Source organism: Ruditapes philippinarum, unplaced genomic scaffold (genome assembly GCF_026571515.1).
Source record: "Ruditapes philippinarum isolate M1 unplaced genomic scaffold, ASM2657151v2 ctg2431_1_1_1_1, whole genome shotgun sequence".
Lineage (NCBI taxonomy): Eukaryota > Metazoa > Mollusca > Bivalvia > Venerida > Veneridae > Ruditapes > Ruditapes philippinarum.
Window position 1 is genome coordinate 23,003 of NW_026855903.1, and position 72,089 is coordinate 95,091.

Consider the following 72,089-nt stretch of genomic DNA (forward strand, 5'->3'; position numbering starts at 1 on the left):
GACAAGAACAATTGTCTTAAGAGTAATGTAAGTACCATTTATAGTAACAGAGAAGAAAAGTTAAAAAATGTAAGAAATTTCAAACTAATTTCAAGTTCAAAATTAAAATAATCATAAAATTCCAGATGCTAGACTAATACATCTTATTACAGATGATGTAGGTGATGATAATAAACATTTATTTAATTTTTAATGCAAAACCATGAAAAAATAAGAGAGTTATAGAGTTAAATAGGACACTTCAAAGTTAAAAGGGGATCATTCTGGAAATATGGACGTTAGATTTATTAACCTTGTCATTTTAATATGATGTGGGCTTTCAAATATTAAAGTTTACCCTTTAAGAAATGAAATTACAGTAAAACATAATAATTTCAAGTTCAAGAGAGCCATAATTCTGGAAATAGTCAAGCAAGATTATTGACTCTCCTAAGTCAGGTGTGAAATTAAGAAACATATACTTGACATCTGGAGTAGAAAAAGTATGAAAGATAAGACCAGAGTTATAGAAATAATCATTCTTGTTTAGTTTAGTGAAGTGCCATTGCACCCGATTCTTTTGTAGCAGAATGAACTATAGTGTTCTTTTTAGTTTTGTTAACAGTTCAATGGCCCACTTTCCCTATCATACAATGCAGGCAGACGGCCAGACTGACGAACAGAGCCCAAACGTAAAGTCCCCTCGGGTTAAACCGGTAGGGGACTACAAAACATTTTTTTCTATAATGTTATTATGAAATATACCACCAAATTGTCAACAATGAATAAATATGCCATTCATAAATGATGCTTGAAAAACACACAAGAATAGAATATTGAATTTTAAAACAAACATGAATCATATAAAACATTAAAATATGTGTGCGAGATATGTAAATGTACTGTTTAACCAAATTACCTGTCAAACTGTTTTATTCAATGACAAATTTATAAATATTATTATATTTTCAAATCATTAATAGCCTAATAACCCACCACACAAAAACATATTTCTTTGCCAAACAAAATCAGGAGTATAATCGCTTAATTATGAGATATTATAATATTTATGACACAAAATGTTTAAGAAAAGCAAGAATAATAAACAGAAATGATTTGTCTTCATAAACAAATGTAAGCGACAACCAGAAGATGAGTGTACACATAAACTGAGTTCAACAATCTCAAATGTTCAAATGATTACAATAGAAATACATTGTATTTACTAAATATCCCAGCAAATCAGTTGAAGTAAATACTTGACATAATAGACTAAATTAAACATAAGATGACACACGGTTATTTCAGTTCATACGCAGGCGCTTTATTGCAGCCTGAATACCCATTACGTCTTACGTAGCATCATACTCAATATTTGCATTAAATACTGAAATGAAATCATTTCCTAGATTGCCACCGATCACCGAATTGTCTATAACGTCAAAGGCAAACGACCTAGGGCAGCGCAACCCAATTGCAGCTTGTTTCAATACCTTCCCAAGTTTGATATCTACTAGAAATAACGTGTCAGACGCACACACGAGAAGCATTTCACTTTTTACTATGCATAGATCAGTACAACCCTGTAATTCCTGTAGTGTTACTGTCGACGGATTTGGGTTGTTCGCATCAATTATAATAAGGCCAACCTCCCCAGCAGCCACAACAATCTTACTTCTGTCATCATTAACAACTAAGGCATAACATACAATTTCCTGCCCAAACTGATGTAACTCTTTATGATTTTCTCCGTTTTCATCACACGTATAGATGGAAAGGTTGTCGGTATAGTATATGACACTGTCTTTTCTGTATAAGCGAAAACAAGGGGCCTTTGTTTTGAAAAACTTCTCTACGTGAATATCAATATCCTCAACATTAACTTCACAAACCTGGTGGCCAAAGGTAACAAAGGCTTTTGAGGCATGAATTGCACAAACGTCAAACGGAGTTTTCGACTTATCAAACGTACATTGGCCTACAACGCTATGGGTCAAATCAAGCTTCTTCAACTTTTTGTTTACATTGTCGATGTGCAGAATTTCACCTGAAGGTAGGGTACAAAGTTTCATTGTCGTACACAATTTATTTGCCGGTTCATCACTTCTGATTCTGTACATTTTTGTGCTCACATCTTTTGTTATTTGTCTTACACGCTGGCACATTCTAAAGAAGATAAATCATTACTATTATTAAAAACGTGACCGTGTTTGTTTGTGTTTACGTTTTAGTTATCTTTATGCAAAATTACCTACAGTTTTTATTGTTGAAGTGGAAAACAAGACAAGTATTCAGATGAATTCTGATGACTAAAATTAAGCCCATAAACAACCAATCAGAGATTAATACAAATATATGCACAGAGATAATAAAATAAACAAATTCTAGCCTAGTGTTAATTTGTTAGGAGTAAGGATTTCACGGTGTTTACACAGCAACTAAAACAAAAATCTGGAAGTAAAGTCTTTTTTAATGGTTATTTTTTGTTTAAATTAAATGATGAGGCTTAAGTTTTAACTTAATATCTGCAATGGTTTACATTATGTTCAAATACTAAAGTAATTTTAAGAGGACAAAAGTAGTTCAGAATTTGAAATTTGGCCAACATGCACGTACTGGTTTCAATGATACTGACGAAAACGAGGAACAATGTATTATGAAAGCAGGAACAAGTTACATGTACATGAGTGTTTCACTGTGCAGAACGAAAATAAGTATCACAATGTTAGTGCATAAATGCATTGTGTTTAATATAAAAGCCTTACCTATGCTTTTCTTCGCATTTATGACAAACAAACTTATCATGTTCGGGACAAAACAGCTCAGCCTGTTGTTGGGGATGATTTTCGCAGAATAAATCGTCAGCGTGTGTTTCATTTATGACACCCTGTTCCACTGAAGTCAATAAAACAAAGTAAACTGTTGCATACCTGACGTTATATGTATAGAAAAGTAAACTTTAGTAAAAACTTTACACCCAAACGTTTGTATAAATCATGAATACAGTAGTTTGATGTATATAAAACTTTTACACGGAAGACTGATTATAATACGCTATACATATTGAGATGACTTGTAGGAAACATCGTCAAAACACGGATTAATAGTTGATTTAAAGATATTTACAACTCTGTGTTAGTGATTGCAATCGAATGAAATGCAAATGAAGAACTGTTAAAATAAAAAAAATGCATGATATCATTATAAAGGAAAAGATGTAGTAAATATCAAATCTATGGCGTTTTGCTATGAAATAGTACAGTGCATTCAGCAAGAATAAATATTTAAAGAGAATTTTTTTTTCAAAAAGAAAAAAAAACCTTAAGAATACACGTTAATTATTTAGCAATAATTATAACATATAATTATAACATATAATGCATACTCAAATGCTGTTGGACTTCCTTTATCTTTTCATGTGATACGTTGGCATGAATGACGCAGACAATGTCGAATTCTTTAGAGAGAACAGTTTTAAGGTTTTCTATTTTTGATTTAAATTCATTCCCTTTCAGTATCTTTAACAGTTTTCTTATTTCTTCACACGATGCACACGCCATAGTCATCACAACCGTATTATCTTTATCCACAGATGCTGCTTTGACCTCTACGTTCATAATAGAGGCTACATCTTTAACTGCTTTGATTAGTTGATCTGAATATTTTTCTTTTGATCCTTCAAAAATGCATTTAACTACATTGCAGCATTCCTCTGAACTGGGATAAGATGAAGTGTATATACCCAATTTCTCCTCTATATCTGAATAAAAATATTTATAAATTTCAAATAGTAAGTTAAATATTAACATATTCACATAAAAATATGTACGCAATTATAAAGGCGTATCATTTTGCGATGTGTCTTTCTAAGGGAAAGACTTATACGTTTGTCTTTTTTATTCAAAATAAATAGTTAATAAACATATAGCCACTCTGCTTAAAGTGTAGACCTTACATTAAACTGCAAAATGCAATTGTAATAAAGTGCAACGGATATCATATTCCACTTAATATATAATTTCCATGGTTTAAATATAAAGCATCTGACATACTTATCTGTCAAGTTTAGCAAAACCTAGGTTTTATGAATATTGACTAGTAAGATATACAATGTATAGGGAAACTATAACAGTTTATAGTGCATCTCAGTAAATCAAGTCCAAGGAGGAAAGAGAGAATTGAATACCTTCTGTTCCTTCGAATTGTTTTCTCTTTTGAATGGAAATGACTAATTGTTCTTCCACTAAATTGACAGAAGTTTCCTCAATTGATTTTTGATGTCGCATTTCTAAAACAAAAAGATACATCTGTAGCTAAAACACTACACATCTTTATTTTTTTCTAATGTCACTGAATTTGATTATGATATAAAAAAAATAATATTGTCTCGACTACGAGATTATTTTATACATTGACACTGTACGAACATATTGTTATTCTATTGTGAACAATACTATACTCCTGTCGATGTTTTTTTTTCTTAAAATTCTTTGTAAACCCATCATAATATATAACTATAAATATAATTATATTATTACATGTATTATTATTATTATTATCATTATTATTATGTCATTGTTATGATTATTTTTAGCAGTAATGGTGGTTGAGGTGGTGGTGGTAGTAGTGGTAGTAGTAGTAGTAGTAGTAGTAGTAGTAGTAGTAGTAATTAACTTTTTAATCAAAATTATATTTATTATTAATACACCAAACAGGCAACCTTTCAATCTTCGTCTAGTCTGTTCCTTCAATTCGTTTTGTATGTCCGTTGTTTCTTCCCCTTTTTCAGTCTTTTCAATAAACATAAGTAAAAGATACTGTTGGCTTTTTCCAAGGTATTTTTTGAAAAGTTTATATACATCGGTGCCGCTTTGTCTGACCTTTTCTATAATTCTTTCGTTCTTCTTCGTTGTAGTTGTTAGTTCCTAAATAATAATAAGTCAAACTAACAATCGAATAATTTTTACATGTAAAATTATCTATTAACAGTTAAAGGTAGGCAAAGTGGCAATAAAAAGGTAGAAGAACCGCTTCGGTCGCTACATACCAAAACAAGAAAAGGGCATCCAGACTGATTCGTGAGCAATTACTACACAGTCGTAAAGTCCTTTTGTTGTGCTTTTGTTTTTCAATCTCATTATTCTTATATGAAGTTACAGAAATGTCTATTTTTTACACTAAATTGCACAATATAGCACTTGTTCTAATAAACAAATTTCATTTCTACCATTTAAAAGTGAAATATTGCTTGACACTTTCATTTGGCTGGTTAAGCGATATTGTGAAATTCCGTCTTGATTAGTGTCTTTATACTTAATTCGTTGTCATCAAAATCCATTCATGTTATGCACCCATTAGTTAAGAAGTCAATATTTTATTTATTGACCTACAAAGTAAACTGATGACATACAATGATATCACGAATGACTGTATTCTGGAAAACTTCGTCTTGTATCAAAAAATCTACTATTAGTTCAGGATCCATAGATTCTTTAATTGTCGGAAATGATCTATCCAGCACGCGCTTATGTGTCTCCTCTGTGTCTTTTGCTGTCTCCTCTTTATCATCTTCTGATGAATAATAGTTTATTATCCATATTAATTTTATTTATTATTCGAAAGAGAATTTTAAATTATTTAACTTATTATTGTTTAAGTTGTAAAAATAAAGTTATTGGTTACAATTTTTAGATAAAAAAGCACATTGAAATAAGTGTATCGATATTTGTTGCATTGATTTTTTTCTTAATAGATGGAAGTAAATATGATTCAATTTAAATGTTCAATATTGAATAAAATGTTATCTTTGATGAAGGCTTTAAATACAACGTTCGACAAAGTCTTCATACGCAATTATAATCATAGCACATATTGAACCGAAACAGTTTGATAACAAATGTGGTTTGCAAAGCTGAAAAAATTAAAAACGTAATTGAGAAAACATAATGTATACATTTATATTTTAACACGCTCATATACTTAACCTTTAGTTAATACCTTTTTCATTCAAACTGTCTGATATTTCTTCGTTGTCTACAGTTGTTTCTTCGTCACATACGTTTTGAAACAAGTATTTTTGTCTTGTTTTAGCACCTTCTTCGTTCTATAAAACATTATAAACATTGAGCAAAATGAGTCATTTAGCAAATTTTGTTTACATTAAACAAAAATAAAAACATAAATAAATTAACAAGCATATATTGTTACTAAGATATCTTGCTCACAATATATATTCATTTATTTTGCCTGAAAATATATTATGTTTACAGCATACTAAATTGGTCGAATAAAATTGGTTTTGTTTTTTTTACACAGTCAACATTACCTTTGATACGGACTCTTCGAGATTGGAATGTTCATTTATCTCACCACCTGTGTTATATAAGATCATAATTATGAACATAATCATTTTAATAATGAATATCATTACGTTGGAACACGAATAAAGGTTTCCTTTTTTTCGAAAGAGAATTTTAATTTATTTAACTTACCATAATTGTATAATTTGTAAAATTCAGATATTACCTACGCTTTTTAGATAGATAAAGTCACAATGTAATAAGTGTTTCGATATATGTTGAATTGAATATTTCGAAAATATTAAACAAAAGCTATGAAACTTGTTCTTAATTACGTCACTTTCGTAATATGATTTCCATGCCTTATTGCTCAATATTGAATAAAATATTACCTTTGGGGAAGGCTATAAATATAAATTTCGACGAAATCTTCATAAAGTATTGTAATCTAATCGAAACTGTTTGATAAGGAATGTGGTATGCAAAAGCTGGACAAAAAGAACGTTAATGAGACAAAAAGAACATTTAGATTGTTATACACTCATGTACTAGATGTTAATACCTTTTTCATTCAAACTGTCTGATAATTCTTCTTTGTCTGCAGTTGTTTCTTCGTCACATGCGTTTTGAAACAAGTATTTTTGCCTTGTTTCATCAACTTCTTCGTCCTATAAGACATTATACACATTGAAGCAAATAGGTCATTTAGCAACATTAGTTAACATTTTAACAATAAAGATACTTAAATAAATTAACAAGCATGTTTATACTAAGATAACTTGCTCAAAATATATAGTCATATATTTTGCCTGAAAATATATTATGTTTACAGCATATTAAATTGATTGAATAACAATGGTATTGTTTTTGTACACATTCAACATTACCTTTGATACGGACTCTTCAAGATTAGAGTGTTCAGTTATCTCGCCACCTGTGTTATATAATATCATAATTATATACATAATTATTCTAATCATAATAATAAATATTTTACGTTGGAACGCGAATAAAAGTTTCATTCTAACACTATCAGATATTTCTCTTATATGAACAAAGAAGGCGGAAGCGTGATATATTTCACAACAATGCACTCGCCGTTCTTTTTTCCTCCCCCTGTATTTTCAAACCGTCACATTGACGGCGCCATTTTGTTTGAAATATCTGATAGATAAAAACAGTTTTTGCCGATTTTTGTTGTGAAAACTAACTAGTAAAATGAAAGAAAATTGTCTTACTAAGAAAACAAATATCTTTAACTCGTTTACGCTGTACAAACATTTAACGTGTTGTTTACGTGACGTCACAATGTTTCGCTAAACAGCATATGCAAATACATGCATAGTAAAAACAATAACGCTTATTCAATGTCGCAAGCCAGTTAAATTTCACATTTATTTCACTATAAATGCACTGCATTGAAAAATTTAGAGTGAAATAAAAGATACATACAAAATTTTATTAACTTTTTCAATGTTCGTTCTCAAAATGTTTCTACACACGTAGACTTAACAACAGCTATTTTCCACCGATTGAAGCAGCCTTTAAAGAAAGTTTCTGTTGGAAACTATGAGGCAAAACATGTTTAACAACCAAACGTTAACTCCTGCTATATTTAATTTTTATTGACTTGTTAAAATCGAAACTGATTTTAATTATTCGTGCATTATTGTATTATAATGAACGTTTTTTCGGTCTTATGTTTTGTAATAAATCACTTAGGACTATCGGCCTTCGTGATTATATTACTACTCATTTGCACTCAAACTGTGCATTATTCTACAACAATGCACTCAGAATTATTATATATTTTCTTATTTTATTTATCATTTGAAAGGGAATTTTAAATTGCTAAACTTTATACGTGCATATACACATCTAGTGCAACGTTGCCATGAATGTACTTTATTTTTTTTCTTCAAACATAGAATCAACTATTTGATTTTTTAGACTACATAAAGCTAGAATTTTGCAATCTAGAAAAGTAATGATATTTGTATTTATCATTGATATATTGTAAACATTATTAAAATGGGATAGTCCCTCTAACACAACGAACACAAAGACAACAGCAAAATAAATATTAGAGACTCAATTTAATTAAATACTTTCATGAGGTCATGAGAGATTGTATGTCATCGTCATCTGTTTCATTACATCATGGAATCGGCGCGGCATAATTAGAAAAAACAACAGTTCATAAGTACCAAGAGTATAGAAAAACCTTAATCATCATATTCCGTTATATTTTATGATTTGTAAATATATGGTAACTGGCTAACTTATTTTTTTTTGTTAAAAGGGCTCATTGAAATAAATTTATCAAACAAATTAAGTAAATATAAAACAAAAGCTATGAAAATTTTACGTATTACCTAGGAAACTTACTAATTGAATTCCATGCATTATTGTTCAATATTGAATAAACTGTTATTTTTAGTATAACAAGTTTCGACATAATTGCCATGAAGTTTTATAATCTCAGCACATATTAAACCGAAATTTTTTGAAAAGGATTTTCAAAGCTGCAATAAATCGGTATTCAAAAATGATAAAGTATACATTTAGATTGTTACACACTTATATACAAGACGTGTTACACATTCATTATCTAGACGTTAATACCATTTTCATTCAAACTGTCTGATATTTTTCCTTTGTCTGTAGTTTTTTCTTCGTCACATACGTTTTGAAACAAGTATTTTTGTCTTGTTTCAGCACCTTCTTCGTCCTATAAGACATTATACACATTGAAGAAAATGAGTCATTTAGCAATTTTTGTTTACATTAAACAATAAAAAACATAAATAAATTAACAAGCATATTTATACTAAGATAACTTGCTTTAAATATATATTCATATATTTTGCCTGAAAATATATTATGTTTACAGCATATTAAATTGATCGCATAACATTGGTTTTGTTTTTGTACACATTCAACATTACCTTTGATACGGACTCTTCAAGATTAGAGTGTTCGGTTATCTCACCACCTGTGTTATATAAAATCATAATTATATACATAATCATTTTAATAATGAATATTTTATGTTGGAACATGAATAAATGTTCATTTTTATATTTTTTAAAAGAGAATTTTAAATTATTTTACTTACTATTGTATAAATTGTAAAATATAGATATTACGTACCCTTTTTAGATAAAAAAAAGCACATTGAAATAAGTGTTTTGATATATGTTGCATTTAATTTTTCTAAATAGGTTGAAGTAAATATGAAACAAAAGCTATGAAACTTGTTCTTAATTATTTAACTTTCGTAAGATTAATTCAACGCCTTATTGTTTAATATTGAATAAAATGTTATCTTTTGTGAAGGCTTTAAAAATAACTTCGACAAAATCTTCATAAAGTATTATAATCTAATCGAAACTGTTTGATAAGGAATGTGGTTTGCATAGCTGAAAAAAATAAGAACGCAATTGAGAAAAAAGTAAACATTGAGATTATTATACACTCATATACTAAATGTTAATACCTTTTTCATTCAAACTGTACTTCATGTACTTAATTTGTGGTATTTTCAAACTGTCTTTAGAATAAACTCTTACTTAAAGACAATGTTAACTTAGTAGATCATATTGCACACAGTTTAAAAAACGTCTACCTTTTTCATTCTCTTTCTCTGATAATTCTTCTTCATCTGTTTGATTTCTTTTGTTAGTCTGAAGTGCTAACATTGAACTTGTCAGCTTTCCTAAAATACCGATTAAAAATAAATCAGGAGTGGTTCGAGATTTGTAACTTAATTATTGTAAATGTCAATAGCAATGCTTAAAATGAAATACATATGTGTTCGGTGCAAAATCGTATCATTATAAAACATAATTGTGTTTTAAGTATATATTTTATCTGTAGGGGCATAAAAAATGACACAAAGCAAGAATTGTCTTGGAATACCTTACTTTAAGTTTGTCGAAAAGAAACGATGAGATCCGACATGCAACATATAAGGTAGGCCTAATTTTATGAAGTTGTTACTTTTTCGGACATATAAAAGATTAAAGAATAGTAAAATGGAGTATCGGGAATGATAACTAATTATTCGTAATTACATAAAATAAATGACATAGAACAGAAAAGTATTTTTATACAGATACAAGTATAAATACAATTTTAATACGATAACACAATAATATCGACACTTAGCCGAGACTTTGCAATTTAAAATTTTACAAAAATGCAAATTTATATCTTTATGTGCCTACTTACGGTCAACCTTATTAATAAGATTTTCTAATGCTCCACGATCAAAACGTGGTGGCTGTTTTCTTTGGTCAATTGACCTAATCAAATGAATGTTGATAGAGCTTTTCCCATAAATTCCTGCAAGGACGAAGCATAGAAGAGGAATATTCCATGTGTCCATGTAAGACATGGATAAATTGTTGGGATATAATAAATTCTTTTCTACGCCAGACAAATAAATGTCCATTTGTTCTTTAATAAATTCACTTTGTAGAATAACCCAAGCACTCAAGTCACAATCTGATACGCATGATCTTAAAGTCAATAGCAATCTCGTTCTTAAATCATTTTCTTTTTCTTTCATTTCTTCCGCCTAAAAATAAATATTTCATCAAAATAAGTATGCAAATAAAGCCTAACTGTGCTACAAGTTGTGAAAATTGTGAAATATAAACACCACATAACCTTTATTGATATTTTACACTTTTTCAACCGATATACCCCTACAATTTTTACAAAATAACATTATTAGTCACCGCTCATAAGATCATGCTCGATTTTTCCTTATTCTTTAAGTCATACATATCGGGAGGAAGAATATTGTAGTAAAAAGGACACGTAGAAAACAGAATTACTTAAACAGAATTACATGCACATTTCATATTAGACTTTGAAGATTAAGGTCTCGTTTGAATCCATAATCATGTCACTTTTGTCATGAATGTTCTTTACCAAAGAATGAATCAAATCAATAAGCAAATGTCAAAGTAATGACAATTCAATAAAGTTCCAATAATTTGACCTTCTACATCTGGAAATAAAGTGATTCATCAGAAGCTTTAAAACTGCAAAATTACATGAAAATTGCAGACTCGGTTTAATTGAGTCTGTTCATGAGGGATAATGGAATAGTGCAACATCATTCATAACAACACTGAAGTGAAGTACGGGGCAACTTTCTTACGGCTAACACAAAGCACTTGACACCTGCTGTTGTGATGTATAAATATCTTGAAATAAAGTGATCCCTCGGAAGCATTAAAAACAGCAAAATTGTATGACAATTGCAGACACACTAGTTAACTTTCAAAAGTAAATGAAAAAATAGGTTACGGTCATATTAAAATAATACAAAATGGGTAATGTGTATTATTTTGTACAAATATAAATCAAATATGTATATAAATAACAAAATAATGATGATTTAATTTATCAAAAAGCTAATTTTAAACGTTCGACCTTGACTGAAAGGCAATGTCAAATAAATGTCATTGTCAAATTTGTATTATTCATCATACCGTTTTGCCGAATTTTGTACGTGTATTATCCAAATCGGTAAATGCATATCACCCTCACCGCTGTGGGTTCTATTTCCGACAGTGACTTTGGATTCTTTCATGTGAGGAAGCTATCCAGCTAGCTTACGAAACGTCGGTGATTCTACTCAGGTGCCCGTTCGTGACTGAAATAATGCACGGAAGGGCACCTGAGGTCTTCTTCCACCAGTAAAGCAGGAACGTCGCGATATGACTATACTGTGTCGATGTGACGTAAAACCCAAAACAAAAACAAACAAATGCATATCAAATTTATGAATTTTTCCCTAAATTCAGTATTTGATTTTGAAGGTAAAGGTCATTTAATGCCAAAGTTATTTTCAATTATTTCTAAATATGTCATTTTATAAGTATTTTCCCAAGTTTGAATTAAAGTCAAAGATCAATAACAAAGTTATGGCCAAGATTAGCAAATTTACTTAATTAGATTAAATTGGCATTTTGCCCGTAAATAGTGAGTGAACAGGTGAAAATCAAAATAAATTTTGGTTTAAGTTAACCATAAACCCTTACATTTTACAACTTACTGCGCATTTACAATAAATAACTGCATGACTCAAGACATTCATCACATCTACCTGTAACGTTTTGTTTATATCAACTTTTAGGCAGATTTATATGTCATTATAAACATTTCCCGATATCAACTTTTGGTTAATGTCACTATTTCAACAGTCAATTATTTGAATTCATAGTCAAACCAGCTCAAATCAGATCAAATCCGGGTGGGTTTAAAACCTTGTCAGGGGCAAGCCGTTGAAACTTTACATTTTTGTTTAGTACTGTTTGGTTCCAGGAACGGATTTCGATAATCTTATAGCTTCCAACACAATCCAATTAAAATACATTTGTATAAACTTAACTAATTTAAAATCACCTCAATTTGATAATGAAAAAAATGAATATAATGTTAAGTTCAATTTAAACTTTTTAAATGTCTTGCACGAAGGATAGTTGTGGCCAAGTGTAAAGACATTCGTTCATTACATGAAGTTAACCAATTATATAGAGGATATCTGTTTAGTTCAGTGTAAGATCAGAATATATTTTACCGATTGAACACTAAAAGGTATATTTCACGAGTGGCGCAGAAATATGAACTTTTGGTGTTCACGAGGTGAAATATATTTCGATTTTACACTAAACTAAACAAATCGTTTTATTATTTGCAAAATAACGTTTATAATAATGCTAAATGAAATGTTAGCCAAATAATAATATAACGTAACGTCATTTACGAAGTCACACCAGTAAGTTGGTTTCCAGTATTATGTACGCTGGTTTTTCACTGAAACAACGTCACGGTCTTAAATTTAAAACACTGAAAATTATCAAATTGATAATTTAACTGTTTCAAAAAGTGATATAACAGTTCTTTATTGCACTGATATATTTCTTTATTACATGCTTTCCGGTGTTTTACTGTAATAAATCAGATCATAATATAATTTTCACTGTAGCAGTAAGTGTAATTTTTTATCTCATATATATTTTATATAAACAGTATGAAAATAAACAATTCATGGATGAACAAATATATTATAAGCAAACAGTATGTTATAAATGACACAAATTCAGTAAAAAATCTTTTTCCAACATTAACATTTGTGCCGTCATTACTTGATGACGTCATGGTGGAGATGGCTATGAATAGTTTATATGTAAAGTATATGGAATTCTTGAAAACTAATGTTTTTGTACAATTTGGTGAGTTCGATTTCATTGCCAGTATGTATTAGTGGTACCTGTTTATTTATTAATAACGCAGTATACCTTCTGTATGAATCTTTAGGATATATACAAATATTTTTGATCAAGATAGCAAATATAGGTCTATAAGTTTGAATCATGTTTTTTTTTCTTATTGATTGTGTTTAATATATATATATTTCAAGCTCTTTATTACTTGATTTTAAAACTGTAAACAAATATAGAGCATGCACATCAATATAAAATGACCGTTGCTAGGGATGTTTTATCGTAAGATTAAACGTAAGTAAATATTTATCTTTAGATAAAATTTTAACTTACGAGTGGCTTTGTGAAAATGACTTAAGATATAACTAACGATTATTGTAAGTCAAAAAACGTAAGATAAATCGACTAGGATTTTTTTGTGAAAATGTCTGCTGGACTATATATAAATGCGGATGAAAAGAATATCAAAACTAAATGGAATAGCATGCAAAAATCAAAAGTCATACGTAAATGTTCCTTCTTTAAGAAAAGAAAGTCGATGTCATCATTTATCATGTTAAAATGTTTAAAATGTAACAAACTTAGAGAGATATAACAGAACTGTATTTCAAAATTGATGATGTGACGTAATGATGTTTTGACGTTATAAAGGAGAATGCACGATGTTACGCGGCAAAATCAGTAAAAAATAAATAAAATCACTTAACCCATTACGCGATATACACGCCTTTTAACGCCTTTTTCACCCCCCCCCTTTCATTTTTGTTGTCTCAAATGGTGAAAAAATGCCTTATTTAGGCCCCCAACACTTGTTTTCGTTTGAGGAATGTTGTTAAAAAAGTGACCACTTTTTCGGCGCGGCCCTCCAATCAAAAGATACATCAGGGGGTTGCCAGAAGGGGGAGGTGCCAAGAAAATTTTGGACATGTGAGAAGCTATAAATGACCCCAGATTGATCAAGGTAACGTGTAACCAACACTGAAAAGCATTCGACTCTATCTCATTCCATTGAGAAGTTGCAGCACTTTAATGGAAAAAGTCAACGCAAAATAGTGTTTTTGGCAATTTTGAGATGTCCCCTCGTTGCCATGGTAACAGAAAATTTAAGCCTGAGCATGTTGTTGCAAGGACAATGGTCCAGTGAACATTTGTGCCAAGTTTGATATGTGTTGAAGCAGTTTTTATAGTTTATTTCAATTTGAACTTGTAACGGGAGATTTTTCAATGAAAACAGCCATTTTTCACAAAATGCTCATGAAGTAAAGCATGAAATAAATTAAAATTTATTTGTTTAACATATAAGATTGCAATTTATTTCATTCGGGAACACCACCTATTCTATTTTCACGAGAGGCGTATATTCACTCAGTGAAATATATTTCAATCTTACATGCAAAACGAACACATATCCTCTATATAAACTACCAAAAAGCATGTAATAAAAATTAACTACTTCGTAATTACAATATGACTTTCAAGATTAAAGTCAAATTGAATTTAATTTACTCTTAACCATTCTACGTAAGATATTTGTGAACAGGTATGAAGAAAATGCATTCATACATTACAACGCAAACTTCAGTAATTTGACCTTAAAAGTCCTTTATGAGCAATGGGCGGGCAAACATCAAGGTCTAGTCCAAGGGGTTGTTGTGTCCAAGAACGAAGGCAATCCATTGAAAAAAATATGGCCAGCGTTACGGCGTTGGCAACAGCAACGACAACGACAGCATGACTTCAGCAATAGCTTACCCTTTCTTCGAAAAAAGTCGAGCTAAAAAATCTAATGTGTAAATTATCCTACGTATAGAACTATATCGCTAGAATTTTATTTCAATACTTTGCACATTAGTATTTCGGTGTATCAATACATGTTTTATGGAGAAGAATTGCATAAAATAATGTTAAGAAATTTGAATAATTTTGTTGAGCTTCATACATATATTTACTTCTCTAAAACTCAACATATTTTCCTTTGTTAAATTCAGTTAACATAGGAATAGCCATATTTACCATTTTGTTTATCTTTTTGACTTCCAGGCAATTAGAATATCCTTAGGGAAACATTTACATACTGTATAAAATTGGAGCTTCCATGTGATTTGTCGTGTTTATAAACCAGAAGATATCTTTCATTTTCTTCAATCCACACAAAAGACAGACGTTGGTTTATTCGTAAAAGGATTTCCTAAATTGCCCACAACAAAAACATGTATAAATGTATGATTTTGAGGAATAAGAATGAAACAAATTCACTTTATATCTTACTTTTGTAATAATTCTACCATAATAGTTTGCGACAGCGAATATTCATTTTTCATTTACAAGATTTCAAAGTTAATAACTAGACAAGTGTATTTTATAAATATATGATAGCATCATTGTCGGATACCCACAATGGTTGATTAACATGTAACATAACATAACATGTATTCAATGTTAATGGATCGGCCGCAGGTATCCGACGATGGATAGCGTTTGCTTATAACTTTATTTTGAATCACATTTTGAAACACCTCCATAATTGAATAATAGAATAATATGTGATATAAAATATCAGATCTTTCTCAATAAAGCGAGAATAGATGCATAGTAATAGCAAAATGCTTAATAGTACTAATTTGATTATATTTAATCATATACACGGACATAAACAAAGATTGTTAGATTGTAAGACACAATGAAAACATAAAAATAAATATTAAAACAAAATGAGAATTGACTTACTGAAATCCCTGCATCGTCAGGTGTATGTGACAATATTCTACATTTTTTTGTTATACCTAATTAAATATACATAAAGCATATACATAGAAGCATTCCTATCGACTGATTTCATCTTTACAAACTGTCCTATAATTGGCATGTATGTGTTTTGATATTACCTTTCATTGTTTGATTACAATACTACAATATTTATACTGTTTGTAACAATGCCAATATTTGATAGGTTTTGCTCTCAAAAAGTATAAAAGAAAAAGATCAGATAAAGAGGTACATTTTGTATTTTGGCCTTATTATAATACCAAATTACTAAAGAATTCACAAAATAACAAATACATTATAGTTTAAAGACAAAGAATATGTTTTCTTATACACTGCTAACATTTTAATGACTTATGATTTGTTGTTTAAAATTATATTCTTTAGATTCAATGTTGCACTTAACTTAGCATTAAACTAAACAGTTACACAATGTAAGGCTCTCTATGATAATAATCTGAAACTAAAATGTTTCACAAATGAGGTTAGCTAATCCGTTGTTAAAATGTTTAGGGTATTCGAATTTCAATTTGTATTAAAAGTCATTCCTTTCACTGAAAACAACTTTGTAGGTTAAAGTTTTACATAATCTTAACTTACTACTAATAAGGCACCCAATTGTGAATTTTTGGTGAATTTATTCATATTTACTCTTAGTTTTACTATTATCAATACCTTTAGCATTTGTCTTCGTATCATCATTTGCTTTAAAAGTTAATAAATTGCCTAAATGCTTACATGTAAATAAGACGAAACATGCAACATTTTCAATTATTTTCTTTTGAGTGTTCTTTAAAGTGGTATTATACACATGTTTTCATTGTCAAGTTCAACTGAACTGACTTTATATTCCAAAAGGAAACTGAGTAGTTAACTGAAAATGTCGATTCACCAGCAGCTGACATAGGAAAATGGTACGGATAAAGTATAATTTGCCTCAATTATAAAATGACTCCAACTCTTTATAACTTAAACGTTACAAGTAAATTCTGATGACTATGTTCAGAAATGTCCTTGGACCACGCGAGTTATTAATCAACCATGCGAAGTAAATTATAAATTTGAAGGAAAATATGCAAGAATGTAAATTTACTTTTCATGTTCACTTACTATACTTGAGTATACCCTTTGATGGGTATAACGTCAAATTTTCTATTTTATGACACTAGCATATCATATGAACGAATGCATTGTCTTCGTTGAAATGTTTAAACTCTTATGGTGTTAGGTCAGACAACTGTATTCATGTTCCAATAGACTTACATTATAAGAAATGACCACTAAACTTACATTCATGCTAAAGATGTGACTTTTCTAGAAATGATACACATTAAATTAATCTTTTTATATAGGGTTAATCGGCCAAATTTAAGACTACCAAATCGACCGCGCAGTCTGATCAAGATCCATCTGTTCGCTTACAAACCATATTACAAGTAGAGTAACTGATAGCCAACTCCATGGATTCTGAACAGACTGCACGGATGCGCAGGCTGGTCTGGATTCATGCTGATAGCAAATGCACCATGTTGATTTTGTCATGGCGTGGCTCATTCAAAGATATAATCCAATCCACTTGTATGAGCAAAAAAACATAGACGTACTAAATTTGTTGGCAATTGCATTTCGATTTCACAGCCGCTCTATTCCATTTAACAGTACTTAAGGCAAAATAATTGAATCAAACTGGTACAATACTGATACAAATCAGGAAAAAAGTGTTGATGTTTTCTTAGTTTATACAATTAACGAAACAGAATTTTCTTATTCGACATGTCAGAATGTCATCACATATTCCCATGACATACATTGTATGCATGACATGTTTGCAATGCATGACATGTTAACAAGAGGCAAATAGGTCTTTAAAAATGATTGGAACTTAATTCATAGACAGAAGTAAGAAAGAAATATAAAAAATATATACCAAATTTTATCATAATCGTAATAAACCTTTCTCACTTGTGTACATGATCAGAAGCAATAGTGTCAGTGAATTTTCACGTGTTGTAAACTCAACTCGTTTCTAAAGAAACAGATGTGTGTATATTTGCAACATGAATTATATTTAAAACTAAAATACATATCTTAAAAAGTGTTCGCTGTGTTCTCTTTAAAAGTACACATAAAAAAACAATATCATTTTGTGTAATACATAATATCCTTAATTTTGAAACGTAAAAACATTTTGCTCTATGAGAAATCAATGATAATATTTGAGTCTAACAAATTCTAAAATTTGACACTTATGGTGACAGGAATTATGTCAATAAGATGCATTTTCCTTGGTTTTTTCCTTGTAGAAAGACGTTTTCGCTATCATTATTTCTTGTTTATTAGAATTTTGTAAACAAGTATTTAAACAAATGTCTTTGATAAGTATAATTATGTTCCATTTTGAATATGGTATTGTCACGATAGGATAATTATTTATTACCTTTTCCCTATTTAAAATTTGTAATTATTACATTCGGGATCGTTAGAAGGTATTACTAGAACATTATTTTAACCAAACTAGGATTTTTCCTAAAAATAGCTTTAGGGCCGATTTGACTAGTTCTGAGGCCGATTTGACTAGTTTTGTGGCCGATTTGACTCGTTTTGGGGCCTATTTGACTTTTTAAAATTGCTGTGTGGCCGATTTGACTAATTTTGAGGCCGAATTGACTAATTTTGGGGCCGATCTCACTTGGGGCCGATCTGACTTGGGCCGATTTGACTAGTTTGCACCAAAAAGAATCTGATTCTGTACAAAATTAGAACACCTAAATCACAAAAGATAGTATCATAGTGAGAAGAATAGGGGACGTATCCAAACAAAGTAATATAAAGGTATCAAGTGCAAACGCCGCCACGGTCATACTAAAATAGTGTAAACAGAATCCCTTAAAGACACCCCAACACTGCAAAATTGAAAATGTTGCAGTTATTACTTTTGAATATGTCTTTCATTTTATAAAGCAATGTTATTTATTATCAGATCATCTTTATAAACATGTTTATAGTTACAATTTAGATTTATATTTGTGTGTTGTGTTTAGTCGCCCATAATAGGATGGTTCCAATACCAACAAAACGTTTAAAATAAGGTAAAAAATACAAGCAAAACCGGACGATTGAATAAAATAAACTAGTAGCAAATAAGCATCTTACTGCACTTGTTCTTTGGATTGATCGCTTAGAGTAATCAAGCCTGGGAGTAAAGATGTCCTTGACATTTCCGTTTTCCTACATATTTAATATAAATCCGCCATCTTGAATGAGGTAAAAAATAAGGGACTTTTTGAGCCGCTCTAACGTAACGGTTTAATGTGCTAGCAGACGACAGTCAATGGTTAATATTACTGGACGTAGCCATATTCTCTTGCAGACCACAATTTTAGCGTATATTTACCGCCATTGTTAACGGAGCAGTCGACAACTAACCGTTTGATTTGTTTTTAGTCATCTATTGTTTGCGCCAAATGCTTTACTGGTATGTTAAATAAGCATATTAGACGACATTACTTTTATTAGATTTAAACTCTGACAGTATATTAAAGCAGACGTAGTTTTACTCCGATTGTACTTTTAATTTTTTTCCAATTATTTTATAAGCAAACAAGTTTAAACCCGTTTAACGTTTTTTGTGATATTTAACCTTTTTACCAATAGTTTACTATCACTTGAGCTTCTAACATCGAACGATTCACATCGGTGAACTATTATTATTTTAATACAGATAAAACGATTCAGTTTTAACAACGAATGACTGCTTGTATTGAAAAGGTAAACCATTTTACTTTGTTTTTACCAAATTTTACACAGATCAATTCTTCATTGCCCAATCAGATACTGTTTATTGGATTTTACTATCCTCGCACCTAATCTCTAGCCACATTAATCATACTACACTGACAGCTGGGGTGGATCGTTTACCTTCTGTGGTTTAAGTTTATTTATGAAAATTTATACAGCAGACGACAAGGTGATTGGGGTTTAAAAAATAAAACAAACATGTGTTTATATCTGCATTTTATTTACAATTTACGAAAAAGCTTTTCAACACGCTTTTCAACACGCTACATTTTATGAATATATAAGACTGAAATATGATTGATAATACAAATATTATCAACATTTATTAATAAACAGCACACTTGACCCATATCACTAACATTAATCCGGCTGTAAATTTACGCGGATAATATTTCCATTTCACAAAATATTGTTTATTACGTCCTTTGTCACGGCTTTTTTAAACTTTCTCTACATTCTACATTTGACCAGCATTAATACTTATTTTTTGGAGTTCACTTTGGTAGAAAGATCCTATTAATGCTATCGTCTTGTAGATCGACAGGCAGTGTGCCTGGGTGGTAGCGTTTGTGTAATCTAAACAATTCGCCAGAGTATGTTTGGCCGTACGCCCGAGTAAACATGTTTTTAGATGACTGATTCGAACGTAGTCGCCAATCATAAATTTGAAAGGTTTAGGTTTAATGTCCGTCTTTCCATATTCAAAATTTTGCGCAAATATGTTGTTAGTCTCACTTCTCCAATTTTTTGTTATTGTCATCGACGAGTCTCATTCCGATAGTTCTATGATACGTGTGGTTATAATTGTCAGCGATATCTTGTAAAAACGGTAAAAATGTGCACGTATCCATTTACGATAAATAACGCATTGATCAGGTCTTTATCGTTACAATGGTCGTCTCAGATGTTGAAGCCTTTGTTTCATTTTGGGTAGGAAAGTAATACAGAGAAAAAAATACTAGACTGTAAATTTATAACTAATTTAAAAGAACTCAATCAATGTACCTTTATCAGTAATCAGTTTAGCAGGGGATCAGTACGTAGTGTCGAATATTTTCTCGAAAGCTTTAGCCACTTCTTCGCCAGTTTTATATTTCAATGGCCTTAACCACACATACTTCGAGAATGTATCTGTAACCCCGGTTCGTTCGGCGAATTTTTTTCATATCAATTAAATCAGCAATCAATAAATCGTCCTTACCGGTGGTTATCACATGATTTCTCTGAAATCGTCTTCGCACTTTTTGATGTAGGCTATAAAATTCTCAATGTTGTAAACATTTCGTATTTTATGCATAGCGATGCTGATTTTTCCCTCCGTTTTAACCACTTTATACAGTTTCTGTGGTCCAACAAAGCCCGCGGCATGTTTAGGATCATAATATATTGTTTTTAAATATTCCTGCCACGGAGCCATGTTTACTGCTCAGTGTCCAAAGTAGAAATGAATTTTAGTCACGGGGTAAAGTTTATTTATTTACTAGCATTTTCTCTTCACTTTCTTTCTCATCAATTTCTTCCTCTTCATCATCATTTAATTCAGTTTCAAATAAATCTTCAAACTCAATCTTATTTTTTTCAATACTCTTTTTACGGCTGAAATTTTTTAAACCTTTCGTAATCAAATTATTAATCTGAGCCATAATGTTGCTGTGTAGTTCATTGTTTCTAAGTGGGAAAATAAATATTAACTAAATATCAATATTGAATAATTGTTGAAAAATGCTTTTTCGTTGTGGATCTGAATGCGTTCTTCTGCCAATTCTTGTGCTTCATCACCTTCTTCTCCGTCATCAATCAATTTATTGTACATTCTGTCGAATTTTTTATCATTTGACTGCTCTTTTCCAGGGCTGTACTTAAGCCTCATTATCTTCCACATAATCGTCTTCAAGATCGCTATCGCTCATTTCCCCAATTTTTCGTATCTTTTGGTCCCTGTTGTCGGGGCACCAGCCGTCAAATAATTTACCACAATCGTCACAATCTTGTTCTTTACTTTCCATTATTTCCTCCGAATTATTTTTGTAATTATCTTGTGACTTTTCTGACTTTAAGTAATCCTCGATATGACCTGTTTGAAATCCAACTGTTGACTGATTTATTTCCGGCAAAACCTTTTTTCTTTTATAGGTTATTTTTTGGTCACATGACCCATGTTTTCTGAATTTTGATTATTATGTCTAATTCATTTTAATCTCTGATTCTCTGGTGAAAAGGTTTAAATCCACCAGTAAATGTCCTTAAGGATTCTTGGTAGCTTTAAAAAATTGTTTCAAAAGTATATAATTTTGCCAAGGATACATTTGCCTAGCCAATGTCAAAACAGATTTTTGTCAACGGGATTATTAAACAACACCATATAATGGCAACTCCTTCTCTCTGTAGGATTCTTGCTATCAAATAAATTTTGATTAATAGAAATTACGGATAAAGATCTATGATGCGAACCCTTCGTAAATATGTCTGTAATGCGTTTATCTTTGCCAGATTCAGAGAGCAAGTCATCCAATATCAATTTGTTAATTCTTGCATTAAAAAAATCGACATTTTCCAAGTCAGTCGGATGTAATGCCTTGAATAAACTCTACTGTAGACAACACAGAATTTCGAATTAAATTGTATAATGATTGCTATCGTTTATAAAGTCATACAATACTTTGAATACGTGGCTGAATTTTAGACTAGTGATTCTGTAACAAAAATTAAGTTAATTTTGACAACACCTTTTTAAAAAAATTATATTGTATTTGGTTATTACTATATAAACACGAGACTAATACAATCATTTTATTCTACATTCAGAATTCATCATGACTACCTACCGGTGCGAAGAAGCGTCCAAATTTCACAAAATGAGTCAGTTATCACAACATCGTACCAACGAAAATCACTGGAAAAATATATGTGCGAAGTTTGTAAGAAAGTATAAGCAAGAAAGACAATTAAGAGAGACACAAGAAGAAGCACAATAATGAAAATAGCCAACACTGTCCTGAGTGTTTGAAACCGTTTATAAGCGAAGATATGCTATCAATCGACATATGGTACAATAACACGGCTGGGGAGCGGCAAAACGGTCGGCTAATGTACAGGAAGGTGTTGGGGAAGCTAAACGGCAGAAGATGGAATAAGAGCCATCAAACCTTTATAACTTTGAGGAAATTGGAGAGAAAAGGATAGGAAAGTTTAAAAAAACAGCTACCTATTACGAAAACACGTAAATGACGTTAAAATTTACAGATTTGCCGAATATTCTAAAGTACTTAGAACCTTTTTCAAGAAATTATCAACAGAATGACGGAGGACATACAACCCAACGATTTAGTAAGGCTTTCCATTAATAATTCAGGGCTTGACCTTCCTATTGTCCTTCCTTTTATGAAAAGGTTTGAAATGACTGTCGATCGTTTCTTAATCGAGTTTGGGAGAGTGCTGCAATCTTACGAGCAGTTTGTGGTTGATGAAACGTTTAACATGGAGGGCGTACAAAATCAAAGAAGTATTATTCTGATCAAAAATCAAGATGAACTATGCTGTGCAAAAGCCATAGTGACATGAGCATCACCCACAATGAAATAGTATATGGCTATGGTTTGGATAACAAAAACAACTGGCAGAGGAACTTCTCAGGAAAGCTAATGTTCCCCTACATAGATATGGAATAGAGAAGTTAAGGTAAAGACATTTCAAGCTGTTCTTCCTAACCAGCAGATACATTTTCTTTCAAAGTAACATTTCAACGCTATCGTCCACAGTGGTCCTGAAGGAGGTGTCCCGATATATTTGTACTTCCACGATAGCCAATTAATGTGATGTCATCACAACAATGACTAGGTTTCTTAACCTGTTCAGAGTGCCAGAAAGAATACCAACACTAGGAATGTCACATCTGCAATGACCTTTGTAATTCCTGTAGACAATTGTACTCCGACAAGGATGGGGATTGGAAGCATTGTTATACATATAACTGTCAATTCATAAACCAGGAATGTTTTGAGCTTCATATTAAAACAAAATTGCATTTGAGAAAAATGCTATGCCACCGCATTAATACAACACTAAATAGTAGTGTAGGAACGGATTTTTTTTGTTTCTTTACAACTGAAGAATGTCATAATCCATAGATCCCTGACCTATCTAATTCTTATTATCAGATTAGTGGTTAAATCTATTGTTAATCCAATAAAAGATCAGAGTAGGAATATATCAATCCCCATGAGTCTAGTGAATTTGGTGGTGAAGGTCATATTTCACACAGCCTAAATTTCATGACTACATCAAAGGACAACACAGTAAGCCACTTTGTCAAAATCTAGGTCAGCTGATATCAAAATTCACTTTACAATTCTTAATCTGTGCACATGGTTCAAATTTCATAGCTGTACATCAAATGACAAAAAAGTAGGTCACTGTCCCCTTGGACAAGGCAAAATTTTGACCCAAGGCTTTAATTCAAAACAATCTTGATACAGGTCCACCAAACAACATTTCAAGTCAAATATCTAAGCTGTAGCTTCTCCCATTTAGAAAACATTTGTTATATTTTCTGTTTTTACCATGTGTACATAATGAGAATCAATGCCCCCGGGGAGGGCCAATTTTGACACCAGGGGAAAAGTTTGAACAACTTTGGTAGTGGACCTATTATAGATGATATTATATAGCAAACATCAAAGCTCCACGCCTTATACCTTCAGACAAAAATTTTTTTTATTTTTTTGTTATATGTACATAATGAAAATCAATGACCCCCGGGGCGGAACCAATTTTTTTCCCAGAGCTATAATTTGAGCAATCTTGGTAGAGGTTCACTTCGCAAAGTCTCATGCCATATATTTAACCTCTAGCTTTTGTCAATTCAAAAGAAAGAGTTTTTTCAAGTTTTTTACATTATACATAAAAGGGAATAAAACTCCTATCGCTTCTCTTGGCTAGGGCAATTTTAACACTAGGGGCATAAATTATAAACAACTGAAGTAGAGGACCCATAGAGTGATGATTATATACCAAATATAAGCTCTAAACCTCAATCCTTTCAGACAAGAAGACTTTTTAAAAATTTTTTTACCCCTATATGGACCAAAGTGAAAATCCCAATGACTCCCTGGGGTCCTGGGTCCCAAATTTTGGAAACCCCAGGGCTATAATTTTGTACAATCATGCTAGAGGTTCACTTTCAACAATGTTTCATGGCAAAATATCGTTAACTTTAGCTTTTTGTAAATTGAGGAAGATGATTTTTTAAGTTTTTACTGTATACATATAAGGATAAACTATGGCCCCCGGGGGTGCGGCTAATTTTTGACACTAGAGGCAAAATTTTGAACAACTTTGGTAGAGTACCTATAGATGATATCATTTAACAAATATTAAAGCTCTAAGCCTTGTACCTTCAGACATTAAGATTTTTTTGATTTTTTACTATATGTATATATTCAAAATCAATGACCCCAAGGGCGGGGGCAATTTTGACCCCAGGGCTATAATACCACTACATCGTTCTGTCAATGGCTTTTCTTTGAACGAAATTTCGGCTCCACCGTTATATGTCATAACTTAAAGGGATATGATAGCTACCCGATACTGAAATATCTACATGAAAATGCTTCCTGATGTCAGAACGACGGGATCAAAGTACATGTCCATTACGGTGCCAAAATGTAAAATCGGATTTATTGATTCTATCAACTTTATACCCATGGCTTTGGTGGACATGTTTATTGCCTGAAAAACTGAATTGGCAAAGGAATATTTTCCGTAATATTTTCAACCGAAGAGAAAATCAAAATACCAATTTTGAGCATTTTTCAGAGATATTTAGTACTATTGTCCAAATAGAATGAAACCGGACAAAAGAAAGAAATTCATTGCATGGTATAAAGGACATGAGTATGACAACTTCGATTTCCAAGCAGAACTGCTACTCTACTGCCAGTCAGATGTGAATATCATCAGACAATGTTGTTTGACATTTAGAACACAATTCATAAAATTGACTAGAAAAGACAATAAGCCGGGTATTGATCCATATGAAAAATGCATTACCATAGCATCAGCATGTCACCTTGTGTGTAGGTCGTTGTTATTGGCACTGGACACAATTTGGATCATACCCGTCCATTGTTATCGACCAGAAGAAAAGCAATCAATCCTGGCCTATCAGTGGTCGTCGTATTTCGCAAGTAAAAAAATCATCCATATACAGCATGGCAGCAACAAAGGTGAGAAGATTATTGGATCGTATAAGATGGGCGGATATTATGAAGACGAGAGGCAGCGTCATGTTTTAGAACTACACGTTTGCTTCTGGCACGGCTGTCTCAAGTGCTACTCTCACTATGACTGAAATACCCATGAGGGACCTGTATGCTCGAACCATGAAAAAGAAGCAATTCTTAGAATCTGAAGGATACTGATACTCGACTGTAAGGGAGTGTGAGTTTAGAAAACAGTTGCAATCTGTTTTTTTTTTTTTTTCATTAAAATGCATAGACAATTTAGACGTAGTAACTCCTTTTGGAACCTCGAGATGCATTCTTTGGCGGTCGTACTGAGGCGTTTTAACTATACAAAGAGGCTACAAATGTGAAGGATATAAAGTATTTTGGCGTCACACCCTTGTATCTTTTCATAAACAAAACAGGTAAGATTCATGTTGGACATCCTGATATCATTATATCATTACAGAAATCTTTAAAGATGGGCTCCAAAATACAAGGGGCCCCAAACAATGGCCAAAAGGGATTTTGGCCCCCTAAAGATCTTTATTTACCAAATATTTTTTTTGTAAAATGGAAGGCAAATTGGTGGGCAGTCTTTGGGGCACGGTTGTAAAATAGCAATACCAAACAAAAAAAGTGTCAGCATAACGAGTGAGAAAAGGGGGTTTAAAGGGACCGGGTGAGTGAGGGTCTTTAAAAAAGGCAAATTTTCCCAGGGCTCCCCGACTATTTTAAATCTAAGAGGTTTGGCATTTCCATGAACTGTTACAATCCAATACTAAAACGAAAACAGGAGGCTTATTCACAGAAAAAAGTCAACACATTTTTACAAGTAAACAGTAAGCATTTGGATGACCAAAATGGTGTGTAGCCGAAACAACTAAACAAAACTAAATTCAACAATACTTCAATAAGGAGGGCAATATGTTAGATTACAAAAGAATCGAGAAAACCCCAGGTTTGAGATCCCTTGCCAAACTACAGCTGAATAATTTCTGGAGAAAGTTCGGCCAACGTAGTAACTTAAGTCAGACAACTCTTACTGATGGCCCAACCGTTTTATGGACATAATGACCAGTGATCAACAAAAAATGGACAATGGACAACCGGGTGCATGTCGATTTGATTTATAACACCGGTTTTGGGGAAGCATCTTGTCGCACTAATTCGGTTATCGCAGCCTATACGACAGCACAGGCACGCCTCAAACTATAAAGCTACTTAAAACCACTGGATAGAAGAGTTTTATACTGTGACACAGATTACGTGGTTTTTACTCAAGTTGTCGGTTAATGGGAACCGCCTTTGGGTGACTACCTTGGGGACTTGGCAAAACTCGATTACACACTTTGTAACTGCGGGAGACAAAACTATTCCTTCAAGCTTACCTTACCAGACAAAGAGCGCCAAACGTTCATTTGTAAAGTGCGCGGTATCACATTGAACTTTAAGAATTCTTTAGACATAAATATTTATACGGTAAGAAAAATGGTAACTTTTGTAAATAAAGTAAAACTGTTAACTGTCATTAATACAAACAAGATTGTTAGGAATGCTGAAAAATGCTGTATCCTTACAAACTTGGAAACAAAAGACTATAAAACTGTGTTTGATAAGCGCGTGATGTGATTAAAGAGGACTACCATACTCTACCCTGTGGAATATAAATTCTGTTTTTGTACTTACACATTAGTATAATTGTAAATAGTGTTAAACAATACTTGTAATTCTGGATATTATATATACTGCTTGCAAATAAAGTATTATATCTATACTGTTATTGGCTCTCATTTGTTACTTCTATTTTTAATACTTTTATTACCTGTTTAGATGTTGACATTTCAATGCAACAAAATGACTTGTGCTGTCTTAAACCAGCCCTACACGTTGCCGTCTGCACTATACAAGTAGTCAGTACTAATGTTTGGTTTTATTAACCTGTCAATTGCATACTGATTACACGGTCGATGCACACAGTATATTAATCTTCGTTAGATGTTCGGTAAGTTCCGTGAGATGTACGCTGTACGATGTAATTTAATTTAATTTGTATCTCTACACTAAGTGTAATCAGCGTTATAGCGCAATAGGGTAAATCACGAGTTTATAATCTAAGTGCCACACCTGTTTTAAGTTCGAGGCCGCGTTGGTCCATTTTTTTATTTCTTATTAATACTTTCAACATTATTGATTCTATATATGATTATTTTATGTTGTTCGTTTTTTATTATGTTTTACTTAATTTTGTTATGCATATACTTTTTTAAATAACATGTTTTTAAGAATTCGTGTTTAAAATTAAATAAATGTCTTTTCAATGCCGTAAAACACACTACAAATCGGTTCCATTAAAATATACTGCAAAAATAAAGAAAAAGTACTAAAAAATGGCAACAGTAAGGATCGCACCACAGACCTCTCAATTATCAGGCATTCTCTTTACCAACTGTCCTATTGTGAATTAACGAAAAACCTTCACATTAAGCTGGCGTGACTTACAATCCATGACTAATATACTCCACATTAATTCCCGTAAACTACACGGACCAAACCGAAGTGGGATCGAATAATTAAATGAGTCCTGTAATGTATTCATAATTGACAGGTCAATTAAACCAGACTATACATGAACCACATAAATGCAAATACGCCTGTCGTCTGCTTTCCTTGACCTCTCACAACCGATACAGTTAAATATAGTATAAACAAGAATTTGTTATACAGAGACTGCATACTTTGTAAACTACACAGTTACCAACGTCCCCCGCCTCAGGGAAGGTTTTTATGATGCATAAAATTGTGCTATAACAAAAGATTGAGGTATGGATCTCATGACTTTCAGTCCAAAATTATGAACAATGCTAGATCTGCAAATTCTACAATTAATTTATTATAGAAATAAAATGAAACATAGAATTTAAAAATCTATCGTGTTAAGCTTTGATCTCTAAGTGTGACCTTAACCTTGGAGGTAGGGGTTCAGGTGTTGTGCATCACATATCGTCTTATTATTGTAACTATTTGTGTCAAGTATTTTCAAAATCCCTTGAACTATGTACAAGTTATAGATCGGAAACACAATATCCCCTTTAACAGACTATGTTAATCTTTGACTTCTAAGGGTGACCTTGGAGGAAGGGTAACATGTTATGCGAAAGAGATATCATCTTATTATTGTGATTATTTGTGCAAAGTATTTAAAAATCCGTTGATATATGAAAACTGGACTGGATGCAAAATATATGCTATAACAGTCTATGTAAATCTTTGACCTCTAAGTGTGACCTTGACCTTGGAGGTAGGGACACAGGTGTTACGCATGACATATCATCTTTTTTGTGTAGCGGTACAGGTGTTGTACTTCGTCTTATCATTGTGTCTATTTGTGCCAAGTTTTTTTCAAAATCCCTTGAATTATGAAGAAGTTCTAGATCGGACACAAAATATACTCTATAACAGACTATGTTAATTTTTGACCTCTAAGTTTGACTTTGACCTTGGAGGTAGGGATGCACGTGTTGCGCATGACAAATCGTCTTATTAAAGTGACTATTTGTGCCAAGAATTTTCAAAATCCTTTGATCTATGAAAAAGTTATGAACCGGACACAAAATGTTAATCTATGTTAGACTATGTTAATCTTCGACCTTCAAATGTGACCTTGACCTTGGAGGTAGGGTAGAGGTCAGCTTGTTGCGTATCACAAATCGTCTTATTATAACAAACATATGTGCCAAGTTATTTTTCAAATTCCTCTTATAAATGACAATGTTATGGACCCGACACGAAAGTGTGACGGACGGACAGAAGGACGGGTGTTCTAACGATACAGTAATAATGTGGCTACATTATTGTTCTTTCTATTGTTCTTTTTAGCCACACAAATGAAAATAGCAACATAAAAGCATTACGGAATGAATGACAACAAAGAGGAAGAACAGTTACCTTTTGTCCCTCTAGTCTCATTATTACCCGTGAGAGCGGACGGACAGACGGACGGAGCCTATTTCTATACCTCCCTTATCTTCGAAAACGCGTGGGACAACAAGTATGTACACCACATCCCCACATCAGTGAACATTATAATATAAATTTGTATCGTTTAACTATCGTCTGCTCGCAAAATAGTGGTTCAGTAATGGTGATTTATCGGAAAAGCGTCGTCAGCTAATCAATATGGCGGCGCACACAGTCGACACACTAGAGCGGACTCAAAACGTCTCTCATTTTTACCTCATTTAAGATGGCGGATTTATATTCATTTAAATATATAGAAAAACGGAAAAGTCAATGACATCATGTTATCTAGGGTAAATGCTCGCAAATAAAAATAATATAATTATTTGAAATTCAAACTCAGCTAAATTGAACAGAAATGAAACATTCAAAATGCAAATGTATATGTTTACATACCTAACAGGAAAATCATGCAACTGAATCAAGTGTTTTGACAGCATGAATACATTTAAGTGAATTAAAAAGACAAATATAAGAATGTGTCCAAACGCATACTGGTTGTGTATATAGAATTAACTATGGTAGAAAATATGACAACTTTTTACTAGGAAAGTTAAGTGAATGTAAAAAGCATGTCCCGAAAAAATATGCCCATGTGCATTTAATTTGTTAAAGTTAATCATAATTTTATCTGATATTAAACGTAAGTCATCTTGCCTGACACAATAAACTAATCATGTTTTATTATTAAATAATTTTGCAGAAATTGTGATAAACATAAAACAGATATTGCAAATACTAATGTAGTCGGGAACCTTTAGTTCGATAAAGCCTAAAATATGCTACATTTGTATTGTTATACATGTAACATAAAGAGCGTTAAAATAAACAAAACTCAGTTAGAATTTTATAACAATAGATTTATCAAATTGTTTGTAAAAAAACACTTAGTTTGATCGGTTTTGAAATAATGAGTGATGAAAAAAAATTCAACGTCTCAAACTTAATTTGTTTGGCATTGGCTCAAGCTGTGTTCTGTCCCAAGCCTTAAAAGAGAAAAAAACATTATGTAGGTATTGGAAGGATCAGGAATAAATATAGAATCATCTTGAGAACATTAAAGGGGGGATTTTGAAGTCATTTTCGTTATTATATCTGTGAATTGATAACATAAAGACAATCAGGGGATGTTTCGCTTATGAATTTGAAATAATGCCCAGTTTCGTCAGGTTCGTTCGTTCCACCTTCACAGTTATATCGGACAAATAGTCTTCAATTTTGGGATATTGAATAACAAAAGAAAATTGTTAACATCTGTCTCTGACATGATCGTAATATCTCATAGACAAACCCTATGGACAGTCGTATATGTTGTTCTGTCTTAGAAACTCACTTTATAACATGCTGAAAATCCTCATGGAGTTTTCTGAATATATCAAAAGCATCAAAGATGTTAACTTGATAGTCTGTCTTTATTTGAAAGAAAGTAGTACAAACGACTCCAGGGCATTCAGTTTTTGAGTGCAGTTTTATTTTAAATTATATTTACGTTGTCCTTTACCAATTTGCTACAATAACAAAACCATGAAGCATAACACGAATGATAATCATGAATACCATGACTTTATACTTTAATTCAAAATATTTTAAATATGCAACACCTTGCTTTATAAATTATTATAATTTTATTACAAATGAATAATATATGTTCACTACTTTTCGCTTTAAGGCAAAACTATCTGTATGAAAAGATAAAACATGAAAAACATCATTGCTGCAGTTAGGCTTTTTTATTCATTTGTTTTATTCATTTGCGTATAATAGCTTTGTAAAGAACGTAAAGAAGTAATTTGAAACTCTCCTATACATATTTGGCGCTTACAAATAAAAATAGTGTAAATGAGGTTAAACTTACTTTTTAAAAAACATAAATTATTAGTTTTTGAACGTTTTTAATTTCATCATTAGAAAATAATCATATGGGGAAATTTTTAATCATTAGTGTTTGTTTTTCTTTTTTCGGGAAAAACCCTAAAAAAACCTTTTGGTAAAAAACTTAAACTAAAAAAAGAAAAACTTTTTATTATAAAATTTTACATTTTTTATATAAATAACAAAATTTTTGATGACATGCTAGGGGCTCCGGGCCGATGGTTAATCATAATTTAAAACCACCTGCCCTTTACCGCTGTTTTTTGAATCCCATATGGACTTTGGGATTCTTTCAAAACTCTTTTTCACCATAGCCCGTTCTCCAGATATAATTCACGAAGGACAATTCGGGTTTTCCTAAACCATAAGCAAATTACCAATCACATATACTGTGTTGAAATTTACATGAAACCCACACAAAACGATACCTGAACGTACATCTCCCTGTCATATAAATTTTTTCCGCTAGACGTAAAACCCCATTATCATTTTTGTTCATTAATACTAGTAAGCAATGCCATTACGGAAACACATCAAGACAACGAAATAGTTTGTCATACTAATTTCATTTCTTCACTTTCTCTCAAAATGAGATTCGCTAATGTATCGCATTACAAACAATAATTTCCCTAGAGTAAGCTACACATATATACTGTTAGAGTATTCACGGCTAAATGTGCTGTTTTTATGATTAATAAAATATCTAAATAGTGGTAGAAACAGCTAATATACATTTTTGTATACAATTATGAACACACATTGTTTAATTATTCATGAACTATTCAATTTACTTAATGTCCAATTGTATTTGTAGTCAGAAACACTGTAAGCAATATCTATGTTTTTATCTAACAACTTAAATGATCAAAAGAGGAAGGTCAGAAAGTCTTGCAACACAACACAAATGATTTTGGTCAGGATCGGTATAATTGAGCCTGTTAATGTACAGTAAAGGTTAGTGACTAATGTCTATGTCCCCTACGCAACAGTTAAAGATTGAAGATTGAATTTAGAAAAAACATTCATGTGTCCTACACTTCAAGCAAATCGTAGAGTCATCATGGCATCTTCAATGTAACATCGTCATGTCATTCCATAAAAAGCGGCGTTTTGTCCAAAGTAAAAGGATGCGTGTACTTTCAACGTAAAAACAATGGGCGGAACTAAATAAAATGTAATTTTGAAAGGAGATCGGAGGTTATAAAGCCTGCATATCACAAACAAGATGTCAAAAGACAAATTTAAAAAACAAACAACAAATCCTAAGGTTGATTGAACAGTATTCAAGTATAAAGACTGGAATTGTTAAACAGGAAAAGGTTTGAATAGAAGTAACTAAAAATATCACAAACATGCAAACACATCAATAAAGTCGTGCTGAACGATCTTCAAGGATGAAAAGTATAACATCTTTGATTAAATGTAAGGGTCCGACTTTAGCGGCCTCCACACGGCACACATTTAGGTCAGGTAGTTTTGTGGGCCATGCAGAGAAATGTGTAGAGTTGTTTTCATTGGGTTTCTTTTTGTTTTTTTTTTTCAGTTTGTCGGTAGAAGATTATTGAGGTATCTTTTCTGTGTTCAAACGTATCATGACAAAAACGTAACAGTTTCTCGGCTGTAGACAATGTATGTGGTTAAAATAACGTCCTATCAATTTATAGCTTCAAGTTAAAAGACATCGTACTAGTAAATTGTTGATGCATTTTTTTTTTGCGATTTGAATAATTTTGTTAATGTCCAAAAATATACCTGGCTTTATTAACTGATAAACCTTTCTATATCTTTATAAATTTGATAGAAGCTAACAGCAGGATTAGGAAAAGTATACTTTTTTATTTAAGTAAATTCAGTTTTTAACATACTGAAAGCAACATGTTAATATGTATCTTTTTGTAGGATAATTTTACATTTGATATATAAAGAAACTTTATGATTGCTTGATTTCTTCATTAATCAACCGCCCAGTATATTATCGTTGTCGATAATGATTACTTTATGAATATTGATATCAATTTCATATTGACATTGTTAAAGTATTATTACAAGGATTAAATCGTGAGCCGAAAACATTTTGTTCAAAGACTTTCTACTCCATATAATTATGTCATTTTTATTAATGTAGATAACATACACATTTACAATGTGAATTCTTCAAAGCACAAGAAGTAAACATTCCAATCGTAAACTGAAAAAGTAAAGAAAAAAAGAGGCATTATCACAATGCATAGCATAACCTACTTTTGAAAACAAAAAAGTTTGGTATAAGGAAACATGAACCTAAGGTTAATGTAACTGATTATTCAATCCATTTTTGTCATTTTATAAAGTGTTATCATTAAGTTCTTCCTGTCCATCAACTTTTATCGAGAAACATTTGTCCAAGCATGCTAAATCAGCTAATCTTATGATAGATCACGTTGCTTTAGCATAATCGGCGTCTGTACATTCTTTCTAAAATGCGAATGACTTGTTTTAACACTGACAAAGACTTGGAAATGTTATATATTTGATAGATATTAGCAGAAAATTATCTTAAACGGCTTGACAACAGATCTTTTTTCTCATTTTGTCTATCCATAAAATATGATTCAAGATGAAATCCACTCCTGCTAAATCTATTTCGGAAGAAGAAACACTTTTATTCTATAGGCACTTGAATTACAACTCCAAAGCGAAAACATATAACTTATATCATTCAATCTAGTTTTAAACGGACTTGCTTCAAATACATAAATTGCATTTAATATTACTTTAGGAGAGCCAATATAATTAAATTGTGAGAATATCGACGTGAAATATTGAATGAGGATAGAAATGGTTTTCTTGCTTTTGTTGGTTGACTCAATGCGCAAAATATTTTTTTTGACATGTAAAATATCAAACAGGACGAATAGGATTAAAACGAATAGTAAGAAAAACAAGCTCTGTTCGTGTCTCGAATCTGCTTAGTTTCCCAAAACTTAAGTTAATTATGAAAGTAAATGTTGAAGCATTATTGCAATTAACTTCATAATGTTAAGTGTACTTAGTACAAAATTATATAAGCCTGCCAAGCTTTTTTTAATATGCTTTTGTCATTAAACTGAAAGGTTGATACCTAGGCAGATACAAAACATACAAAAATGTACAGTAATGTTGCTTTGTTTTGTTTTCGGGATGTCTTGTGTTCCATGAAGTTATCATAATGTTTCCTAATGATTGGCATCTACTTTTTCATTAAAGTGACTGACTAAGATTTAAACTTTTTAGTAAAAGATGTAATAAACAGTAATTGTTTTCATAAAATTTGATTATAGTACATTATATTTTTCTTACATTGATACCTTTCTCTATCAACTTATGAGTTATATGCTAACCAGATATATATGCTAAATTTCTCTTATTGGAGATTTCCTTTGAAAGATTGTTTGCGTATTTAAAGGGTATCTAAAATTAAAAAACATTTTTTTAAATAGTAATTACATTGTTTCCCTAATCCTAGAACCGGGATCTGTTCCCAAAAGAGGACAATTTTTTGTTATTTAAAAACCATAGAATATTTTAAATTTACCCTTAACGACGAGAAATGTTTATCAAATTTAACAGATAAACGTTTTGACCTTTTTTAAAATTTCCAAAAGATTAGCGTATACACATTATACATTATGTCAACATTATACATACATATCATATATATACATGTATCTAACGTTTATGCATACTAACATTTTACATGCAATTTACATTTTACAGAATTAACAAATTTTCACAAGCAAACTGACATTTAAACATTAATCAACATGAGGCAAAGCAATCTAACATCAATCATGAATATCTATATTTTTAAGAAATTTGTATATCTACATGTATATGTATATCGATATTGATAACTATCCCTCATATAAATAGTCTCTTTCTTCTCAACACAAAAATTTGCACCACAGTACTTCTCATACTTCTCGCACCAGTAATTGTGTATATTACATCTATTTAGACGTTTGACGCTTTGTAAACTGCAGTAAGACAGCTATTTACAAATCTATCAAATGTAGAATTAGATATAAGACTACATCATTACATCTCAGACGCTCTTTATTTGTCCTTAGAGACATTTGCACATTCTAAAGAAAATGAATTATTGCTCACATATATTACGTTACCTCTTATCAACTAAAATTTATTTTCAATTTTAATATTATGCATAGGACACAACTAACAAATACCACCTATATTTTGAAGATTGTAAAAAACTAACACATAAATATATACGTCTAGTAATTAGATTATGTGATTAATACATTATTTTTCTTATAAGCGGGGTTGGGGTTATGTCGCACCAACACAGTATAGGACATGTTGCGACTTTCCAGCTTTACTTGTGGGGGAAAACCTCATGTGCCTTTCAGTTATTCAAAGTAGCCATGAGGAGCCTCATTTTTAATTTCCAACGACATTTAGAGAGAAACATTAGCTGGGTTCTCATGATAAGAAGTAGCTCTTGCTGACATTCACCGTCATGCAGCCCCTACAAATTAATTCATACAAATACAATTACAGACCCCTTCTCTCCAGTCCGTTATCAGTTTTGTTTGTAAACAAGTTAAGTAGGTACTACACATACCTGAATGACAAGAAAATGGCCCAATTGCAGCGCACCGAAACAGGTGCCTTGAAAGGGACATCATTACATCTCAGACACTCTTTTTTGTCCCCAGAGAAAAATTACATTTTTGTAATCATCTTCAACATTCTATAGTCGTCAAAGAACGATTGCGCTAATGGTAGGTTATACATCTTCGTTGAAATATTAAAACTGATTTAAATCATTAAATCATCGAACAGTCAAGTAGAAAATATATCTTATAATTAGGTTTAAATATATCATTCCGACGGAATATAATTAAACGTTAAAGTTTGAGTCAAATCATATTTAGTGAGATATTAAATGAATTATCATTATAAATAATAGTGTATTGTTCATAAGACATTTTTAAGTGGGGGATCTCTTTTTTTGTAGTGGGTTTTCTCTGGAAATAATAAATACTTATTCTATACTAAATGTTTTCAAGAAAATTAAATCATTTAAAATGGGTTTTTGTTTTAAACAAACATACCCTTAAATTGTGAAAAGATCACATATTTTTTTGGGGAAATAAACATTTTAGCTTTTAAATAAAACCTAGTTATCAGGGTATTAATTTCAAGGTTTTTAAGGGTTTTTCAAAGATTGTTTCCCCAGGGGAAAACGTTTTACACTCGTCTTTTTGCCATTTTACATTTTTAAATATGTTGAAAAGTAATATACAATTTATCCAAGCTCGAATAAAACAGTTGAAAACATACTGTATCTACAAAAATTTTAAGTTTTCATTTTTAACTATTAAAAATTTTTTTTTAAAATTTTAAAATACTTAAAGTTATGGAAATATCATAAATTGTATCAAATCATTTTTGTCCTTAAAATTTGTACATACCTTCATAAAAACCAAAAATGGGGGTCATTTGTTTGACGTACAAGCTGTTTGGGCAGCACGATTTCTTAAATGGTATACTTTTGCATATGCATTTCATTTGAATAGAGCATTCGACCTTTTGAAAGGAAACACTTTGTTTTCTTATATGAGAAGCGTTTTATGACGTAAATGTACCAGAACAGAAATGTTTATTTTCTCTTTTAATATCAAGTATCAGAAAAGTTGTCCTATGCAGGTAATGACTTAATATTTGTTTTTGCCACAAATATGTCGAATAATTTGTTTTTGATGACAGTGTGGCACCAGGCAAATTACATTATTGGTCATGTAAGATACGATTAAGTACACTTTTCATGTGACAAATGGCATTTTGTTATTACTAAGAAAGTCAACATTGGCGAAAAATATATGTATAATTGTTCTTCAGATGATGAAATGTCCTTTTCAAATGTAGCTGGGTGTACATGCGTTTTACGTACTGTAATAGGTAATACACCTAACATGTTTATAAGATTTAACAAATAAAAATGTTAACATTCATAACTGACAAAAACAACTCATAAGTTCACACTGAAAATTACATTTCAAAATTATAAATATTGTACATATATCTTTATCCAAATATTTATTATATCTTTGAGTAGAAGGTGAAACTTGTTGACGTAGTTCTTGACGAAAATATAAGTGGTTTAACTTCAATAAATCGTGTTTTTTATTTGATGGAGTCTACATATTGTAAAATTAAAGATGAAAATGTAAAATAATATTCGTTTTATGAACTGATTTGAAATATTTACAATTCCTTTTAGCTAACATGCTTAATATTCATTTTCATTAATCATTCAGTATATCTTTCTGGGATTATTCTATACTGTCATACAAATAAGATAAAATTACTATAATAAAGTAACATAATGGCGGAATGATAATTTCGTTTTTAAACACAATTCAAAAGATTTTTTTCAATGTTGTTAAATCAAAATGCTTAATAACAAAAATGCATGCATGTAATACACATTCTTGTCTATTTATAAATTTTAATCGGAGGGAATTTTCAGGTTACATATTTTAGTATATTTTATTAGAAAGAGCATCGAAACACGAGGCTATCTGATTTGTACGAGGGGGCGTAGCCCCCGAGTATAAATCAGATTACCGAGTGTTTTGATGTTCTTTCTCTTTTGTATCATAGTCATACATAAAAACACGTTCCCTGTTGTCACAGTATGAAACCCAAGAAAAAAGTAACCAATGAACGAGCATCTGAATATGATATTTCTGTCGCATTCCCTTTCTCTGCCGTCACAATAAGTAAACCCCAGCAAAAATGAACCAATCAATGGGCATGATTTGGAGTGCGGGTAACTGATACCGGCACTCCAGTTACCGCACTGTGCATGTATATGTATACGATTTAACTCTGACACATTTTCAACAGAAAGGTCGCCAAACTATGATACAACTTTCGTATATATCTTTGTGGCATCAATAATATCTTTTACATAAACATTTCCATTCATGTTATTTAACACTAATAAGCTTGACAGAATTAACTTATTTAACGGAATAAAACGCCAGCTATTTCATATTACTTATACATTTTCAATCCAAGGGGAATGAATCATTGGTCTGGTTCAACAGCTTAAACCAGAGTATCTTCCCTTTGTAATGTTGATATAATTTAGTAATATGTGTAACAATAAGCAATATTATAATCATTTATTTACAAATAAAACAAGCAATTATCAAAGCTTACAAGCAAAACAGAAGTCCCATACCGGTTCGAACCCTACAAGAAATATGTCAGCAACATTCAGAAAGGTCATGGCCATTCAAAAATGCCATTGTGGAAGACATGGATGACTTTTTGAGTTCATAGTTTATCTGTGTCATATAAAGGTGTTAAAATGTCCCTGCCTAAAAAGGAAGTAATGTTTATACAACAGATCATCAAAAGATCCAATTTACATTTTCTTAAGATGAATATGTATTTTTTCAATTCACTTCTATTTTATATAATTTTGTTGAAACATTTCCAAGATTTTTAAAAGACGGACAGACAGAAAGACTGACAGATCAATTGCTAATCTTTAAACCTCCTTGGTTGCAACCAAACTCTAACATATTTTCATCAAAATTCTTAAAATAAAAAGGAATTAACTCTTGAATAAAAATTCTACACTTAGTCTAATGAACCTTTTCATACATGATATGAGCGATGACAAAGAACAATTTCTTTAGTAAAAAGTAAGTACCATTTATAGTAATAGAGAAGAAAAGTTAAAATATGACTGTACGAAATTTCAAACTTAATCCAAGTTCACAATTAGAATAATCATAGAATTCCAGATGCTAGACTAAAAAATTCTAATTACAGATGATGTAGGTGTTGATAATGAACATATATTTAGAATTTATTGTAAAACCATGAAGAAATAAGAGAGTAATATACAGTACGCTCAGCGCGGCTTTTTCAAAACCCGCGTGACCCCGCGGATGAGGTATACCGTGGACGAAAATTTGCTCAGATATTGTCGCGTGACCCCGCGGACAGAAAATTTTCACCACCGCGGACATAAATCAGCGGCTGAAATCGTTTCCCCCGCGGAACGCAGTGGTAAATTGCGGAGGAACGCGGCGGTCAAACACCGGTCAACGCGGTGGAAACCTTAAATTTTAAAAATTAATTACTGTATTTAAACATCAGTATAACATCAGTATACGTACGTACTGTAACATGTACTGTACATATAACTATATGTAAAATTTGTTTGTTTGTTTTCTTTTTTGTTGTAATAAAAGTACATGTACAAATGCAGTGTATTTCTTGTTCTTCTTCTTGTTATTGTGTTGGGTAATGTATAATATGTATTCGACATCAAGATAAATCATTGTCGTCGCAATTTCATGGTAGTGAGAAACTTGAAGTCAAATAATGAAAAAATCGGCATATGACATTTATGAAAAAGATACTGCAACAATTTATATGCCAGCTTTTGTTTCTTATTTAAAAACTTTGAAAACGTAACCCTCAACAATTTATTCAGGCAATATTCCAGGACGTCTCTTTCAATTGTCAGATGCGTTTTACTGTTTCTGTTTATTTGCATGTTGATCATAAAGTCTTATATTTTATTTGGAACATTAAAAGAAAGCGTTTATTTCACCAAAATATACATTAAATGATATTCTTGATTTAGCTAATTACAGGTGTGAACGTAATGTATATTTTTTGAAGTTTGTATCAACTGTTGGAGTTTATTTTCATTTTTGTTTTAGTAGTTTGTTTGTTTGTTTTTTTATATTTTTTTATAGATCTTTTTGCAGAATTTTGTTAAACTTGACGTTATACTTTTTGTTATTTTATTATGAACAGTATGCATGTACATACATGTATATAAGGCAAACAAGCACATGGCAATTATTTTCTAAGAACTTCCATCGACCGATGTTCAAGTTAAAACTATTTCAATTTTTTTTTATCTTAAGATATTATTGTTCATAGGAACATGTAGTTTTAAGTACATACAATTGAATATTAAAAACAACAACAATTACAGCTGTAATTATTTTTATTTCAAATTCCCTTCAAATAATTTAACGTATAATAACATTTAAGGAGACGATTGTGGTCAATTTGCAAGTCATTGTGTAAAAAAGATGACGTTAAAAAATAATAAAACGTCTATTATTTTTGGAGGTAAATTTATACTGACCAACTGACCATGGCGTTCCCCCGCAGGAAACGGGTGACTGATTTTATCGATGAATGAAGAACAGTCGTCAGAATTTTGTCCGCGGTGGAAACAACTAAACACCGGGATCGCGGGGAAATTAGGCTTCTCATCGCGGACGAACCCCCGCGTTTGTCCGCGATAAAAAAAAATCGTCCGCGGTGGTATCGCGGAAAAAGCAAAACCCGCGGTGAGCCTGCTGTAGTAGAATAGGAAACATCAAAGTTTAAGGGGGGATCATTCTGGAAATATGGACGTAAGATTAATTAACCTTGTCATATTATTATGATGTGGGCTTTCAAATATTAAAGTTAACCCTTTAAGAAATGAAGTTACAGTAAAACATAATAATTTCAAGTTCAAGAGAGCCATAATTCTGGAAATAATCAAGCAAGATTATTGAATCTCCACACAACTGCTTTGTGTGAAATTAAGAAACATATGCTTGAAAATTGGAGTCGAAAAATCACGAAAGTAAAGACCAGAGTTATGGAAAATAATCATTCTTGTTTTGTTTAATGGAGTGCCATTCTACCCAATTCTTTTGTAACGGAATGAACTATAGTGTTGTTTTTTTTTATTTACAGTTAAATGGCCCACTTTCCCTATTATGCAATGCAGACAGACGGTTAGATAGACGAACAGAGGGCAAACGTAAAGTCCCCTCCGGTTAAACCGGTAGGGGACTACAAAACATTTCTTATAATGTTATTTTCAAAATATACCGCCAGATTGTCAACAATGAATAAATATGCCATTCATAAATGATGTTTTAAAAACATTCAAGAATAGAACATTGAATTTCAAAACAAACATAAATCATATAAAACATTAAAATATGTGTGCAAGATATGTATATACATGTATACTGATTAAACTAACTGTTTAACTAAACTAACTGTCAAACTGTTTTAATGAAAATATTTTATTCGATGATACAGTTGTAATTATTATTATATTTTTAAATTATAAGTAGCCTAATAACCACACAAAAACAAATTTCTATGCCAAACAAAATCAGTAGTATAATCGCTAAATTATATGATATTATAATATTTATGACACAAAATGTTTAAAAACAAGAATATTAAACAGAAATGATTTGTCTTTACAAAACAAATGTGAGCGACAACCAGAAGATGAGTGTACACTTAAACTAATTTCAACAATCTCAAATGTTTTAATGATTACAATAAAAATATTTTGTATGTACTATATATCACAGCAAATCAGTTGAAGTAAATACTTGACACAATAGACTAAATTAAACATAAGATGACACGCGGTTATTTCAGTTCATACACAGGCGCTTAATTGCATCCTGAATACCCATTACGTCTTATGTAGCATCATACTCAATATTTACATTAAATACTGAAATGAAATCATTTCCTAGATTGCCTCCGATCACCGAATTGTCTATAACGTCAAAGGCAAACGACCTAGGGCAGCGCAACCCAATTGCAGCTTGTTTCAATACCTTTCCTAGTTCGATATCTACTAGAAATAACGTGTTAGATGCACACACGAGAAGCATTTGACTTTTAACTATGCATAGATCTGTACAACCCTGTAATTCTTTTAGTGTTACTGTCGGCTGATTTTGGCTGTTTGCATCAATTATAATAAGGCCATCTTCTCCAGCAGCCACAACAATCTTACTTCTGTCATCATTAACAACAAAGGCATAACATAAAGTTTCCTGCCCAAACTGATGTAACTCTTTATGATTTTCTCCGTTTTCATCACACGTATAGATGGAAAGGTTGTCGGTATAGTATATTACACTGTTTTTTCTGTATAAGCGAAAACAAGGGGCCTTTGTTTTGAAAAACTTCTCTACGTGAATATCAATATCCCCAACATTAACTACACAAACCTGGTGGCCAAAGGTAACAAAGGCTTTTGAGGCATGAATTGCACAAACGTCAAACGGAGTTTTCGACTTATCAAACATATATTGGCCTACAACGCTATAGGTCAAATCAAGTTTCTTCAACTTTTTGTTTACATTATCGATGAGCAGAATCTCACCTGAAGGTAGTGTACAAAGTTTCATTGTAGTACACAATATATTTGCCGGTTCATCACTTCTGATCCTGTATATTTTTGTGCTAACATCCTTTGTTATTTGTCTTACACCCTGGCACATTCTAAAGAAGATAAATAATTACTATTATTAACAACGTGACCATGTTTGTTTGTGGTTAAGCTTTATTCTAATTTCATGCATGCAAAAATTACCTAAAGTTTTTTATGGTTTAAGTGGAAAACAATTTTAATATTTAGACAAGAATTCAGACCTAGCCTCCAGCGTGATAAGATCAAATTGAAAGTACACAGGGTGTCGAAATTTTGAAATATTTGTTTAAAATTGTTTGACATTAACGAGTAGAAGAAAGCGGTTTTCCCTACATTGTTCTTAAGACCAAACAGGATTTTAGTGAAGAAATTCCACATGACTTTACATTGATACAAAAACACAACACAAAAATGCATGTTGCATTCTAAACGGATCCGTCCGTCACTGACTTCAAAGCATTTCCAATACATACTTTCTGTAAACAAGTGCAGCTGCCAATGAATACGATTAAAACCGACATTAACGTGGTTTAAATTGATGGATTGAAGTCAAAACTGAATCCTTGAAAACATTTGCAAAGTGATTTTGTCAAACCCAAAACAGAATACAACGTAATAGTGTTAGATGATTTCGATGACTAAAATGAAACTTTTGTAAAGACAAACACTTTAATGCCCATTAACAAACAATCAGCGATAAATACAAATATATACACAGAGATAATAAAATAAACTAATAATAGCCTACTGTTAATTTGTTTGAAGTAAGGATTTCACGGTGTTTATACAGCAACTAAAACAAAAGTATATTTTAATAGTTATATTTTGTTTACTGATTAGACCTAATGACCTCGCTTAAGTTTCATCTGCAATGGATTACATTATGTTCAAAAACATATACATTTCATGATATTTACTAAGTAGTTTTAAGAGGACAAAAGTAGTTCAGAATTTGAAATTTGGCAATCATGCACGTACTGTTTTCAATGATACTGACGAAAATGAGGAACAATGTATTATAAAAGCAGGAACAAGTTACATGAGTACTTCACTGTGCAGTACGAAAATAAGTCTCCCAATATTAGTGCATAAGTGCATTGTGTTTAATATTAAAGCCTTACCTATGCTTTTCTTCGCATTTATGACAAACAAACTTATCATGTTCGGGACAAAACAGCTCAGCCTGTTGCTGGGGATGATTTTCGCAGAATAAATCGTCAGCGTGTGTTTCATTTATGACACCCTGTTCCACTGAAGTCAAGAAAAGTAAGGCATAGTAAAATGTTGCATACCTCACGTTACATGTATACAAATGTAAACTTTAGTTAAACTTTACACTAAAACTTTTTGTATAAATCATGAATATATGAAATTGATGTGTATATAAATTTTACATAGCACTGATTTAATACGTTATACATATTAAGAGGACTTGCAGGAAACATCGTCAAAACACACATTACTAGTTGACTGATAGATCTTTACAAGTCTGTGTTAGTGATGACAATCGGATGTAATGCAGATGAAAAACTGTTAAAATAAAAGAAGTATGCATGATATCAGTAAAGGAAAGAATGTAGTAAGTACCAAATCTATGGCGTTTGCTAAGAAAAAGTACAGTGAATTTAGCAATAATAAATAATTAAATAGACATTTTGAAAAAAGCAATGGAAAATAAATGTTTATTATTTAGTAATAATTATAATCTATAATGCATACTCAAATGTTGTTGCACTTCCTTTATCTTTTCATGTGATACTTTGGCATGAATGACGCAGACAATTTCGTACTCTTTAGAAAGAACAGTTTTAAGGTTTTCTATTTTTGATTTAAATTCATTCCCTTTCAGTGTCTGTAATAACAGTCTTATTTCTTCACAAGACGCACATGCCATAGTCACCACAACAGTATTATCTTCATCCACAGATGCAGCTTTGATCTCTACGTTAATAATAGAGGCTACATCTTCAACGGCTTTGATTAGTGGATCTGAGAACATTTCAATTGTCCCTTCAAAAATGTTTTTAACTACATTGCAGCATTTCTTTGAACTGGGATAAGATGAAGTGTATATTTCCAATTTCTCCTCTATATCTGAATTGAAACATTTTTCAAAGTTCAAACATTGATTGAGATGTAAACAGATATTCAACATAGATATCTGTAAACAACCATAAAAACGTATCATTTTGCGATGTGTCTCTGTAAGGAAAAGAATTCATGTTTGAATCAATGTTTTTTTTTTTGTTTATCAAGTTATATTGGAACCAAGCTAAAAGGAGAGCCATTACTAGTAAATTAAATTTTAGAGTAACTAATTGCAAATGCAAGTGTTGTAAAATATTAAAGGATTAAATAATCTACTAAATATACAATTACAATGGTTTAACTATTGAGCATCTGCTATTACATCATTTGTCAAGATTGACAAAAACCAATTTTACGAGAATTGCCCAGTGAGATATACTTGGAAACCCTGGAAATGACAGGGTAATACTGCACAATACTGGGTAATAAAAATGTAATATGAAATTTCACTGTCATATGATATCTACCTCTAAGGAGACGTTTTTCCTTTAACAAATAAGGTTTCCTATTTGCTTTTGGCTGTTAAATAGTGATGATTTTTTGTTTTGTTTTTTATATCTGAACCATAGGTTGTACATAGGGATTAGCTGTAAATATCATTTATGATAAATATACCAGTTTTTAGCTCATCTCAGTAAACTAGTGCCTGCGGGACAAAGTAGGCAAGAGATAAAATGAATACCTTCTGTCCCTTTCAATTCATTTCCATTTCCTCTTTTCAATGATATAACCAACTGTTCTTCCACTAGATTGACAGATGTTTCTGCACTTGATTTTTGGTTTCGGATTTCTAGAAAAAAACATGTGTTTAGCTAAAACACTAGACATCTTTACTTGTTTAATATTATTGATTTCGGGGATACTGAGATGTTAAATAATGTTTTCGTTTTTTAATGGTGATATGTTGCCTCGACGATTTTATTCTAATTTAAGGCTTATGTAAAATAATGCAATATGCACACATTCATTTTTTGTTTAATACTACACAATGCACAGTCACGTGCTTTGCTGTGCCTAGTAATACATGTTCACACTCCTGATGATTGAACTATGCTAAAAGTACTCACTTATTTTATACATTGGCATTGTGCAAACTTATTATTTTACCCATTCTACTGTAAAAATACCTGCATACCTGTCTGTGTTTTCTTTATATTCTTTATAAATTCATAAAAATGGAATAATATAATTAAATTAATTATATTTTTTTTCATAAGTAAATGTATTATTATTACTGTCGCACTTTTTAATCAAAATAGCATTTATGTTGTGTTTCGAATATTCGAATATAATTCCCGCCCCAAGCATTTAGATAAAATAGGCAACCTTTCAATCTTTTTTTAGATTCTTCCTTCAATTCTGTTTGTAAATCCGTTGTTTCTTCCCTTCTTTCAGTATTTTCAATAAACTTAAGTAAAAGATACTGTTGGCTTTTTCCAAGGTAATTTTTGAAAAGTTTATATACATCGGTGCCGTTTTGTCTGATCTTTTCTATAATTGTTTCGTTCTTCTTCGTTGTACTTGTTTGTTCCTGAATAAAAACAGTTCAAACTAACAATGGAATATGTAATATTATCTATTAACATTTAAAGATGGTAAAAGTTTATCACTAACGCGCACATCCTTGATGGACAAGCGACAATAAAACGGTAGAGGTACTGCTTCGATCGCTACATGAAATTACAAGAGAAGGTGATGGAGCTTCAGCATTAGGATTTTTTCGTAGGCAATTACTACAATATCGTGAAGTCCTCTTGTTGTGCTTTTGTTTTTCAATCTCGTTAAATTATTCTTATATGACTTTTTTCAAAATTACTCCAGTGAAGCATGTGGTTAAGATGTATACGTTGTCAATCAATCTTTACTTGAAATTTCTATTTGAATGTAAGCTTTTTTTTACACTTAATTGCACGTCAATAGTATCGCACTTGTATATATAAACATATTTTATGTCTACCATATACCATTGTAATATTGGTTGCCAATTTTATTTGGCTGGCCAAGCAATATTGAAAATTCCATCAAAATTATCAAACATGACGAGTCTCTTTATTTTTTTATTGATTTTAGAAAGAAAAAGAATCCATTCATATTATGAAGTTGTTAGTTATAGCAAACAGTCATTACTTTACTGGACCACAAAGTAAATTTATGACATACCATGATATCACGAATATCAATATACTGGAAAACATTGTCCTCAAGCAAACTATCAAGAATCGGTTCAGGATTCATACATTCTTTAATTGTCGATAGTGATCTATCCAGAACGCGCTTATGTGTCTCCTCTGTGTCTTTTTCTGTCTCCTCTTTATCATCTTCTAATAAATAATGATTTATTATCCATTTTCATTTTAAATAACATTCGATTTTTTTTTCTACAAACATATAAAACACTATTCGCTTTTTTAGTCTACATATAACTAGAGTTTTACAATCTAGAAAAGTAATGAAATTTGTATTTGTCATTGGTATATTGCATAAAAATAAATAAATAAATAAACGAGTGTGGTCATTCTAACACAATGAACACAAGCAAAGACTCAATTTAATCAAATCTTTTCATAAGAGCTTGTATATCATTGTCATCTGCCTGTTTACATCATTGAATTGACACGGCATAATTAGAAAAACGATTCATAAGTGCCAAGAGATAAGAAAAACCTAAATCTACAAAATCTGTTATATTGTCTAATTTGTAAGATTAAGTCATTGGCTATCATTTCTGTTAAAAGGGCAGTTTGAAATAAGTGTAACAATATATGTAGCATCAATTTTTTTCCTAATAGATTGAAGTAAATATAAATCAAGGCTTTAAATATGACACCCCTAACGGGCAGTATAAGGATCTGACAAATTGACAACATAATATATATATAAGATTTACACCTTAAAGGACACCTGTATGGAAAATTTAAAACAACTTTTCCGTAGGGAAATCGAGTAATGGCGATTTTTCAGAACTGATATTAGAAGGGCCCTTTTGAAAAATAAGGAACCTGTAGAAAATCTACACTACAATTTCATCCTTTTGAAAAATGTTTTCCCATTATTTCTTGGTAAGAAACAAATTGTAATATTCAGCTAACAATCCACATAAGCAAAATAATTGTTTCTACTTAAAATTTATGAAATATGTATAAGATATTACCCTACCCATATCATGCTTTGAGAACCTAATTTAAAAAAAGCCTCTAAAATTTACCAAAATGAGTGCCTGTTTTCTTCTTCTTTTTTTTCAAAAATATATTGGTTGATCTTGTAGAATATTAAATACTTTGACCTTGTAGTTTTGATTTTACAACACTTTGAAAATATCTGTAACCATATTTGTTATAGCCAAAAATACATTTATTTATTTCATAATTAAAATTAAACTTTTGTTCTCTTCCCAAAAGTGATATGATATGAGATATAATAATGTTAAAAGAAAAAAAAGAACGATCAGTGATCACATATGTTGCCTCATAAATACTATAACTGGGCCAACAATCATTTAATCTAAGAAACCGTGTAATATGCACAGGAACTTGAGCTACCGATCAATTTTGTAAAAATTTCATTGAAATTGCATTACTGGTATAGCAGGAGATAGTTCGGACAAATTTTAAAATCAAAATCATTAATGGACCAAAACTCTGAAAAGAATCATCGAACCATTAACAGCTGTTGACATGCATAACTAGACTTGGTAGTGATCATTCCTGTAAAGTTTGGATGACATCGCACTGGTTGTTTTTCAGAAGTAGTCCGGAAAAGCCTTTGTGAAACTGACAGCACACAAAAACACATTTTTATTCTATGGTCATAACTCGGCGAAAAATCATTCAACCGGAAACCCCGAGTAATATGCGCAAATACTTGAGTCACAAATTAATCCTGAAAAGTTTCATTGAAATTGCATAAGTGCTATTTGAGGAGTAGTTCGGACAAACTTTTAAAATAAAAATTATTTAAGAGTCATAGCTGTGACAAAAATCATTGAACCGGAAAATGCTGACGATATGCACAACAAGACTTCGTACTTTCAGTAGTTTCTCTGTAGTCCGGATAAGTTTTGGGACGGCGGACGGGCATAGTGACAGACAGACGACGGAGAAGTGATTCCTATATGTAGAGGTGACAAAACGTAGTTAACAATAGTTCTAGAATTTTTCAATATTCTTCAAATGTGAGGTAATGCATTAGGATGGCCATTACTTAAATGCCTTAATACCATGCGTAATATGAACTCCTTGCAATATTGTTCAATATTGAGTATTGTCATCTGTGTTGTAATTTATGATCAAGGTCAAGTAATGCAACTTTCAACAAAATCGTCATAAAGTATCATAATCTAAGCACATTTTATACCGAAACTGATTAGCAATGTGGATTGCAAACATGAGAACGTAATTTAAAAATAAAGTATACATTTCGTTTGTCACACATTCGTATACTAGACGTACAAACCTTTTACATTAAAACTGTCCGATATTTCTCCTCTAACTTCTTCAGTTGTGTCTTCGCTACATAAGTTTTGAAACAAGTATTTTTGTGTTGTTTCAACACCTTCTTCGTCCTATAAGACATTATACATGTGCAAAATGAGTCATTTAGCAAAATTTGTTTACACTTCAACAATAAAGACAAACATTAGAAAATTAGCAGGCATAGCTATACTAAGATAACTTGCGTTTAATACATATCCTGAACATATTTTACCGCATAAACATTTGGTAGGATAATAATGGTTTTGTAATTGTACATATTCAACATTACCTTTATAACATAGTCTTCAAGATTGTAATGTTGACTTATCTCATCACCTGTGTAATATAATATCATAATTATGTACATAATCATTTTAATCATAATAATGAATATCTGAAGTTAATAAGACGTTTACAGTTTACTCGCAGATGTATTTGTTACTGTTAACACTGCCGATAGATATGAAAAACTTTTTTTTGTTGTTTTAAAGATTATATTGCATTGATCTATAAACAACTTTATAATACTGCAATTTTGCGTCGTCGCTTTCCCGCTTTCCATGGAAAATCGATACGTTTTTGTAAATGGGTGAGAAAAATGTGCAACTTGACTGAGACGCTTGGAATACCGTACCGTTGCTCTACCGACTGAGCTAATTGGTCATTAAATAGTAAACAAATTTGAACCTTGACTTACATGCCTATGTATAATTTATATGTATGGCTGCTATCAATATATGGAACATTTTTCTTTCTTTTTTCTCAAATAAATTATAACGATCGTTTATTAGGTCGTATATTAAAGTTATTTTCAATATAGCCCTTACCTAACGGATGAAAACAACCGTTTTATATATGGACATACCGTCTGTCAAACATTTTACAACTGATTTCTATATATAAACTATTTTACCATGAATATGGATTTACAAGATGTTTCTAATGATTGTGTACATCTTGTTTGTTTTCTTCAATATTAAAAGGGTTATCTTTGGTACACTTGACGATCAAAATTTACTTATTCAACTTTTGATGTAAAAGTTTTGTTTAATTAAATAATATGTTATTCAATTCGACGTTATCACTTTGAACACTTCCTTTTTCATACAAAAACTGTTTGAACACTGTGCAAAAGATAAATAAATTTGGTGGACAACACTAAGACATCAGTTTATTCAATAAACTGCAAATAATAATTGCCATATTTTGAAATATAAATATTTTCTGCTAATAAAAGGGAGAGAGTAGTACAGTACAAGATTTTCACGTTAAAATCAAACGCGTTTTAAGATGTCCCCAATTTACATCAAAACATTTTAAAGTGCATTGTTTTTTATACTTACCATCAAGTTTATTTATAAGATTTTCTAGTTTCCCATCAAAGATTGCTTTTAAGCGCACTGTTCTATTTATACTCATGTCAATGAGCCGAATAAAATTAATGTCAACACAGCTTGCCACCTTTCTTTTGTAAAGTCTTGCCATCACGAAACTGAGAAGAGGAATAGTCCATGTATCTATGTTTATAATTGGCTCTAAAACTTCAGGATATTTAAGATATAACAAATGTTTATCTTCGTCCACCAAATAAGTGTCCATTTGCGTTAAAATGGAATCCCTGTTCAAAGCGAGGCATTCTTTCAAATTTTCATCTAAGATTTTCATGCCGCACTTCAACCTTCGTTTCAACTCTTCTTCTGTGCCTTTTATTTCGTTATCCTTTGAAAATAGTTTGATAGTTAGTTTAACATATAAATATCAAATGTAAACAGTAGTAACATATCTTTAAACGCAAAATGAATTATTATTATGCATAATGCAAGCGATACCGTCCAAGGGATGATAAGATGTTATAATAATCATAATTATATAATAATGCACCTGGTACTCCGTCCGTGTTTTGGCAGATTTAAGTCCGCTCTCTATTTTTAAACCGATTAAAGGAAATTGAAACTACTTAACAGAACTATTAAACATAATGGGAGAATGTGCAGAGTGCGGGTTTGGGCTTTCTCGGATTAAGGTCAAATTCCCATTGAGTCACTATATATATATAAACAAAATTCCGTGCATTTTCTGTATCTTTTGATAAAAAGAAGATTAACAAACCTATTTGGCAGACTTATCACTAGTACAGAGACGATGACAGAGTGCCGATTCAGCTTTCCATGGATAAGGGTTAACGTCATACTTAAAATTATTTGAAAAAAAAGCATTTTGATTTCTTATCATTCATTGTGGGGGGATTAAAATTTGTGCTTTTGTAATTCTGGTATAATATAATTTGTAGTTTTCTTTTAATTTGTATCATGTAAAACAAACATTATTGTTGTTTAATGTCAGTATTTATACATGCACAACATTTTCAATATCATAGATCTTACACAGTTACATAAACAGATAATGCACTTATGGTTATAAATGCCCCTGCTTTAGGGGTTACTTGGTCTCATAATGATATTAAAAATAAATCTGGTTCCAGGAAAGGGAAATGAATGGGACTCGCCTTTTTTCTTAAAGATTTTTTTTCTGATTACTTTAATTATTTTTACATTGTCTCGCCAACGGGGTTCTCTTGGTGTTCTTTGGCTTTGACTAAATACGATTGTTGCTTGTTACATATCCATACCGGTTCCCATGCGAACATTTTTCAACTCATACTCAAAAGTGATTATTAAACGACCATCCCAGTAACACTATGACATGTTCCCATTCTTCTAAAAAAATTATTGGTCATGTAAAAATCGATAATGATAAATAACAAATATTTGCATTTTGGTATGAAGTTGGTACCGTCAGAAATAAAGAGCTTATATTTAAAATATTTTACAGTGCAGTGCACAAGAACATTAAAGAAAAACTCAGTCAAATTAATTACAGACTTATTAGAATGATCTTATGTACTGAAATCACGCGAAAATCACATTTTTATTATTGGATACCTCCCCGTACACTGTCAATCGTGAAACTGTGACTTCAGGAAAAAGCCATGATTTAACAGATCTTATAAGTTAATAAATGACATACCATGCTATCAGTATCCCGGAACACCTTGTCCTCTAGTAAACCATATCGACCCAATTCAGTTTCAATGCATTCTTTAACTGTCTTACACCTGACTACTTGTCTTCTCGTCTTCATTCACTTTCTCCTCCTCAAACATTTTCGCTATATGGAGTAAATTGTAAACACAGAGTAACCTTGTAATGATGTCCTACAATTGTTATTAGAAAACAAATTTTCAAAGATCAGTATCAAATAGAAAAAGCATGCACCAAAACGGTAAAATTTTAAATGTTGATTGCTCAATTTAATTAAAATTGCAGAGCTATGAAATTTTAAATACAAAAAGACAAATCATTAGTAACCTCCCGGCTTCAGGTCTCCCTTATAAACATCCGTCCGAAGACATAAAATAATTTATGTTTGCATGTTTTTTATTGATGCGAACTGTAATTGCGAAATACGTGATACGAAATTTGTAATGAGATAACCACACTACATCTTATGACTAATTATATCTTACCCGTAGTAAATTCACAAATCAAAATACACATTTATTTATTGAATATATATTTAAGTGAATGTATATTTGTACATCAGTAGATAAGAAGTTAAACTATTTCATTTTAAAGCCACAAATCTCCTGATGGCAAAATAAATAAAATGAAATAAAATTTCAAGTTAACGGTAAATATAAGCCTCAAGTTGAAATGGTTGAAAGTCGGTAATGTTAATTTTTAACTTCTATTTTTGAAAGTCTATTGACACAGCATAAATATATCGCTGAGCGAAGCGCCGTTTAATTTAGGGATTTTTCGCTCTGTTTTAGCAACGGAACCAGTCAAATGTCTTATCTGTTATGCATGAGTTCGGAGGTTTGCCAGTGAAATATCCAACGGTATATTATGTAGTTTGTACGGAATATATACCCTTGGTAACCGACAATGGGTTTAATGTGTAGATCCATTATTACTGACATCTTAAATGATTTCAAGAAATAGCATAAAACTTTCGACACAATTTGTCTGCTTCCGTTGCAGATTAGCCGTTTAATTAGTTTGGAGGTGATTCTTGTTCAAATGAAGGTTAAAGAAAATTGCCACAAGATGACTGAATTACATTGTCAATTTCTAAATAGACGACTTGTGTTTTCTGTAAATAATGTTTTAAATTGACATAAAACAGTGCCATTTCCTTGGGCCTACCGTTATGACGCCATTCGTATAAAAGGTAATGGTAAATGTCTTGTTTATTATAGTGTCACCCCTACTGAAAGGGCCAGCCATTTTGACTTATGAGACACCTTTTGCTTGCATACCATGTACCTTCCCATTCCTATCACTATGCCAGGCGCCAGGCAGATAGAAATCGGTAACCATTCATTTAACTACCTCGCAGCTCACGAAGCGGCCGTATAATTCCGTTGCGGATAAGCCAAAGCGATAGCTTGAAAGTTTGTCTTTTCAACAATAAAAAGTGAGAAGGTAAAACCCTTGAAAAACGACTGCGAGGGGTCCTTTCGCACGGTCCATTTCTGTATCAACTTGGTTTGTTGATTAAATGTATACTGATAAAAACACATTTTAATTAAAGTAATTAATAAAATATCTCCTTTATCTAAATAACAAACATTTATGCCAATGTGATGTTATGTATTTCTGATAGAGAACACGCTAATAAGCGAGGGCGAAATTTAAGAAATAAAACAGCGGGGCGCGGAGCGAAAACACGCTAATAAGAGGGGGCGGGGCGGGCAAAGTTTGATAAATAAACCATGCCCCCGCTAATTAGCGTGTTTTCGCTCCGCGTCTCCGCCATTTCAACTTGATAACTCTCGACCTTCCTCTTAGCGGGGTCGCCTGGCGAAAATATGAATGATACAAATCAGCCACCATAGTTTCGGCCTTTATGTTCACATAATATCTAAGTTGAGCACCAGCGCTTGATTTTGAACATGACGCCGCTGCGCATTCTAGGCAACCATGAAGTGCACTGCAACGCCACCAGCTAACAAATAACCTTATTTTTATAGTATTTGGCCGAAAATTTATTATATATTCGTATAAAATACCTCTTTGCATTTGTTTATCTTATTATTAGGTAATGGATACAGAGTGCGTTTTTCTCTGGTGTTTGATGAAGTACTGATATCTTGGGGATAGATTCGTCCCAAATAATCCCCTTTTAACGTTACTATTATCTGCCAAGTTGACGAAAATGTGTTACACTTCCTTTTACAATTTGCCTTATATATGTATAATCTTTGTAAGAGATTACAAATGAAGATATTTGAAACAACCCGTTGGTACGTTTGTACAATTTGACACTGCTATTTATGGCCGATCTAGTATCAGTGTTTAAATATTTAAACTTATTTCTTTTCTTATCACAAGGTTATTTTGTCACCGACTCAGGTTCGCTGCAATACATACAATACTTTATTTCAAATAATTGAAATTTTACGTCGAATAATGATTTTAAAATCGATAAAGCTAAATTTTTTTCGTTCAGAAAAAATAGGCATTTTATAGGCTTCGTTTTCGCTACATTCTTCAAAACGTGTACAAATAAACGTAAATAGCTGAAGTAGGTAGTTTAAATTCAATCATTATAATAAAATCTCTATACTTTACAGATGAGAAATTCAAGCTTGAGCACCTTTTACATGTTTGTGTTTAAGCTGCCTTGGTAAAGGTTTTTCTTTCTTCAACTTTAAATTGAATCTTAAGTAAAAGTCATATAAATTGATAGTTTATTAATTTAAAATATAACTTGTTTATATATTATTTAGTTATGTGAGTTATGGAAGGTTGTCATAATTTTATGACAAGTTACTAATATGTGCATTGTTCTTTTTTGGCGGTATATATGCGTCTTCGTCACTACTGTAACGCCTCCCTGATGAAACCTCTCTACCTCTGTTATGTTTTTTATATTATTTTCTTGTTTGTTTTTTTCTTCTTTCAAAACATATCTTAATGTCCATAAATGTTGTATCTCTTTTTCATGCAATACTTTGTGCATTTTTGTTTATCTAAATGTGCAAACCATATAAAATTATAACTTGGTATTTGCTTAACAATCGTAAGTAGCAAATACAATGTCTTGTACAAACTGTATTTACATCACAATTTTCTGAAATCAAATCGTTTTATCCTAAATACTAGCAAACAACACACTTCTTACTTACTTTCAATATTCCTGTTTATCTTCCACTTCTTTCACTTTAATCATTGTAAAGATGAGAAAACAATCCTATTTGAAACACATAATTAAGTTATTTTAAGGAAATTGTTGCGTTATATTATATATTAATTTCTTGCAAAATGTGTTCGTGTTGATGAGAAATGTAATTGCGAAATACCTGTTATAGTTTAAATACAAGCCTTTTTATAACGAGATAACAATCATTAATGGCACGACTATAATAAATTTATACATAGAAAATCAATAAATCTAAATACATATTTGTTTTATTCTTAACCAAGATTTATATTATAGTAAATGTTTATACATACTTAAATACATAAGAAGTTATAAATTTTGACTTTCATCTTAAGAATGACAAATGAAGAATATCTAGTGGATATTATGATAATAAGTATTTCATGAGTGGCAGTAGCCACGAGTGAAATATGGTAATTTTCATACAACAAGATGGAAATAAATCTTTGTTTGACAATACAATTTGAAGGACTTCTTGAATTTTATGTATTGACTGAATTTAGAAGAAAGTAGTCCAATAAGACACCAGCGAAAATACGAAAAATATGTTTCACTTCAGTGCAAAAAATATCTTTTTAAGTAAACTCACGGAAAAACGAAAATACGCATTTTATCTTATCACTGTTTCTCAATATTTCATTTATAAGTATATAAATGTTGCTAATACTTCAAAAGTAAATACACCAACTGTATGTGTTGGGGTTTATTTTCTTTGCATGCATCGACACAATCGGGAAAAGTACTTTCTAAAATGCATGATTAAACCAGTAATTAAATTGAATTCAAATGCACATCATATAATTTATACATCATACAACAATCCGCACATGTTACCATATATTAATTACACTTGTATATAGCAGGATATATTCTATATCTGTAAGAGACAAATGGGATTCACTAATTATCTTTTGCGGAGTTATATTCAATATCTGCCGAAAAAAATTTGTCAAGGGCCTAGCAAGATTATGTTTGTCTTATTCGTCGAAGATATTTGACATATACGTATGCAACCACAAATTTTTTTTTTATTTCCTCACTTCAAGGACGCATACACCATTTGGACGCATATAAAGTCACTTTCAAAATTGATATTCTGTGTGTTAATTTAAATCTTCATCGTTTTTATTCCGGTGTTATTACGTTTACGTTTTAATTAGATTTAATTAACCTTTTCACAGCACTAATATCAGTTTTAATTAATTGTTTGTTTCTATCATAAGTGCTTCGTTTTTTTGTCAACTGCCTTTACGAAGAAAAAAGGGGATATGAAAATAGGCTCCATCCGTCCGTCCGTCTGTCGGCACGTCCGTCTGCCCGGCGAACATCCAATGGTCTATGAGCTTCATTCCGTCCATAAGTTTGGTTAAAAAAAGAAGGAAATTTCATAAACCGACTGGTTTATGTGGTATTTTTACATAATGACAAAGAAAGGGCATATAAACCCCAATTGTTGGCACGTCCGTCCGTTCATCCGTCACACTTACGTGTCCGGTCCATAACTTTGTCATTTATCAAAGGAAGTTGAAATTACTTTGCAGAAATGTTTGTTATAATAACAGACAATGTATCATGCACAACAACAAGACCCCTACCTTTAGTGTCAATGTCGCACTTGCTCATTTAAGGTCAACATTGTCTATTTGAGGGTATATGTTGTGTCCTGTCCATGCCTTTCATATCTTTGAAGGGATTTTGTAAATACTTGCAACAATTGTTAACAATAATAAAGCGGTGTGTCATGCGGTCACCTACCTTCAAGGTCAAGGTCACACTTGGGGGTCAAACATTAACATGGTGTAATATAGGGTTATTTTTGTGTCCGTCCATAACTTTTTCATAGATCAAAGGATTTCGAAAATACTTGGCACAAATAGTCACTATAATAAGACGATGTGTCATGCGCAACACCTGCATCCCTACCTCTAAGGTCAAGGTCTCATCTAAGGTCAAAAGTTAACATAGTGTGTTATCGGATATATTTTGTGTCCGATCTAGAAATTCTTCATAGTTCAAGGGATTTTGAAATATAATATGATAATAAGACGATATATCAAGTACACCACCTGCACCCCTACCTGTAAGGTCAAAATTCTGGAAACAAAGTGATTCCTCGGAAGCATTAATCACAACAAAATTACATGAAAATTGCAGTCTCGGTTTGATTGAGTCTATACTTGAGGAAAAATGCATAAAGTGCAACATCATCCACGTACCCTAGCACCGGCTTGAGCGGTACTCAATTCTCAACACTTTATAGTATTGGCATAAATGATCCCGAAGGACCAGAAAATATAACAACACTGAAGTGAAGCACGGGACAACTTTTTACGGCTGCCACACGGCACTTGACACCTGCTGTTGTGAAGTACAAAATTGATCCCTCGGAAGCATTAATTACAACAAAACAACATAAGAATTGCAGACTCGGTTTGATTGAGCATGTACATGAGAGATAATGGATAAGTGCAACATCCCTCACGCCCACAAAGTCACACTTAGAGGTCAAATATTAACCGAGTCTAGTATATGGTATATTTTGTGTCCCGTGCATAACTTCTTCATAGATGAAGGGATTTTGAAAATACTTGGCACAAATAGTCACAATGATAAGATGATATGTCATGCGTAACACCTGTGTCCCTACCTTCAAGGTCAAGGTCACACTTAGAGGTCAACGATTTATATAGTCTGTTATAGGATATATTTTGTGTCCAGTCCATAACTTTTTATAAATCAAGGGATTTTGAAAATACATTGCACAAATAATCACTATAATTAGACGATGTATCAGACACAAAACATGGGTCCTTGCCTCCAAGGTCACACTTAGAGGTCAAAGATTAACATAGTCTGTTATAGGGTATATTTTGTGTCCGATCTATAACTTCTTCATTGTTCAAGGGATTTTGCAAATACTTGACAAAAATAGTTACAATTATAAGACGATATGTCATGCACAACACCTGCATCCCTACCTCTAAGGTCAAGGTCACACTTAGAGGTCAAAGCTTAACATGATGTGTTTCATTCTATTTCTTAAATAAATTAATTGTTGCATTTGCAGATCTAGCATTGATCATAATTTTGGACTGAAAGTCCTAGAATCCATATCTCAATCTTATTATATAGCACAATCTTATGCTTCATATAAAATTTCCCTGAGGAGGGTTACGTTGGTAACTCTGTTACAAATTCTTGTTATGTTTGTTGTTCTTGTTTTTTTTTTATAATACAGATATACCATATACTACCAAGAACCTATAAATTTCAAAGGGTATTTAACACAACTTATTATATTTTATAAAAATAAATACTTAACATGCATGCCAAATATAAAGATAATTTTTGAAAACTTTCCAAAGCTATCCTGCAGAAACTGATGAATGTAAGAATAATTTGCTTTAACAGAGGCATATCTATTTCAATAAAATGTTGGTTACAGCAAAATTGTAAATATTAAACTGAAACTAAGAAACATATTCCAATAAAAATCACCTTGCGGATTGCATTGAGTCTGTACATGAAGTAATAATGAAATAGTGCATCAACCCACACGCCCCCAAGCATATGCTGGAGCGGTACTCAATATTCAACAATTAACAGAGTTTGAATCAATGATCCCGAAGGACCCTGATGAGTAACAAATAGTGCCTTACTCTAATTCACCATGCGGCCTGTGTCTTGTCCCTTGTATTATCGCTCATTTTCACCCATTAAGAAAGCCGACATTTTGATTCTCTTGAAAATTTGCGCCGAACCAGAAAGTGTCGCAAAAATTCCAGTATCAGACCTCATGGATATTATAACCAAACTGTACCACGACCGTATGCATAAGCGTACTAAGCATTCTGTCAAATATTTTTCAAAAGAATAAGCATGTCCCGGCAATAGACATGTACAAACTCGCTGACGGATTCGCGATTACGTCATTGACGTCAATTATTTTGACTCGTGACGCCAACATACAATTATGCAACTTAACCGGAAATCGAATACCATTCGTATGATAAGCCAGTGTGATAGCTTGGAGGTTCGTCTTTACATTTATAAAAAGGCCAAAGGTGTAATGCTAGGAAAATGGCCGCAATAGGCCTATTTCGCACGATCCATTTTCGTATTACTTCGGTAATCTTATCAATGATATATTTATGTTGGTTCATGTTCGTAAATGACAACACAAAGTAAAGCCTTTGGTCTGTTGCTTAAATGTATAGTTGATTAAACCACATTTCAATAAAAGTAATTAATAATATGTGGCCATACTGCAAATAATGAAAATCAGGATTCCGGATAGGAAAAAATTCTAGACTTAGAGTATTCTAATCAATTTTATTAAGTGCGAAAACAATTTCAGCATCAGAATTGCCATCCATGAAATAATAACAATTCCAGGAACTATATCATATTTATAATTCTTGGACATTTCGCGGTGATTTTACCATTACACTGTACCTTTTGGGCGGTTCCACATTTTCGCTGGGTTGAGAACGACTGTTCTTTTTTCTATGATAATTGCTTTTTTATTGATAAGTATTATACATGAAAGGAAGAAAGTATAAACACATGTTATAAAACAATGAAATTTTATTTGAAAAAAAAATATCACACACTTTTACACACACAGTTCTGCAGTCTTCATTTTCATTCAAACTGCAATCTTAATATAGATTTAAAGCATTTTCGTATTGTGTTTGCAATAAATGACACAGTGATTGGAGTAAAGACTTTATAGTACTAAGATAATCTAAATATTGTTATGTTAAAGGGTAAAAAGTTATTTCTTATAAAGGTTTTATTAACTGTAAAAAACATATAATGTTTCCACAATCTGATGGTCGATTCTGGAAAGAATAAAATATAATTATTGGAGCAACAGGTACATGATATATACCATTATACACTTTCATAAATATATTCAGAATAACTTATAAAACTTTAACCCCAAGGGTAATGATAAAATGGTATATCCCGACAGCTGTAATCGAAATATCTTTCCCTCCATCTATTCATATTATTTTGTACCATGATTGGACTGTGCCAATTTTGACCGCATAATGTGTAACACAAATAAAATATATTAATTTAAATTTCCCTTATTATTATAAATTATTGAAACAAAACTTTATGATAGATATTTGACCGCCATACTTAACAAACAAATAGTATATTCTTGAAATAAGCAACTAAACTACAATTGTTACTCGACCTAGATTTTAAAACAGCAAAATCTATAAATGCATAAATGCTGAAGTAAACTTTTATCAACGTTAAACCATGTGTAAAATGATGTAAAAAGTATTCATCAACATAAGTGTCAAAACTTAATGCTAACAATTTTATTTAATATTGATAAAGTTAAACATTGTAAAACATTATATGAACATATCAAGTACATTACAACGCCCAATTACTAGTACAAGACAATACATTAAATAGTATTATTTGCCAAACATTATGATCATGAAATCAAATTTAAAAGTATATAGATAATATATATAGCATATATACAATACACAGTTATCCATAATGACACTTTATTACAATAATTACACTGATAATAGATAGTTATATAGACAAAGCGTCAGAATGAAAGTCTAAACAATAATTTTTATCAAAAACGATCATCTTCGACATTGAGTCAAATGGTCATTCGACAATATAATAAATGTGCAATTAGTAGTCAATCATTTGCGGAGAAATTTGTTGTTATAGGTTGCTGTTATAGGTAAGTTATCAAGAAAAGCTGGTTTGGTGAACCAACGACCAACAATGTGTTGGAATCGGCGTTAAAACTGACAAACAGAAACTACAAACATATTCGCAAAACATTTTAGATTTTTGTAATGGTTATGGTGGACACAATAAAAAACAAAAAAGCAAATTGAACATACAGTATGTTGTATATAAAAACAAACTTCAAACAATGTAAAAATATCACTATACTCAACAAATGAAGATATCTTTTAAAACATTAACTAATCAATTACATGGAATTTTCTGATATACCAAAAGTGTCACTAAGCACTGTTTTAGTCCTTAGTACCTATGTCATCGCATATCCGGTTTTCATCTCAATAAACAGTAGGCTCTCCTTAAATTGTATCAAACTAATCTTAATTCTATGATTCTACCAATTATAAAATCAATTCAAAATTAAATTCTGAATCATGTATCAACATAGTTTGCAATTTTTATTTAGAAGCTTAAGTTTCATGTTTTGTTTAGAGACTTTATTATCAAAAATTCACGCTCATGTAGAAAACAAAATGTTGGTAACATTAATGAATAAGCTTAAGAAACGATATTAAATATTATTATTTTGATCGGATGACCTAAAATTTCAATAACTGGAACAAAATCATTAGGCAATTAAGTACAGCGGATGTGGTTAATGCATATCTTATTTCCGAATTTACCAATGCATAAACGAATTATCTTTCAGATGAAACCTTGTTTCGGATTGCAAAATATATGAGTGACAGGTTTAATTGGCCCCTAAAGTATGTTTTCGTCAAAAACTTCAGAAAAACATAATCATCACAAGTCATAATTGCGTAACATATTTTGCAACATGAGTTCAGATCATTTTCTACACAGAGATCAATGAAGTTTAATTACCCTTAAATCATAGCGAGATAACTATTGAAAGTTAGAATTACACAAAAGACCTATCTTTATAATACAGCATGAGGATCATTAAAAAGTAATATAAAGATCTAGCCTTTAATTTTATTTAAAGCAACTATTTGTGTTTTAAATATATGTGGCATAATTGGAAAATCCTGTTTATTTTCTGCACTTTAAAATCACAAAAAAATGTGAAATTGTATTTAATTATCTTTGTTTACAATGATAACTTGAATAACAAGCTTCATAAACCTATGCAATAGATTGTTCGGTGTATGAGAGAGCACTATTTACACATAAGTATAGCAATCAGGCCAACAAAGAAAGGTAGGGATGATCTTTCGTCATTTGAGAAAGGTTGGCGGAAAGTATTAGAGATTTTGTTACGGACAAAAACGACCTTCTAAATCGCGATTTTTTTGTAAGGACATCTTAAAATACTACGTTTCTAAATCTATTAGATACAGAAAAAAACGTTAACATTCTTGACCAGAGCGATGAATTAAATTATGATTTAAGCGATGAATGCTCCATATTTTCTGTATTTCTGACAAAACCTTAAGAGACGTGTACAGGTTATTGCAAACCTTTCGTAACATTTCAAATAAACCTTTACATATCAAGATGATTAAAATAAGTAACACAGGCTCAAGATCAAAACATGTTTGAAGAAGGAAATTATACTGAAGCTTTGATTTTGATAATATTTGTAGACAAATATATTTCGTTTTAATACAAAGAGTACAGATATGATTTACCTGTCTTTTAAAATAAATATATATTATCTTATTAAAAAAATTGCTTCAAGGATTACAGCTGACCCAAATGAATGTGTATTCCAGACGACATTTTGGAATCTAATATTAAAAAAGATAACAAAACAGTGGTAAAATCCGTTTACAAAAACAAATATGCTGAAAATAGGTACATCCGAAAACTGTTCAAAGAAAGGAAAGCGGAAGTGGTTTCGGATTATCACAATACTCACATTAGCCGATGTTAATCAATTCATTTGTATCCGTAATCCTTAAATAGTCTGTTGATTAGATACAAAGTATTAATATATGCTTGATAAAATTTATACAGAATGAAAACAAATAGAAAAATAAAAAAAAGAAGTAAAGTTTTTCATTTATCAAGCTTGAAAAAATAAGCACTAAGTACCATATGGTTACGCCATCAATATACTACAATTCACCGACACCAGTTGTCAATTGCCATTACTTTTCATGGCGCGTTATAATCATCATCTTCAGTATCTACCTCAAATACTGTGATGAAGTCTTTTGCTATGTTACCAGCAATGACTGTGTTGTTTGTGTCGTCAAACACAATCGACCTATATTTGAGTAATCCCATCGATTTCACGGCTACAGTTCTAATTAGCTGACCCTGTTTAACATCTACTAGACATAACGAATTCTTTTCACATACGAGAAGCATTTGATTACTTAACATGCATAGATCAGTGCAGTCTTTTAAGCCATCTAGTATCAATGGAGACTGTTCAGGTGTATTCGCACTAATTATCTTCAGGCATTCTCTCCTTGCAGCCACGATTACCTTGCTACAATCATTATTGACAACTAGGCTATTGCAAAATATTTTTGCTTGAAAACTATATAATTCGTCGGGGTGTTTTCCGTTTCCATCACACTTATAAATTCCTTCATTGTCAGTATAAAATATGGTGTTGCCTCTTGTGTCAAAACGGAAACATGGTTCGTTTGTTTTAAAACATCTCTCTACTTTAATTGTGTTCTCAACATTAACAACGTATACCTTATGTCCCAATGTGACAATGGCCTTAGAGTCATGAACTGCACAGATGTCATGCGGTGTGTCCGTGTCTTCAAACTGATATTGGCCTACTACATGATATGTCATGTCAAGTTTCTTCAGTCTTTTGTTAACATTATCTATCAGCAAAACCTCACATGTAGGAAGTATGCAAAGCTTCAGCGTTGTACATAATTCATCTTCAGGTTCATCGCTCCTTATCCGGTACTCTTTTGTATTTTCATCTTTTGTTATTTTTCTTAAACCTTTACAGATTCTAAAGAAAAAAAACATAGCATATGTTAACCTTGTTATTTATATTTACTACAGAAAGTGTCGCATTGACATTTGTAATTAACGTCACATAATGCCAGCCTTACAAACTTAAGGTATAGCAAATCACACATAAAGACCTACAAACGAAGCTAGACAATGTCTTCAGCACATTATAGGGGACTTATGAAATTTAATAAAATAACGATGTCCTATTTCCTCCAAAAAATTTCGCTGGTAAACACACGATAATTTACGCCTCTGAAGGGCAAAAGTTAGTACTAAACGTCACATGTCTAAAATTTTGCTAGTCTCCCAAGCGTAAATTATCGCTTTTTCTACAGACCAGGGACATTTATACTAGCGAAATTTAACAAATTTCAATCGATAATCGTCGTCTTATTTTTCGTTTGTTGTGTGTTCCTCACGCGATAACTATCGCGTTGAAAGGCGCTCATTATCACATGAGAGATTAGCGAAATTTAATACATACGAAATTTAGTCTAAATTAAGCCCTTTAGAGGCGATAATCATCGCGTGTTTAAATTTTGGTAATCTCTTATGCGATACTTAGTGCTCTTCAACGCAATAATTATCGCGTGAAGATCACAAAACATACCAAAATTTAGATGATCATTATCGAGGCGAACTTTTCAAATTTCGCTAGTATACGTGTCCCCGTTCATAAAGAAAATGCAGTAATTATCGCTCGAGAGAATAGCGAAATTAAACACATACAAAATATAATACTAAAGTTCGCCCTTTAGATGCGAAAATTATCGCGTGTTACAAGCGACATTTTGTGGACGAAATAGGACACCGTAGTAAATAAATGTATATTTCGGTCATATACAATTAAAACATTTGCATTAATATCAATAATAAATAAAAGGATTTGCTCAGGTTAGCCTCCGAGTTTGCCTGTGGCCATTTTTTAATCTTAAAAGTATCATCTTAATGTTTGTAAAGTTTAAAGGTTTATTTGATGTTCAAATTAATGGGAAGTTCATAATATTTAATAATTACATGGGAAGCGTTAAAAATGTGAAAATGTATACTTTTTGGCCTGAACTGGTTTCAAACAGATTGACGAGAAGAAATAGGGAAGAGATTCATTGAGATGAAACGAACTGGTCAAGTTATTCTTAAAACCCTGTGGCCAAGTGAGCAAGTGAGCTATACTCATAGGGGTATTGTGAAGTACGAAATAAGTTACCTTATATTTTATACTCAATAAAGAAAAGGAATTGTCCTAAGCAGAGTGCATGACACAAAGCGACTGGAATTGGGAGATGTGCATTATTTGTTACATTTTCGTCTTACCTGTGTTTTTCTTCACATTCATAACAAAAGAACTTGTCGTGCTGTGGACAGAACAGCTCAACCTCTTGTTGGTCATGAGATCCGCAGAATATTGTGTCGGCATATGCTTCATCAATGACACCTTGGTCGACTAAAATAAAAAAATGTAAAAACATTTTACATTGGATACTCAAGGTTTTTATCCTTCACAAATTTTACAGGTGTATTGAAATCATGAAACACTTACGTTTAATTTCAGTAGTTTGTGACAGTTTACGATCAGCAATACAAATTAATAATCTGGACAAAATATGCATTTACGCAAAGTTCAAAGTAACAATTCCTTGAAAACTATAAAGCATTAATCCAATGGAAACACAAAGGTGGCATTTACAAAATTTCATTGACATTTTTCATTAAATATTAAAACATACTCAAATGCTTTTGCACTTCCTGAATTTTGCCATGTGAAACTTTATCCTGAATTTTGAAGTTGGTGTTATATTCTTTAGACATAACATTTTCTAGGTTACATATTTTTGATTTGAACCCGTCACCTTCCAGATTTTTTAATAGCTCTCTCAATTCTTGACAAGAAATGCAACCCATAGTCATTACAACAGTGTTATCTTCCTCAATAGAAGTTTTAATCTTCACATTGATGATAGAGGCTACATCTTTCACTGCTTTAACAATCTGTTCTGAATGTGTTTCTGTCGCTCCTTCTAGAATGCATTTAACTACATTGCAGTAGATCCTTGAATTTGGATCCGAAGACGTATATATAGTCAATCTCTCTTCTATTTCTAAAATTAAACATAAGCCTTTGAAATAATTTGGTGTAGAATCAGATATTGCTCATTGTTATTATAAAATAAAAAGTAAAAAATAGTGCATGTACTGGATCTAGACAAAATGCCGGACAGAAATCGAAAAGCTTTTGTCTTAGGTAGAATGAGACCTAATAAAGAAACTTTCACAACATAAATGTCTGTTCGCGGTCTTTATTTTTAAATGAAAAAAAAACAACATTTCTAAAATAGTCTTATATGCGTCACATTTAACTCAGACAAGTATATTGAACTCTATTTGATAAATAACCCTAAATATATTTCACGTGATCTATCTTATATATTATAATGGTGTCCTGTCCCACAAAGATGTCCGAATCAATTTAAAAGTTCTGCTATGTCACAATAATCGTACTGTTGTTTTAATGTAGATTAAAGAATCTAAACAAAAAACGAGTTAATGTTTTCCTACAGCGATACACTTCACAGCGATACACTGAAGTGTATCATATTTCAATGAAAGAAGCTATTTTTGCTCAGTTGCTGTGCGTATATTAAACCCTCTGTACATGTAAAATGTCAAATAAAAATATACGAGTTTTGGGAGAAATTTACAGGCACACTTATAGTGTGAAGCGTCTATTTTTTTAGAGAAGAGAACATTGTTGTTTTGAAGGGAGTTTTGTTGATTTGTTGATGTTGGTTTAATTTAATTGTGATGATCTTAATTGATCAGGGTTCATTGGTTGTAACTAGTTGTTTTGATTGTTGTATTTAGTTTGTTGAGTTATATCCGTTTGGTTAGAAATATTTGGTTGATATTGGTTGAATGTTTGAAGTGATTTTGTCTGGTCAGGATTATATTAGTTGCTGCTTTGTTTTTTTAGGATATTTGTAAATATTGGGTGTTTTAGTTTTAGTTGTCCTCTGATGCTTATAAGATTTTTTGAGTTAATATTATTAATAGAATGTTTGTGGTTTATACTGTTTCTTCGAGTTGTAAAATAATTAATTTTGTGTTCTTCATTTTGTGGCAATTTTTATTGTTTTGTCTGATCATAAGTTGTTTAGAGCTTGGGCTCGCTAGGTGTCTAGTATTGTTTCGTATAAAAGACGTATACGTGAAAAGATATTTCTTAAAAGTGGTTGATAACTGATGTATGTTTGTTTCGGGTGTACATAATGATCATAGTTCTTTGTTTTGGGTGTAAATTATAATCAGAGCTTGTTTTTAAGTATATTGTTTTTTTCGTTATTGTTTGATAAAATGTTACCAAGGGAATCAGAATTTGTGAAAATGAGAGTTTAAAGAGTTTAAATGCTAAAAATACTTGAAATCATGAATTAAGTGAAGGATTCCTAAGTTGTCTAAAAACAAACTCTGATTATTATTTACACCCAAAACAAAGAACTATGATCATTATGTACACCCGAAACAAACATTCATCATTTATCAACCACTTTTAAGAAATATCTTTTCACGTATACTTCTTTTATACGAAACAATACTAGACACCTAGCGAGCCCATATACTTAAAATATATACTTCAACAACAAACTCTGATTATTAATATATATATATATGGATTTGAGATAGAAAAAGACAAACATACCTATAAAATAGTGTTTACTTAACCATGCTATTTTTTCACCTGTGAATATTTCAATTTTAAGTCAGGCGGTACTGCCTAGCCTCCATATCTTGGAAATTGGTTCTAGTTTTTATTACTTCATCTTTCCGGAGATTAGATAACATTAGGCAGTCATATTTCTTACACTCTATTCATTTTTATGATATTTTCCCAATTCTGTTTATTGATAAATCATATGCTTTCTCTGTTTATGTTATCGTACTTATGCTTTCTTATCATAACATATGTTGTAACATGACTAAGTGATAACAATGTCTCTCTATTCAAAGAAAAAGTACATCCATTAAACTATGACTGATTGACTAACTGGTATTATTTTACACAAATGAAGTTTTAATACCTTAAGTTAATTGATGTTTAATTTTGTATAATGATTAGAATATTTGAATAAACATCGAAACAATTTTCAATAAATAAAATTTTGTACCTTCTGTTCCATCGAAATATTTTCCCTTACTAATTGAAATAACCAATTGCTCTTCAAACGAATTGCGCGTGCTTTCTTCTTTTAATTTTTGTTCTCGCCTTTCTGAAAACGGAATATAATGTTTTATAGCCAAGAAATGCACATCATTGACATTGTATTTGGAAAAATGATATATATTATTGCTCATTATTATCAGAGCTTTTGAATTTTTCCATTCATGTTACCAAATGGCTTTCCAGAAATTAAAGAGATATTTGATTTATTTGTTTTATTAAATAAACCACATTGAGTGTTTTATCGTGCATTATTTATAGACTTAAATAAATAAAAGTATTCAGATTAAATAAAAATGGATAACCTTTCAATTCTCTTTTTCTAGTTTCTTCCTTTAGCTGTTTTAAAACATCTGTTGTATCTTCTTCATTTTCAATCTTTTCTATAAACTCTAGCAAAAGCGACTGGCTGCTTTCCACAAGATATTTTTTAAATCGTTTATAACGACTGTGTTTTTGTCTGATTTTGTCAATGATTTTGATGTTCTTCTGCGTTGTAGTTGTTTGTTGCTGAATTTACAGTGACAATTGTTAAAAGTTCTGCTTATCATAGATAAACCAATATTGTAATTATAAAAGAAAAACTGAAGTATATTGAAATGTCTTTCTCCGTCTGGTTTAAACACAAGTTGGTAAAAGTAGTCCATTTGCATACTAGACGAGCCTACCGGGTCCCATGCTAATTATTGATTGCTTATTTTATTTTCTGAATATTTATATTATTTATTTGTCTTGCTTACAACCGTTGCTACAATCGTCTTTATTTGAAAAAAAAAACTATAAGCATTATATTTCCATTTTAAACGTTGAAACAGTAGAGTAAAAAACTATACCATGTTAGTACAATTCATGAATATTAAAGATATAGTCTTTCGCTCACATTCTTTAAAAATGCATATTTTAGTATGTTTTCATGCAAATTTATTAAGTGTGTGTATAACATTTAAATATATAAATCATACATATCTATTCAATGTTTCAAACATGCATGATTTAACACCTTCACATATCTGTCACCATGATGATGGAATTGTATCGTTATTTAGATATCTTAATGGCGGACAAATGTGTGAAAATCCATCATGTATGGATAATCTATTACTTTGCCATTTGCAGATTACATAAATTACCTCTATGTTTCAGGCCCGTCAATGTAAACCTCTAATATCTCTCAGACACACGCGGTTCACAGGAGTTGGTTCATCACTTATCAGTAGGGGTTAAACGGAATATTATGTTCAGACCTGAATGAGTTGAGCATCACAATCCAACATGGTTAGAATCTAATCTAATGACATACCCTAATATCACGAACATCGGTGTAAGGGATATCGGCACTTGCTTGAAATCTATCGAGAATTGGTTCAGGATCCAAGCATTCTTTAATTGCCAAAATTGACTTGTCTAGCACATCCTTGTGAGTCTCATCATCATCAAAGTCTGATTCCTCTTCATCAAAGTCTTCTTCCTCTTCATCAGCATGTGATAAATGGTAATCTAATAGTAATGATAAATGATGATAACTTAAAATAGATTTTTAAAAAAACTTTGGTCATTCTAAAAAATATATTAAAGCCACCATCTGTATTTCTTGATACTGCTTATATTGAATTAAAAAAAACTACATAAAATGAAATACATGCCGTTTTATAAAAAGTAATAAACTGAAACATTGTATTGTTTTCATTATCTTATGGTCGATTCTTAAAAGAGTTGAAATATATAATGTATTTCCTGGTATTTAACACTCATTAAAATCGTACCAAGCAAAAATAAAATGTTCTTGAACAAAGTGATTTGTGTACGCATCATAATTTGGCTTTCAAGGACTTAAACTTACATTTTTCTTTCCTAAATGTTTAATGGAAGTGCAAGTGTTGTTAAACATTGAAATAAGAGCTCATGTCGTATAACAATTATACAAATTAACAAGTTTTACATTAGTAATTGCCATTGCAGACTGGCCACATAATACGAAATTTAAGATAGACCAGATAACACTGGTTAATAAGACGTTTATACCGTGTTTACTGCGATCGATTGATGGTTTTCTTGTATTTTCTTTATCCATGTGATGGAGATCTTGATATGTTTTTACAGCATCCTTAAACTAGAGAGCATCATATAAATATATGATATCAGAGCAAAATATTTCAATTCGCATTTTTTTTTACTTTTCAAATATGCATAATATGCTCATCTTGAAGGGAAAAATGCACAAAAAATGACTTTGTTTACAATTTGAACCGGATACATGAGTTGCCTAGCCTGTAAAACACCACAAAGGGTTAATTAATAGCTTTACATTATGTGGGGAATCAAACCATTTTCTTAAAAAAGTAATTAGTATTATATTATGGTATTGTTTTCAATGTTGTTGTTGTTGTTGTTGTTGTTGTTGTTGTTTTTTCTTTTGTATTTTGGGGGGTTTTCAACAGTGCGTTTAGTATTCTCACCTCGTACACCTGCACACCCGGCATCAACCATTTATTCCATTTATTTTACGTGTACATAAAACAATTGTATAATGAGAAAAAGACTGACGGGAGACTGGCTGTCTATTAGTTATGTCCTAAATTTCTTACGGATTAGAAAGAATATTTCTTCCAATTATAAATCAAGATCACGAAAAAGTCGTGTCAAATTCGGGCGGTATGAAAATCTATATTAGAAGTGCATTTAGTTGGTACAGACACATTGTTTTTCCAAAAGTAAGAATGATATATCATGGGTTAAATAAGTTCAGGCGTATGATACGATATTGAACATTTCAAAAGATATTTATGTTGGAGTTTGTTATGTTTTACCCGATGACAGCAGTAGGCTTTCGTTTGATCGTTTATTAGATTAGATTTATGTATTAATGTAGAAAATCATTGTAATGGCTATGCACATTTTATCCTTTGTGGAGACTATAATGCACGCA

At 31.4% G+C, this 72,089-nt stretch overlaps 2 protein-coding genes across 2 annotated transcripts in view; both read right to left on the reverse strand.

Moving 5' to 3' along the window:
* LOC132744773 (uncharacterized) overlaps positions 1-10,677 on the reverse strand; it is an 11,653-nt gene extending 976 nt beyond the window's left edge. The window contains exons 1-14 of the mRNA XM_060733552.1: positions 10,512-10,677; positions 9,907-9,996; positions 9,227-9,273; positions 8,904-9,009; positions 7,166-7,212; positions 6,841-6,946; positions 6,305-6,351; positions 5,977-6,082; positions 5,390-5,550; positions 4,700-4,904; positions 4,166-4,267; positions 3,365-3,739; positions 2,745-2,874; positions 1-2,145 (exon numbers count right to left, since the gene is read on the reverse strand). The exon at positions 1-2,145 is cut by the window's left edge and continues 976 nt beyond it. Of these exons, the coding sequence (XP_060589535.1) occupies positions 1,332-2,145; positions 2,745-2,874; positions 3,365-3,739; positions 4,166-4,267; positions 4,700-4,904; positions 5,390-5,550; positions 5,977-6,082; positions 6,305-6,351; positions 6,841-6,946; positions 7,166-7,212; positions 8,904-9,009; positions 9,227-9,273; positions 9,907-9,996; positions 10,512-10,677 (2,502 nt within the window). The 3' untranslated portion in view covers positions 1-1,331. The remainder of the gene's footprint in view (positions 2,146-2,744; positions 2,875-3,364; positions 3,740-4,165; positions 4,268-4,699; positions 4,905-5,389; positions 5,551-5,976; positions 6,083-6,304; positions 6,352-6,840; positions 6,947-7,165; positions 7,213-8,903; positions 9,010-9,226; positions 9,274-9,906; positions 9,997-10,511) is intronic.
* A 28,679-nt stretch (positions 10,678-39,356) lies between these two features.
* On the reverse strand, positions 39,357-56,420 carry LOC132744772 (uncharacterized). Its single transcript, XM_060733551.1, has 10 exons — positions 56,222-56,420; positions 53,056-53,242; positions 51,372-51,747; positions 50,009-50,364; positions 47,717-47,877; positions 46,883-47,087; positions 46,239-46,346; positions 45,188-45,562; positions 44,590-44,719; positions 39,357-43,539 (listed from the first exon to the last, which is right to left on the reverse strand). Exons 5-10 carry the CDS (start codon positions 47,789-47,791, stop codon positions 42,726-42,728), a joined length of 1,707 nt encoding a protein of 568 aa, XP_060589534.1. The 5' UTR covers positions 47,792-47,877; positions 50,009-50,364; positions 51,372-51,747; positions 53,056-53,242; positions 56,222-56,420; the 3' UTR covers positions 39,357-42,725.
* Between the last annotated feature and the right edge of the window lie 15,669 nt (positions 56,421-72,089).

Coding starts and splice junctions, on each gene's coding strand:
- LOC132744772 (XM_060733551.1), bottom strand. CDS start 47,791: ATGAATCCTGAACCGATTCTTGATAGTTTGCTTGAGGACAATGTTTTC. Junction 45,563..46,238: donor TGAATTGAAAGGGACAGAAG/GTATTCATTTTA, acceptor GTTTCAATTCAG/ATATAGAGGAGAAATTGGAA. Junction 44,720..45,187: donor GGAAGTGCAACAACATTTGA/GTATGCATTATA, acceptor TCTTGACTTCAG/TGGAACAGGGTGTCATAAAT.